This window comes from Macaca thibetana, chromosome 5 (assembly GCF_024542745.1).
Source record: "Macaca thibetana thibetana isolate TM-01 chromosome 5, ASM2454274v1, whole genome shotgun sequence".
NCBI classification, from domain to species: domain Eukaryota; kingdom Metazoa; phylum Chordata; class Mammalia; order Primates; family Cercopithecidae; genus Macaca; species Macaca thibetana.
Genome location: NC_065582.1, coordinates 109,769,749 through 109,841,837, shown reverse-complemented (window position 1 = coordinate 109,841,837; position 72,089 = coordinate 109,769,749). Strand labels below are relative to the sequence as shown.

The 72,089-nt window shown below is 39.3% G+C and overlaps 1 long non-coding RNA gene across 1 annotated transcript; it reads right to left on the bottom strand.

The window, feature by feature from the left end:
* Positions 1–12,908: 12,908 nt before the first annotated feature.
* LOC126955070 (uncharacterized) lies at positions 12,909–51,373 on the bottom strand. Its single transcript, XR_007725802.1, has 6 exons — positions 51,227–51,373; positions 50,128–50,257; positions 49,811–49,933; positions 42,555–42,697; positions 14,521–14,668; positions 12,909–13,253 (listed from the first exon to the last, which is right to left on the bottom strand). It is a non-coding gene; the product is annotated as an uncharacterized LOC126955070 (long non-coding RNA).
* Between the last annotated feature and the right edge of the window lie 20,716 nt (positions 51,374–72,089).

Genomic DNA, 72,089 nt, shown 5'->3' with positions numbered 1-72,089 from the left:
AAATCTAAAACAATGTTACCTTCACCCCACAAGGAAGATCTTGTCTCCAGGTGATGCTCATGTCCCTGTCATTTTCTCTAGGCTCTGGGCATGGTGTGACACCTCCCCAGGTGCACTGAAAATGTCAATTCATGAGATCCTGGGAAGTTGGTATCCTTACAGCCCAAGTCCAAGTTTTTTTCCCAATGTCTAATATCGACCAACAAAAGAATGTAATTACTCAACAATTACATACTTATTAGTAGATGGTGCTCTCTCTCTCTCTCTCTCCTCTCTCTCTCTCTCTCTCTCTCTCTCCTCTCCCTCTCTCTCTGTCTCTCTCTCTCGACAACTTACAGCATTGATGAGGGAGAAAAAAAGGAGAAGATACAGGTCATGGAAGCCTGAAGCCATATCTTTGCTCTATTCAAATATCTGCCTTTTTAGACCTACCCTCAATAGTGACTGGGGTGAAAGGTGACTATTTTCATTGTATTTAAAATGCCAGTTGCTTTGGTTTGTCAAAGTCCGAAATGAAATGATCTTTTGAAAAGAGTTTCTGAGGTATGTAACACTCAGGTTGCATCTCCTGTTTTGAAGATCAAGGCAATTTTCTCATGCCCTTTTCTCAGCTGTAATAAAAGCCCTATTTTTCAGTGGGAAGATGGATGGAAATTCCTCCTCACAGACGCAGTGCACCATCAGGCAGGCACTCTCTCATTGGAGTGGCATCTTTAGTCCCCAGCGGGTTGTTCAGTGTCAGAGGCTCCAGGCTTGATCAACATCCTACACATTTTCTTGACAGATGGGTATCTTTGGCACCTCAGCTAGTAAACAACAGCACCAGTGCCCATGATTACCTCCTCATCTCTTCTGCCAAGCTATAAGAAAAAGGTTTCTCTTGCCTTTAAAAAACTGTAAACATTGTTCCCTATTTTAAATTTTTTTTGTTATTCTAAAATAGATCCTAAAGATACTATACTCAAGTTTTGGTTCTTTAATGCATTTGCTTTGGTAAACACTATGCAGAAAATATCCACAAAGGACTCAAAATCCATTAAGAAAGAAATAATGTTGCTTCAGATTTGCAGGTTGTTTTGATGATCATTGAGTAGAGTTAGTATTTCTCCCTCCCCAGGCTAGAAAGGAGAGCCAACAGAGACTCTCAGGGATCCCAAGTCAAGTTTCCCACCCAAAGAAGGGCCCATCAGAATTACTGGGGGAAATTTTTCAAACCAGTCATATGCTTCCACAGATGATTGAGATGTACTTCTCTCACCAGCTAAGAACCATGGAGACAGACAGCATGATTTAGCAGTAATAGCCAACATTGTCTAAATAACAGTTGATGCATTCATTACCCATGTGATATCAGACAAGTTAATAACCTTTCTTCACTTCAGTTCCTCATCTGCAAAATGAAGACACTGATACCTTACAGAGTTATTAATTATGGCTAGGCTTGGTGTCCCCATGCAAATCACATCTTGAATTGTAGCTCTCATAATCCCTGTGTGTTGTGGAAGGGATCCAGTGGGTGGTAAATTAATCATGGTGACAGTTACCCTCCGGTGATAGTGAGTGAGTTCTCATGAGATCTGATGGTTTTATGCGGGGCTATTCCCCCTTCTGCCTGGCACTTCTCCTTGCTGCCACCATGTGAAGAAGGACATGTTTGCTTCTCTTTCCACCATGATTGTAAGTTTCCTGAGGCCTCCCCACCCATGCTGAACTGAGTTAATTAAACCTCTTTTCGTTATATTAATAAATTACCCAGTGATATGGTTTGGCTCTGTCCCCACCCAAATCTTACATTGAATTCCCATATGTTGTGAGAGACACCCAGTGGGAGGTAATTAAATCATGGGGTCAGATCTTTCCCTTGCTGTTCTTGTGATAGTGAATAAGTCTCATGAGATCAGATGGTTTTAAAAAGGGGAGTTTCCTTTCACAGGCTCTCTGTTTCCTGCTGTCATCCATGAAAGATGTGACTTGTTCCTCCTTGCCTTCTGCCAGGATCCTGAGGCCTCCCCAGCCACGTGGAACTGTAAGTTCATTAAACCTCTTTCATTTGTAAGTTGCCCAGTCTCGGGTATGTCTTTGTCAGCAGCATGAAAGCAGACTAATACACCCAGTCTTGGAGATTTCTTCTCAATAGCATGAAAACGGACTAATATCATTATTATGAGATTTAAATTAGATGAGCACAGTGCTTGGTACATAGTAAGCACTCCACAAATGCCATTTTTCTCTCCACCTATGACAGAAAATAAGAAAGCTCGGGTGTCAGACAAAACTGGCTGCCCATTCTTGTCAGTCTACCGAGTTAACATTGTCATTCTTTTGAAACCATATGTTATTTGACACATCAAATACATCAATTTCTACACATATAAGTCAGATTTATCTCTTTATTTTTAGAAAGCAATGGGTAGTGAAAGGAAAAAGAGAGGGTCAGAGGATGAAGAGATGCGGAAAGACAAAGAGAACCAAATTATCTTGGGCTACTCTGGGCTGGGTGCTTTCCAGATATTTGTATCCACTTAATTGTTCACATTCCTGTTAGAGATAGATAGATATTGTTGTCCCTGGTGTAGAGATGAGGAAGCTGAGACTCACCCAGTTCAGAGTTAGAGCATATTGGAACTCAATGCTCATTTTTCCATATCCTTTATACATTTTCTGCATTACGGTGCATTGCCTTGCTCCTCTTCTCCATTTAATTCTTCCCTTCACTGTTGCTTCTTCTTCTTCTTGTTTGTTTGCTTTCTACCAGCATTCAACTAGTATCAATGATCTGTTTCTCAAAATAACCTGAGAAACCTGTGAATTACTTTTGGTAATAATTCATGTAGGCCTCAAGAACGGCTTCATTAGCGCTCAGTAGATAATGAATATTACAATTCCATTATTACTAATATTGTCACTAAAGACTTAGAGGATTGAAGATATGGAGAGTTAAAGGAAATAAGTTAGTGATGAATTTCACAAGTGTTCTTCCTGCCAACTACTAATAAGGTATATGGAAATCCATCCTTATAAAGTTGTTTCCCTTGAGCAGATTGTTGATGTGATTCAAATATTGAAAATCAATGTTATACATGTCCATACTTTCAAAATATTTGATTCACTAGTTCGTTAGCACATTTAGTACAAGATGCTTGGCAGAATGATTGATCACTTGGAATACACATGAATAAATAAAATTACAGTAAAAAAGCCTTTAGACTTGTTGATAATTTTCCTTTTTTGAATTCTTAAAATATTCTTGTCATAGTCTCTAACAAAAAGTCTACAGCTAACAGTGATCTGGGTTCTGACATGTAACTATCCTTTTGCTCTATGAAGAACTTCAAGAAGCTTCTAGAATAAGGCTGTGATATCAGAGAACAGGTAAAGAAAATTTCAAGGACAGAGAATTTTATGGACACGATTCCCACGTTACAAAGGCACCCAGAAAATTGTAGAAAGCTCAATCCTAGTTCTCTCAACCCAATTCCTTGTTGGGCATGTTATGTAGAGAAGGCACCAACCCAGAGGGATAAATTTCCCCCACTAGGGCTTCTTGAGCACATCCTATTAACCAGAGAATAGGGAAATGCTTGAAAGAATAAAGCCCAATCCCTAAAAGCTATTGGCTCTTCATATTAGCCAGCTCTAAAAATTATCCCATATCAGCACTATAAAGCAATTCAAAATTGCTTCTAGCTAATAAAATATTTCCCCTTGCTCAGTATTCATCTCCCAATTAACGGAATGGATAAAGGAAAAATTTACCATTACAACAAAGCACAACCCCACCTCTTCAGTTCCATCTCCCTGGAGGATGACAAGTGTATTACTAAATGTGTTAATCAACTGGGATGGGAATACTCTGAAAAGTATGGACACATAACATTGAGGTGCAATATATGAACCACCTCAAAACCATATTCAAACAAAATTATAGTAAAAAAGTGGAATTCCATATTCCAAATCAGTCTATTTAGTCTCTTTATAACCTCATTGGTAATGTTCCCCATCTAAAATGTTCTCCATAGGATTCTTCATGTATGGAATCCTATTCACTCACATCAAAATCCAACTAAAATGTTACTTTCTCTACAAAGTTTTTCTTTACCATCTGCACCATTTCCTTCCCAATAAATGAATCATTTGTAATGATCAATTACTCCTATAAAATTCAATTTGTTATTGAATCACTCAACAAACATTTAGTGTACACTATCATGTATAGTCACTGTGCTAAGGGTGGGAAGTCAAAATATAAATTGTGACAGTCATGATCTCAAAGTTTTGAATTTTAAAAGATTCAAGCAGTTTCTTAATTCTTAATTGTACTATAATGAGCTGAACGGACTTACAGAGAGATGTACATGTTTGCAGAGCATATTATGTAACTCATAGGTGAGGTATAACTTGGCCTCAAAGGGTGGGGTCTAGGGACTTCATTTAACTTGTAGCCTCCCTCACTTTGCATTTACACTGTAACTTGTTAGTTATGTTTTCATAAGTGATTTCATGTTATCCAACTAGACCGAAAGATTTTTGCACACCAAAACATGCCTTTAATTTCTAAAAATTCTCTTAAATATCCTAAACAATATTTGACACACACAGAATACCTGTGTGTGTGTCACAGGTATTAGAATACCAAACTATTGATAATAGATGGATTAGTTGCATATCTAATAACTAGAAGAAATTTTCTAGAATTTTTGAAACAAGAAATTGCAAGCTAAAAGAACTTCAGGCCAGTCTTCAATAGTATTTTGTTTGTTTATTTGCTTGCATAGAGATTTAAAATCTTTAACCTATGCTCATTATTTCAGATTTGATACACGTCACATAAAAACCTAGATTTATGCACTGACTTGGAAAATCAGACAACTGGGTAGAATTTGTACAAATTCCCTCATAGCAACAAATGACTGGATTTGAGAAGGAGCTATCATCATATTAGGGCTTTCACTGTCCAGGTTCCTAGTGTCGACTGAGATGATTTTACTCATTTGCATTACCTATGAGACCTCTGTATATATTGAGTTTGCAACCTATTCTAAGCATGGAGATCTTAGTAAAGGATTTGTCATCTCCAAATTCCCATGTGCCCCAGTTGAGCAAATAATTTGCATTCTGCATGGCCTGCATTCTTTACTCCACATTTGAAGGCACTATCAAGGACTTAACCATTATTTATGGGAGAATAGAAAATAAGAGGGTGGCCTATAAAGACAAGTGGTGTAAACTGAGGGCACTCATGGCTTAGGAAGAAAAAATTGTTTCTTATTTTATTCTCCAGCTGAGAGCTGTCTACCTATGCTACGTTCTCAAAAAAATTTAAAAAGTAGGGGAAGAAGAAGAAAGAAAAACGTGCTTAATCCAGCCAGCACTGCTATTACAGTGAATGCATGAGTTCATTTTGGGGCTCAAACATTTTGTAGAATTTGCTGGGGTTTCTTGTGGGAGGAAAACAAAGTACATTAACTTAGCCTTTTGTTATTAATAAAAAGAGTATGAATAAATGAGACTCATCCTTGAATCTGCAAAGAGTAATGTCACCCATTAGACTACATTAACAGGAAGATTTTTCTCTAATAAAGTCATAGAAATCTAATTCATCATCATCAACCACAAAACTAATCATCTTGCTGGATACCTGAACAGATAACAAACTGGCAGCTGAGAGATTCAGGAACACACTCATTTTTTCTGGGCTTCAACTTCTTGATCCATCAAATGAAAGGGATTAGATTATGATTTCTGAGATTCCTTTAGCCCTAAAACTTGATGATTTATTCAAGGCACTTCCTGGATGCTAAAGATTTGAAGAAATATAGACAGTTCTCTATTCTTTAGGAGTTTTGTAGAGGAAGAGGGGTTCCTAGAGAAACACAACAAATAGCTTTTCCAGCTGGTTGTACCCAATGCCCAATAAGAGAACAGACAAAAAATACAGAATTTCTGGCAAGATGGCTGAATAGGAACAGCTCTGGTCTGCAACTCCCAGCGAGATCGATGCAGAAAGCAGGTGATTTCTGCATTTCCAACTGAGGTACCCAGTTCATCTCACTGGGACTAGTTGAACAATGGGTGCAGCCCCCAGAGGGCAAGCAGAAGCAGGGTGGGATATCACCTCACCTAGGAAGAACGAGGAGTCAGGGAATTTTCTCCCCTACCCAAGGGAAGCTGTGAGGGACTGAACCTGAGGAACCGTGCACACTCCAGCCCAGATATTCCGCTTGTCCCATGATCTTCGTAACCCACAGACTAGGAGATTCCCTCTGGTGCCTACCCTACCAGGGCCCTGGGTTTCCACACAAAACTGGGCAGCCATTCGGGCAGACACCAAGCTAGCTGCAAGAGTTTTTTCTTTTCTTTTTTTCTTTTTTTTCTTTTTTTCCATACCCCAGTGGTGCCTGAATCACTAGTGAGACAGAACCGTCCACTCCCTTGGAAAGGGGTGCTGAAGTCAGGGAGCCAAGTGATCTAGCTCAGCAAGACTCATCCCCACAGAGCCCAGCAAACTAAGATCCACTGGCTTGAAATTCTCGCTGCCAGCACAGCAGCAGTCTGAGATCAACCTGGGACACTGGAGCTTGGTGGGGGGAGGGGCGTCCACCATTGCTGAGACTTTAGTAGGCGGTTTTACACTCACAGTGTAAACAAAGCAGCCAGGAAGCTCAAACTTGGCAAAACCCACTGAAGTTCAGCAAGGCTGTTGTGGCCAGACTGCCAGAATTCTCTCTGGGCTGGGCATCTCTGAAAAAAAGGCAGCAGCTCCAGTCAGGGACTTATAGATAAAACTCCCATTTCCCTGGAACGGAGCGCCTGGGGAAGGGGCAGCTGCAGACCCAGCTTCAGCAGACTTAAACGCCCCTGCCTGACCGCTCTGAAGAGAGCAGAGGACCTCCCAGCACACTGTTCGAGCTCTGCTAAGGGTCAGACTGCCTCCTCAAGTGGGTCCCTGCCCCCCGTGTATCCTGACTGAGAGACACCTCCCAGTAAGGGCCAACAGACATCTCATACAGGAGGGCTCTGGCTGGCATCTGGCAGGTGTCCCTCTGGGACGAAACTTCCAGAGGAAAGAATAGGCAGCAATCTTTGCTGTCCTGCAGCCTCCACTGGTGATCTCCAGGCAAACAGGTTCTGGAGTGGACCTTCAGCAAACTCCAGCAGCCCTGCAGCAGAGGGGCCTAACTGTTAGAAGGAAAACTAACAAACAGAAAGGAATAGCACGTCCACTCAAAGACCCCATTGGAAGGTCACCAACATCAAAGACCAAAGGTAGGTAAATCCACAAAGATGGGGAGAAACCAGCACAAAAAGGCTGAAAATTCCAAAAACCAGAATGCTTCTCCTCCTCCAAAGGATCACAACTCCTCTCCAGCATGGGAACAAAACTGGATGGAGAATGAGTCTGATGAGTACACTGAGGTGGGCTTCAGAAGGTGGATAATAACATACTCCTCCAAGCTAAAGGAGCATGTTCTAACCCAAGGCAAGGAAGCTAAGAACCTTGAAAAAAGGTTATTCGAATTGCTAACTAGAATAACCAATGTAGAGAAGAATATAATGACCTGATGGAACTGAAAATCACAGCACGAGAACTTCGTAAAGCATACACAAGTATCAATAGCTGAATCGATCAAGTGGAAGAAAGGATATCAGTGATTGAAGATCACCTAATGAAATAAAGCAAGACGACAAGATTAGAGAAAAAATAAATAAAAAGGAATGAACAAAGCCTCCAAGAAATATGGGACTATGTGAAAAGACCAAACCTACATTTGACTGGTGTACCTGAAAGTGATGGGGAGAATGGAACCAAGTTGGAAAACACTCTTCAGGATGTTATCCAGGAGAACTTCCCCAACCTAGCAAGATAGGCCAACATTCAAATTCAGGTAATACAGAGAACCCCATAAAGATACTCCTTGAGAAGAACAACCCCAAGACACATAATCATCAGATACACCAAGGTTGAAATGAAGGAAAAAACGTTAAGGGCAGCCAGAGAGAAAGGTCAGGTTACTCCATCAGACTAATAGAAGATCTGTCTGCAGAAGCCCTACAAGCTAGAAGAGAGTGCGGGCCAATATTCAACATTCTTAAAGAAAAGAATTTTCAAACCAGAATTTCATATTCAGCCAAACTAAGCTTCATAAGCGAAGGAGAAATAAAATCCTTTACAGACAAGCAAATGCTGAGAGATTTTGGAACCACTAGGCCTGCCTTACAAGAGCTCCTGAAGGAGGCACTAAACATTGGAAAAGAACAACTGGTACCAGGCACTGCAAATACATACCAAATTGTAAAGAACATCGACACTATCAAGAAACTGAATCAACTAACGGGCAAAACAACCAGCTAGCATCATAATGAAAGGATCAAATTCACACATAACTATATTAACCTTAAATGTAAATGGGCTAAATGCCGCAAACAAATTCAAAGCCTGGCAAAGGACAAGAAATAACTAAGATCAGAGCAGAACTGAAGGCAATAGAGACAAGAAACACCTTCAAAAAATCAATGAATCCAGGAGATAGTTTGTTGAAAAGATCAACAAAATAGGTAGACCGCTAGCCAGACTAACACAGAAGAAAAGAGAGAAGAATCAAATAAAAGCAATAAAAAATGATATAGGGGATATCACCACTGATCCCACAGAAATACAAACTACCATCAGAGAATACTATAAACACCTCTATGCAAATAAACTAGAAAATCTAGAAGAAATGGATAAATACCTGGGCACATACACCCTCCCAAGTCTAAACCAGGAAGAAGTCAAATCCCTGAATAAACCAAAAACAAGTTCTGAAATTGAGGCAGTAATTAATAGCCTACCAACCAAAAAAAAAGTCCAGGACCAGATGGATTAACAGCTGAATTCTACCAGAGGTACAAAGAGGAGCTGATACCATTTCTTCTGAAACTATTCCAAGCAATAGAAAAAGAGGGAATCCTCCCTAACTCATTTTATGAGACCAGCTTTATCCTGATACCAAAACCTGGCAGAGATACAACAAAAAAGGAAAATTTCAGGCTAGTATCCCTGATGAACATCAATGCGAAAATCCTCAATAAAATACTGGCGAACTGAATCAAGCAGCACATCAATAAGCTTATCCACCACAATCAAGTTGGCTTCATACCTGAGACGCAAAGCTGGTTCAACATATGCAAATCAATAAATTTAATCCATCACATAAACAGAACCAACAACAAAAACCACATGACTATCTCAATAGATGCAGAAAAGGCCTTCGACAAAATTCAACACCCCTTCATGCTAAAAACTCTCAATAAACTAGGAATCTATGGAACGTACCTCAAAATAGTAAGAGCTATTTATGACAAATGCACAGCCAACGTCATACTGAATGGGCAAAAACGGGAAGCATTCCCTTTGAAAATTGGCACAAGACAAAGTTGCCCTCTCTCACCATTCCTATTCAACATAGTGTTGGAAGTTCTGGCCAGGGCAATCAGGCAAGAGAAAGAAATAAAGGCTATTCAAATAGGAGGAGAGGAAGTCAAATTGTCCCTGTTTGCAGATAACATGATTGTATATTTAGAAAACCCCATCGTCTCAGCCCAAAATCTCCTTAAGCTAATAAGCAAATTCAGCAAAGTCTCAGGATACAAAATCAATATGCAAAAATCACAAGCATTCCTATACACCAATAACAGACAAACAGAGAGCAAAATCATGAGTGAACTCCCATTCGCAATTGCTACTAAGAGAATAACATACCTAGAAATACAATTTACAAGGGATATGAAGGATCTCTTCAAGGAGAACTACAAACCACTGTTCAAGGAAATAAGAGAGGACCCAAACAAATGGAAAAATATTCCATGCTCATGGATAGGAACAATCAATATTGTGAAAATGGCCATACTGACCAAAGTAATTTATACATTCAATGCTATCCCCATCAAGCTATCACTGACTTTGGTCACAGAATTTAAAAAACTACTTTAAACTTCATATGGAACCAAAAACGAGCCTGCATAGCCAAGTCAATCCTAAGCAAAAAAAACAAAGCTGGAGGCATCATGCTACCTGACTTCAAACTATACTATAAGGCCCAGTAACAAAAACGCATGATACTGGTACCAAAACAGATATATAGACCAATGGAACAAACAGAGGCCTCAGAAATAACACCACACATCTACAACAATCTGATCTTTGACAAACCGGACACAAACAAGCAATGGGGAAAAGATTCTCTATTTAATAAATGGTGTTTGGAAAACTGGCTAGCCATACGTAGAAAGCTGAAACTGCACCTCTTCTTTACACCTTTAACAAATGTCAACTCAAGATGGATTAAAGACTTAAACGTAAGACCTAAAGCCATAAAAATTCTAGAAGAAAACCTGGGAAATACCATTCAGTACATGGGTATGTGCAAAGACTTCGTGTCTAAAACACCAAAAGCAACGTAAACAAAAGCGAAAATTGACAAATAAGATCTAATTAAACTAAAGAGCTTCTGCACAGCAAAAGCAACTATCATCAGAATGAACAGGCAACCTACAGAATGGGAGAAAATTTTACAATCTATCCATCTGACAAAGGGCTAATATCCAGAATTTACAAAGAGCTTAAGCAAATTTACAAGAAAAAAATAAACGACCCCATCAAAAAGTGGGTGAAGGATATACACAGACACTTCTCCAGAGAAGACATTTATGTGGCCAACAAACATATGAAAAAAATGCTCATCATCAATGGTCATTAGAGAAATGCAAATCAAAACTGCAATGAGATACCATCTCACACCAGTTAGAATGGCGATCATTAAAACGTCGGGAAACAACAGATGCTGGAGAGGATGTGGAGAAATAGCAACGCTTTCACAGTGTTGGTGGGAGTGTAAATTAGTTCAACCATTGTGGAAGATAGTGTAGCAATTCCTCAAAGATCTAGAACTGGAAATACCATTTGACCCAGCAATCCCATTATTGGGTATATACCTAAAGGATTATAAATCATTCTACTATAAAGACACATGTACATGTATGTTTATTGTGGCACTATTCCCAATAGCAAAGACTTGGAACTAATCCAAAAGTCCATCAGTGATAGACTGGATAAAGAAAATGTAGCACATATACACAATGGAATACTATGCAGCCATTAAAAAGGATGAGTTCATGTTCTCTACAGGGACATGGATGAAGCTGGAAACCATCATTCTCAGCAAACTATCACAAGAACAGAAAACTAAACACCTCGTGTTCTCACTCATAAGTGGAAGTTGAACAAGGAGAACACATGGACAGGGAGGGGAACATCACACACCAGGGCCTGATGGGGGGTGGGGGACTACGGGAGGGATAGCATTAAGAGAAATACCTAACGTGGGTGACAGGTTGATGGGTGCTGCAAACCACCATGGTACATGTATACCTCTGTAACAAAACCACACGTTCTGCACATGTACCCCAGAACTTAAAGTATAATTTTAAAAACTGTGGTACATATACACCATGAAATACTACTCAGCCATAAAAGGGAATCAAATATTGCAATTTGCAGCAACCTGGATGGAATTGGAGATCATCATTCTTTTTTTTTTTTTTTTTTTTTGGAGACGAAGTCTTGCTCTGTCGCCCTGGAGACCATCATTCTAAGTGAATTAACTCAGGAACGGAAGACCAAATATCATATGTTCTCACATGTAAGTGAGAGCTAAGCGATGAGGAAGCGAAGGTGTAAGAATCACATAATGGGCCAGGCGTGGTGGCTCACGCCTGTAAACCCAGCACTTTGGTGGGGGCCAAGGCGGGTGGATCACCTGAGGTCAGGAGTTCAAGACTGGCCTGGCCAACATGGTGAAACTCCGTCTCTACTAAAAATACAAAAAGAAATTAGCTGGGCATAGTGGCACATGCCTGTAATCCCAGCTACTTGGGAGGCTGAGGCAAGAGAATTGCTTGAGCCTGGGTGGCAAAAGTTGCTGTGAGCGGAGATCATGCCACTGCACTCCTGCCTGGCTGACAGAGCAAGACTCTGTCTCAAAAAAAAAAAAAAAAAAAAAAAGACAGAATGATGATATAATGTAGTCTGGGGACTCCGGGAAAAGGGGCAGGAGGTGGGTGAGGGATTAAAAAAAAAAAATTTTTTTCAAATGAAGAGGCAAATTCTGAGAGTGAAGGTCCACCAAGGGAGTGGTACTTAGGATGGGCATTGAAATATGGGTGGATACCTCCCAGCACAAATTAGAAGAGGCTCACAGGCAGCCTTTCCATCAGAGAGAAGCGTGTGTAGATCTGTGACTGCTTCCACAGAAGAGAGAAAGCTTCTTATGAAATCCTGCTCTCTTGTCCGTTCCCTCAAATCCAATTTCCCTACCACTGAGTCTTATAAAACGTAAAAAGATCATCTGACTTTCTTGTTTAACCCTCAATGACGCTTATCTACCAGAAATAGTCTAAACTCCCCAAAACGGCACATCAGAGCATCTGGGATCAGACTGCTGCCGGTCCCCCCAGGCTCATGTCCTGAACCTACTGACTTGTTCTCAAACTCCTACAAGACACAGACACCAAAGCCCCTCAAGGGATCACACATATGTTTACTGAATACATTCAGCATAAATTTACTTGCTGGAGCTGCCCTCACCTCTTCAAATGCCCTCTCTACCCTCTTTGCCTGGTTCATTTCCACCCAGCCCTTAAGGCTCAGCCACTCTCTCTTGCTTTGCAAACTCTTCATTTATTATCCTTGTAACTAATTGCTCAGTGTCTATTTTCTGTACTAGATGGTAAAGAGAGGGAATAGGTCTATCCTATTTGCCCGTGTATCTCCAATACTTATTAAAATATCTAGCATATGGCTGCCTCTTAAGAAATATTTGTTCAAAAATGAATGAATGAGTTAGGAAAAAACGAAAGGAACAAGGAGACAGTAGTGCAGGGAGCACACATGGTACCCTGCCGCAGCATTCAAGATAAATGTGACCATCTTACATTAGTATTACCTAGCTTTAACAAGTACATTGGCATAAGGCAACTATAAATATCTTTGGTGATAGCCTGAGACACAGAAGTCAGGCAGGATCAAATGCTGCACAATATCACACAGCGTGCCTGTGCTTCCACAGTATCAGAAATGCAGTGCCTGGACATTTGAACATGAATGCTGTCAGGTTCAAACTTCACTATGAAGTTCAACCATGTTGCTATAGAAAAACAAGATCCACTTTTGATCCTACCATGTAGAATTTGAATTTCCTGTCTGATGTTTTTAGCTATAATGGAAAACAGACTTAGACGAATAACTCATAATTATGGCAAGAGCACTGAAGACGAACTAAGAATTTAGTATTTTGAATGCCAATGCATCTTTTATCCTATCGTAAATTATTGTCAATTCTGCTTTTAAAGGAAAATGAGAGTACATTGCAGGTGATGACCACTTATTGAGAGACTGCAGATGGCATTAAATATTTCAGACTCACTGGCTTAAAATGTTATTCACTTTTGTTTACTCCCTCCCTTGGTGGAATTGGAATACAGGCTTAAAATTCCCTCTAATGCCAAACAGCTGCTACTTTGCTTTGTTTTATTTAAAATTGAATGTAGCTGCCCCAGATGCCCTGCCCATGTGGATCTGCAGAAGATGTCACTGAGCATCACCACCAAGCCCTGAAAAATTATATTATGCCTATATATTAATGAGCCATGGAGTATTTGTGGAGGAAGAGGGAGAAGACAGGGGATTCGCCTGTTTATTATACTACAGCACTAATATATGACTATCAGCACATTAAATTTTTACTCATATGGCTTGGGGTCAAATATTTAGAGGTAAGGCATCTTAGAAATTATCTGGTCAGATCCCCTTTATGATTAGAAAACCCAGCCCAGAGAATTTTAGTGATTTGCCAAAGTCACATATCTTATCTGTGCCAAGGCTTCGCCCTTCTCCCTTGACAATGCACCCAGCATTCAGTATCATGAAAGCACTTTTTTAACATTTGGGCTTTTCCTCAGCTGTCACCATCTTAGCACACAATCAATACCTAGTGAACTCCCACTTGCTCTCTCTCCCTTTCTCGAAATCACTTTTTTCCCTCAGCCAGAAATTCTACTTTGATCTTGGTAACTGTTCTTTATATCATCCCAAACAACAGGCAGAAGCAAACTCAATGGTAATTTTCACTCACGTGAGTAATATGGACAGTTCCGTACCAGGCACAAAGGGAAACAATCTCAAAGAACTTGAGAAGTTTTAACATTATGAAGTAGTATCAGCTGAGAAAATGTGGCTATGAAATATATTAACTATTCTTTGAAGCCTCTTTCTGCCTTTCCTCAATCTCAATTTCTTCATGAAACCCAGTAGACATCCTGTTACTGACAAAGGCAGAATGTTTGAATAGATAAAATTTAAAGGCACTCCCTAGTCTACGGTAATAGAATACACATAATAGTTAGGTCAAGCTAACTGTTGGAACAAGAAAATCCCCAAAATACATATTTTGTCTAATATAAAGAGGTTTATTTCTTACTCACCTAATAGTACTGGGCAATGAAGGAGGTAGTAAGCTGTCCTTTGTCTAAGTAGTTATTTGGAGATTACATTGATGGAGATGACAGAGGCTTTTCCATCTTCTATATGTAGCTTTCAAGATGCACCTGAAGTCATGGACACTCAGGCCATCTAGAAGGAAAAAGGGAGCATGGAGAAGCACATAGAAGTTTCAATGAGCCAGGCAAGCAGGACGGTGGAGCATAACATTTTCATTCACAATCCATTGGCTAGAATTCAGTCACATGGCCTCAACTAACTGCAAAGGGATGCTGGGAGGCAAAATCTGGCTGAATTTCCAGGAAAAACAGGACATACCACTGGAGTGGAATAGAATCTATCTTAGCCCCTATGATATACCTAAATTATGTTTTTAAAACTCCCAGGATTCAATAAATAAATAATAGCTTTGATGAAATCTTATTTATGTACTCAAATTCTTCCATGATTAGATGATTAGAAAATCAGAGAGACACATTGCTCCTCTCAATCCAACTAAGGATTTCTAAGATTAAAGATGTAGCTAAATGTCGTAATTTAATAAATAATAAATCCAAGCAATAAATCAAGTATTTGCAGAGAGCATTACAACCCATCAAGGCAAATATTGGTTTTGGCTGATTTTTTTTTTCATTAAAACTACACACCCACATATATCCAATCAGATTTTCAATCAAATTTTCTAGGAAGTTCAGCCTTAAAACTAAACATATTCAATTAGTCATTGGAACAATCTTATAGAAACTCCTTAGAAATTTCTACTTACTGAGCATTTTGCTCTTCATCAGACACAGACATATGGGGCATGATACTATTATGTCACCCATATTGCAGTGGGGAAAACAGAAAATTGAATAATTTGTTCTAGGTAAGTTTCAAACCCAGGCCCATCTAACTCCAAAGTACTGTGGTTTCCCCTGTGGTACACTTTTCCCTGTTGGTCCTTTCAAATGTTTAGATAAGTTGCATGTTTTAGTTAAGACTCCATCACAGTATTAGGATATTCTCAATATGAGCTCAAAAAGGTTTGCAGAGACTTAGAGTTAATAGCACTATCAAGACTTGACAGGACAAATCACCTGCCTCCATGTCCATCCACTGCTTACCAACAAGGGGAATTACTACAGCACAGAGAGAATCTTGATACTATGCCTTTCCAGCCTCTGCTTTGAGAAATGCAGACTAGGAAGCAAGGATCAAGCCTGCTCAGAAACACAAGCCGAGGTATTATCCTAGCAACTCCCTAAAGCAATTGTACAACATTGTTTGCCTAAGCCTTAAGTGCTGATGCCTGGCAGTGAACAATGCAAAGTTCAAAGGTTTGCTCATTACCATAATGGGACATAAGCCTTTACTGTTGGCTGTAGAATAATGAAGATAATTCTTTTGGATTGTTCCTTCAATCTGTGTTTATTTAGGTTAAGTACGTGTGTTGAGTAGCATTTTTTCTTTTTCTCACTCTCTTTTTTAAACATTTTTTTTTGAATTTTTTTCTGTGATTAATTTTAAGATAATATTCAACAGTAATTAAGATAATATTTAAAATATCTTAAAATTAATTTTAAGATAATTTTAAGATAATTTTCATAAGGGGCAGAAGGTTATGAATTGAGGTCCCCCCACAAGCCAGTACAAAACATCTAATCCTTTACCTTTCCGTGGTCAATAAATAGCACATTACATTAGTATTTCTGTATTTGCCAATAATGAGAAACTTGTTAGCCTGACAAAGCCAGATTTAATTAAAACACATACACACAACAAATATGTTCATAATAGTGAAAAACATTGGCAGGAAACAAATGAGAACATATTGGAAAAAAAACAGAACATTTCTTTACCCTACATGAGAACTTGAGCTACAGCAGTGGTAATAAACTCACAAGGCAAAATAAAATAAGGGTTTTCATCAATGCAGTTTTAAGGTTAATTTTTAAAGATGAATTTTCTTACCTCTTCTTGACATGCCCTGATACACTTAGACCTTAAGTCAAAACCCTATAAAGAAATTGATTTTTTAAGTCATTCTTGCCACATACTCATTCTAGAGGTGCACATTCCAAAAGTGCTAATGCCTCTGGTTTGGGACAACTGACCTAAAGAGAGAAATTGGGGGATTTAATCACAGTGTTCCTTGTGCCTTGGAATGTTTGGAGCCACTGTCAGCTCATAGATCCTTCCTGTGCTGACAGCAAGGAGTCTGTTCAGAAACTGTTACCCACAAGTCTACAATGAAATAAGGAATTTGAGCACTAATCTAAAAGACTTCTTCTAATAATTCCCAGAGTTGGGGATTGAAGAATAAAAGGAGCAAAGATACAGTCTGTCTTCCACCTTACTCCTGAAGACTCCTGCAAGATGCTTGGGAAGCATTATAGTGGTCACACCTTCATGAGTACCTTTATCCTAACCTGCCCAGGTTTATCTGATTCAATGGAGATATGAAGAATCTTTGTGTAATGGCCAAGTAACTCTCAAAAGAGGGATGGTCCAGAAGAAACAGTGGTTGTAACTTTCCTTCAGATTCACCTTTGCTTTGTGCCCTGAGGAAGAGGGCTTGCAGTCCCTGACTTACAGGGATATTTACCATCTCTTAGCTACTTTTTCATCTCGAGCATTCCCTCCCTTCATCAAGCTATGTTGGTGATCTTACTCCCTCCCATGGTGCCATGGTTTGAATGTTTGTTCCCTCCAAAACTCATGTTGAAACTTAACCCCCAATGGAACAGAGTTGGGTGCCGTCTAATAAGTGGTGTTTAGGTTATGAGGACTCCATCCTAATGCATGGATTTAATGTCACTATAAGGAGGGCTTCTAAGAGTGGGTTTGCTCTCTTCTGTTCCTCTGCCAGGTGAGGAAAATCATTCCTTTTCTCCAGAGGATGCAGCATTCAAGGCACCATCTTGAAAGTGGAAACCAAGCCCTCACCAGACACCAAATATGCTGGCACCTGGATCATGTACCTCTCATCCTCCAGAACTGTAAGAAATAAATTTCTATTTTAATGTTTATAAATTATCCAGTCTGTGGTATTCTGTTATAGCAGCACAAAATGAACTAACACACTTGGGAAACTGCACTACCCCTCTGGAGAAAGGAGAATTCTTGGTAGCTTCTCGTGAGGCTTCAACACTAAAGTCCCCAGGCTTTATTGAGGTGTTAATTGAGATGCTCAGGTGTAAACACAGAAAAGGAGGGAGAAGGGAAAAGGTGAAATCTGGTGCCAAGAGCAAAAGCAAAGATATTTCCACAATTCTGTTTCCTCCACCCTCTCAGGGAGAACTTTAACTGGCTTTCTCATTACTTTATCTAATAAACAAATACATGCCAAGGTAACCAAGAATTTTTCCCTGAGGATAATCAAATCTAATCGTTTGTGAAGAAAAGGCATTTCTTCTATCAACATGTCTTGAGGTGCTGTCCTTTATGCAACAAGAATCTTGGTATTTCAGGACTAGATGTTTTTGGCCTTTCCCTGAGCCACCATAGTAATTGAGACTAGCTCTTTCTTTGCTATCTAGGAGAGATGTTATCAATTCTAATAAGATCTTTTTTTATTACAAATTTTTCTCACCAGTATCATAAACATGAGGGAGGGTATTTCTTCCTGCCACTAATGCAAAATGCCCTGCTTGATTATGCAGATAAAAACAAAGAAGAAAGAGACTCCAACTTATAAGACATTTGCTCTCTAGTAGTACTATATTGGCTACCTGTTGATTCAAAATAAGTTGCCCCAAAATGTAGTCATATAATACAACAAATATTTATTATAATTGTACAATTTCTGTAGGTCAGGATCTGGCTACATGTTAGCTGACTGCCTCTGTATCAAGGTCTCTCATGAGGTAGCATTCAAGCTGTCAAAAGGCTGAAGTCTCATCTGAAAGCTCAATTAGGGTGAATCTACTTCCTCACTCACTCACCATGATCCTTGCCACGTGAACCTCTCTATGTGACAACTTCCTTTCTCCAGAGCAAAAAATCCAAAAGAAAATAAAAGTCAGTGCTCAATACAGGAGCCACAACATTTTTGTTAGCTAATGTCAGAAATGACATCCCAAAACCTCTGTCATATACTGTTCTTTAGACTAGATCAATAAATCCAGCCCACATTTAAGGAGAGAGGATTGCAGTAAGTATACTAGGTGTAACAATAGAAGATGGGGATCACTGGGGGATGTCCTTGAGATTACCTACTACAAAGACACAATAAGACATGCAAAAACAACTAAGCAAATTATCTTGCATGATAAATACAAGTTTTAAGGAGGGAGAAATCATTCCTGCTGGAAAAATGAGAGAAGGTTTCAGCCTCATGAGATAGGTTTTAAACTGAGTCTTAATAAATGGGGAGCACTGTGATAAATAGTGGTGATTGGAGGGCGTTTTAAGCTTGGGAAAAGACATGAGCAAAGATAATGAGACAAGAGAATGTAGAATGCTTAGGGAATGACACTTAATTTGATTAACATGTGGGTCTAAGGAAATAAATGGTGGTCTTGATTTGTTCATTCTGTTTTTATAGGTATAAGATGAGCTCCTTGCAATAAAAAGCAACAACATGATGGAAGAAAGTTGAACTCAGAACCCAGTGACATCTGAGCTCAAATTCCAGCTTCTCCACTTAACTACTTTTGTCTCCATAGACAGATTATACAAATTCCCTGACCCTCCTTATCTGAGAAATTGTGAGAGTTCTGCCTTGCAGGGTGGGTGTGAGAATTAAAAGCATGGGACATACCTAGCATAGCCCTTGGCATATAGTGAACATTCATTTGTCACCTCCCTCTTAAAGAAAATAATTATCTTTTATTCTCTGTATCCCTTTTATTATCTCCCACACAATAGTACCTCAATAAACTTTTGTTAAATAAATAAATAGCTCCACTTCTCAGTCAAGTGGTGAGTTTCATCACTATATTGTTCTTCTTTGGGCTTCCATTTCCTGCTAAAATAACAATGCATATTTTATCTACCTGACCAAGAAGGAGTGGGTGTTAATTAGATTAATGAGTGATATTCAAATAAGTGACCTGTATAAATTTGTGCTATCATTTGCTCATGCTGAAAAATGCTAGATAGTAATTTTTTAAATTTAATTTTATTTTAAGTTCCAGGGTACACATGCAGGATGTGCAGGTTTGTTACATAGGCAAATGTGTGTCCTAGTGGTTTGCTGCACCTATCGACCTGTCACCTAAGTATTAAGCCCAGCATGCATTAGCTATTTTTCCTGATGCTCTCCCTCCTCCCACCACCCTCCCAACAGGCCCCAGTGAATGCTGTTCCCCTCCCTGTGTATATGTATTCTCATTGTTCAGCTCCCACTTATGAGTAAGAACATGTGGTGTTTGGTTTTCTGTTCCTGCTTTAGTTTTCTGAGGGTAACAGCTTCCAGCTCCATCCATGTCCCTGCAAAGGACATGATCTCATCCTTTTGTATGGTTGCATAGTATTCCATGATGTATATGTACCACATTTTCTTTAGTAAGAAGTGCCCTTTGCCCTCTGACAGGATTCTGAAACCTCCCAGCCATGTGGAACAGTAAGTCCAATTAAACCTCTTTTTCTTCCCAGTCTCAGGTATGTCTTTATCAGCAGCATGAATACAGACTAATACACATGCTGAGCTTCTTTTCATATGTTTCTTGGATGCATAAATGTCTTCTTTTGAGAAGTGTCTGTTCATTTCCTTTGCCCACTTTTTAATGGAGTTGTTTGCTATTTTCTTGTAAATTTGTTTAAATTCCTCATAGATTCCAGATAGTAGAACTTTGCCAGATAAATGGGTTGCAAAAATGTTCTCCCGTTCTGTAGGTTATCTCTTCTACCTGATGATAGTTTCTTTTGCTGTGCAGAAGCTCTTTAGTTTAATTAGATCCCATTTGTCAATTTTTGCTTTCATTGCAATTGCTTTTGATGTCTTTGTCATGAAATTTTTGCCCATGCCTATGTCCTGAATGGTACATGTATCTCCATTTTATTTTTGTCAGGTTTGTCAAAAATTGGGTGGTAGTAGATGTGTAGTCTTATTTCTGTGTTTTCTATTCTGTTCCATTGGTCTATGTGTCTGTTTTTGTACCAGTACCATGCTGTTTTGGTTATTGTAGACTTGTAGTATAGTTTGCAGTCAGATAGTGTGATGCCTCCAGCTTTGTTCTTTTTGCTTAGGATTATCTTGGCTATATGTGCTATTTTTTGGTTCCACGTAAATTTTAAAATAGTTTTTTCTAATTCTGTAAAGAGTGTCAATGGTTTTTTTATGGGAAAAGCATTAAAGCATTACTTTGGGCAGTGTGGCCATTCTCACGATATTGAGTCTTCCTGTCATAAGCATGGTATGTTTTCCATTTGTTTGTGTCCTCTCTGATTTCCTCGAACAGTGGTTTGCAGTTCTCCTTGAGAAGGTCCTTCACTCCTCTTGTTAGTTTTATTCCTAGGTATTTTGTTCCCTTTGTAGGAATTGTGAATGGGAGTTCATTAATGATTTGGCTATCTGCTTGTCTGTTTTTGGTGCATAGGAATGCTTATGGTTTTTGCACATTGATTTTGTATCCTGAGACTTTGCTGAAATTGTTTATCAGCTTAAGAAGCTTTGGGGCTGAGGCAATAGATGTAGAATCAGATCATCTGCAAACAAAGTCAATTTGACTTCCACTGTTCCTATTCGAATACTCGTTGTTTCTTTCTCTTGCCTGATTGCCCTGGTCAGAACTTCCAATACTATGTTGAATAGGAGTGGTGAGAGACGACATCCTTGTCTTGTGCCAGTTTTCAAAGGGAATGCTTTCAGCTTTTGCCTGTTCACTATGATATTGGCTATGGGTTTGTCATAAAAGGCTCTTATTATTTTGAGGCCTGTTCCTTCAATAGGCAGGTAGTAATTAAGTAGATTCCTAGGACAGCTCATTTACTATTTATGTATATATTAATACTCTCATTCAGTCATCAGGTAGATTACAAAAATAAAAGTAATCCTTCAAGATTTCCCAAATGATATATAAGTCAGCAGTAAGCAAAAAGGAATATCAATAAAGGTAAGGAGAGGTGGCGCACAAATATACAGCCCATAGGATCCCACATTATTAGGAACATTCCAGTTATTGAAATGTCTTGTATTGTACCTAATTTTTATCACTTCTCTGTTCTCTTCCTCTTACATCATTCATTGTTTTTTCTTCCATTTTCAGCCTTTTCTTCCTCTTCTATTTCACTTTGCTTACACATTGTTTTCTTCTTTCTCAAAGCTCCTCCTGATGTGGTTTGGCTCTGTGCCCCACCAAAATCTCATCATGAAGTATACTCCCATAATTCCCACATGTTGTGGGAGGGACCCATTGGGAGATAATTTGAATCATGGGAGCAATTCCTCCCATACTGTTCTCATGGTAGTGGATAAGTCTCACAAGATCTGATGGTTTTATCAGGGGTTTCCACTTTTGCATCTTCCTCATTTTCTCTTGCCACCACCATAAAAGAAGTACCTTTCACCTCCTGCCATGATTCTGAGGCCTCCCCAGCCATGTGGAACTGTAAGTTCAATTAAACCTCCTTTTCTTCCCAGTCTCAGGTATGTCTTTATCGTACCATGAAAATGGACTAGTACACCTCCCTTTCTCATAAAAACCTATTGCTTCTATTCTGCTTACACTCAGCCTAATATTATCCTTGCTATCAGCAGAAGGGACAAAAAGTGATTATTTTTTCAAATCAATTAAAGACAATAAGGATATTGGCTAACCTATATCTAACATTTACTGCATGGCCAATCCAAGTCAGGTAAATTCTTACCTGATATACTTACTGCCTACTAATAAAAGAATGAAAACTCGCAAAACCTGGGTACTGTCCCAAAATATCCACCAATCTCTTGACTTCTGGGACCACTTTGAATGAGGAATTGTCTGAAACTTTGTCTTGTACCCAGGAAAAGTCCACTTTGTCAAAGTAAACAGGAACTCTGTAAAAATCATCTGAGATGCTGAGAGTTATTTGAAGCAGGAGGCACCATTATTTATAATTATCAAGTTTTTAAAAATTGTCTTGGGTCCTAAGAAAGCAAGACAGTCAGACTATCAATCATGAGAATTTTGCTCTGGCACTACCACCTGAAGAGTGTTTCTGCAAAAGTACTTGGTTACAGATGGAGAAGATGTGATAGGGATTTTATCTATTCACCAAAATACTTTGTCTTTTTCTGGAACACAGCTAACTAAATTTCTCACCTTCTATTGAAAACATTACTTTTTGGGGGGAAAAAAACAGCTTCATTGAGGTATACTTGACATACAAAAATATTTAATTGTACAATTTGATGAGCTTGGACACATGAATATATTCATGAAACCACCACCCCAATCAAGTTAATAGATACATCCATCTCTCCCAAATTTTCTTTATGTTCCTTTGTGGTTTGAGTGTTTTTGTTATTTTTTTGTTTGTATTTTGTGTTTTTATATAGCAAGAACACTTAATGTGAGACATATTCTCTCAATAAATGTCAGTCAATAGATAATGGATATGATAATGTGATATACACATATAGTGTCATATTATTCAATCTTTAAAAAGTAAAACCATCCTGCCATTTGTGACAACATAAATAATATTGCATTAAGTGAAATAAACCAGTCAAATATGAGCAAATATAGTTTGATTCCACTTATATGAGGTACCTAAATAATCAAACGCATAAAAGCAAAGAATAGATCTACGGTTACCAGGGGTTGAGATGAGGAAGAAAAGGGGACTTATTGTTCAATTCCTATAAAGTTACAGTTATGCAAGACGACTTAGTTCTTTTTCTGGAACACAGCTAACTAAATTTCCAGTCAAACTTTTCCAGTCAAAACCAGTCTGTGAAAACTGAAATAAGTACCTACTTCTTCACATGCACAGATATCAATGCATAACCACAAGGATCAAGAACAATCAGAGTAGGATGACATCACCAAATGAATGCAATATTTGCTACTGACTGACAATAAAGAAATAAAGATGTATAGACTGCTTAACAAAGAATCAAAATAACTTTATAAGGAAGCTTGATGAACTTCAAGAAAATACAGAGAAACAATTTGATGATGTGAGGAAAACAATAAGTGACTTACATTTTGATGGAGATATTTAAATATTTTTCAAAAAATCAAACTGAAAATATAGAGCTGAAAATACAATGAATGAAATAAACAGTGCAACAGAGAGCATCAACAATAGAACTGATCAGACAGAAGAAAAATCTGTGACCTAAAAGACATTTATTTTAAAATATACAATCTTAGGAGAAAAAAAGAATAAAAAGAAATGAAGAAAGCTTATGAGATTTATGAGTCAGTATCAAAAGAGCAAATTTTTAAGTCATAGGAATTTAAGAAAAGGAAGAAACAAATAAAGGGTTAGACAGCTTATTTATAGAAATAGTAGCAGAAAACTTTTCAAACTTGGAGAAAGAAGTAAATATCCAGGTACAGGTAGGTCAAAAGTCTTTAATTAGATTCAATCAATACACGAAGACATATTGTAATCAAACTGTCAAAAATTAAAGACAAAGAGAGGATACTGAAAGCAGCAAAACAAAAGAAGCAAATAGCTCGTAAGAAGTTCTAATACAGCTTGCAGCAAGCTTCTTAGCAGAAACTTTACAGGCCAGGATAAAGTGTGATGATGTATTCAATATTATGAAGGATTTGAAAAAAAACTGGCAACCAAGAACAGTGTACTTATAAGGCTGTTCTTCAGAAATGAAAGACAGATGAAGACTTTCCCAGACAAACAAAAGCTGAGGGAGTTCATTACCAATTGACCTGTCTTGCAAGAAATGCTCAAGAGAGTTCTTCAAGCTGAAAGAAAAGGATACTAATAAGTAATACAAAAAGATCTGAAAGTATAAACTCACTGGTAAAAGTAAACAGTCAATCAAATGACAAAAAACACCTAAAACTGTAATGGTGGTATGTAAATTCCTTGTATCTTTAGTTTGAAAGTTAAAAAACAAAGCCATAAAAAATAATAATAATACTTACAAGAATTTCTTAAGGGTTATTCAATATAAAAGGATGTAAATTTTGAAAATGTGAGTGGGAAATGGTGTCAAAGTATAGAGCTTTTTTGTGTGTGATCAAAGTTATGTTTGTGTCAGCTTAAAATATCCTATTACATCTATAAGATAGTTCTTGTAACTCTCATGATAACCAAAAGCAAAAGCATAATAGATAGGCAAAAACATTAAAATCAAAGAAACAAAACATACCACTAGAGAATATCACTTAGCCAAAAAATAATACAGTCAAAGAGGAAGAAAGAAGCAAAGATCTACTAAACAATTAGAACACAATTGACAAAATTGTGGTAAGTTCTTACTTATCAAGAATTACTTTGAACATAATGGATTAAAATCTCCAACTAAAACACAGAATAGCTGATGAGTTGAAAAAAAGGACACAATTATATGCTGCTTACAAGAGACAAGAGACTTACCTTCCCCTATAAGAACACATACAAACTGAAAGTGAAGAGATGGAAAAAGATGTTCCATGCATATGAGAACCAAAAGAGAGCAAATGTAGCTATACTTACATGAGATAAAATAAACTTTAAGTCAAAACTGTAAAAAGAAGGTCATTATATAACGATAAGAAGAGTCAATTTGGCAAGAGGATATAACAATTATAAATATACATGCACCTGACATGACATCTGAGTTTCTAAACTCACAATGCAAATATTTATAGATCTAAAGAAAAAATATAGACTGCAATACAATAATAGCAAAAAATTTCAACTCCCCACTTTCAGCAATGTGCAGATCGTCCAGATGGAAAATCCATAAGAAAACGTTGGAATAAATTACATTCTAGATCAAATGGACCTAACATACATACACAGAATATTCCATCCAACAGCAGCAGAATACATATTGTTCTCAAGTGCATACAGAACATTCTCCAGGATAGATTATATGTTAAGCCAAAAAAAACCTTAACAAATTTAAGAAGATTGAAATTATATCAAGTATTTTTTCAGAACACAATAATATAAAACTAGAATTAAATAACAGGAGGAACTTCAGAAAATTATCCAATATGTGGAAATTAAACGGCACACCCTCTGAACAACCAATGGGTCAATAAAAAAAATTAAAAGAGAAAAGAAAAAACTTCTTGAGACAAAAAAAATGGAAACACAACGTACCAAAACCTATGAGATACAACAACAATAGTACTAAGCGAAAATTTTATAGCCATAAATGCCTACATAATAAAGAAGAAAAATCTCAAATAAACAATTTAATATTGTACTTCAAGGAGCTAGGAAAACAAAAACAAATGAAACCCAAACTTAAGGAGGAAGAAAAATAATAAAGATTAGAATGGAAATAAATAAAATTGAAACTAGAAAAACAATTTTTTTTTTTTTTTTGTTTTTTTTTTTTTTTTTGAGACGGAGTCTCGCTCTGTCGCCCAGGCTGGAGTGCAGTGGCCGGATCTCAGCTCACTGCAAGCTCCGCCTCCTGGGTTCACGCCATTCTCCTGCCTCAGCCTCCCGAATAGCTGGGACTACAGGCGCCCGCCACCTCGCCCGGCTAGTTTTTTGTATTTCTTTTAGTAGAGACGGGGTTTCACCATGTTAGCCAGGATGGTCTCGATCTCCTGACCTCGTGATCCGCCCGTCTCGGCCTCCCAAAGTGCTGGGATTACAGGCTTGAGCCACTGCGCCTGGCCTAGAAAAACAATTTTTAAAATCAACAAAACTAAGAATTGTTTTTTAGGAAAGAAACACAATCAACAAACCTTTTAGCTAGGCTGAGAAATAAAGAGAGAAAACTCAAATAAATAAAATCATAAATAAAAAGTAGATATTACAATTGGCATAATAGAAATACAAAGGATCATAAGAGACTATTATGAAAAAGTATATGTCAACAAATGAGATAACTTATAAGAAATAGATACATTCTGAAGCACACAACAAATCAAGACTGAGTTATGAAAAAGTGAAAAACCTTAACACACCAAAACCAAGTAAAGCAATTAAATCAGTAATCAAAACTCTCCCATCAAAGAAAAGCCCAGGACCTGGTGGCTTCACTGATGAATTCTATCAAATTTAATGAAGAACTGATACTAATTATTCTCAAACTCTTCCAAAAAACTGAAGAGGAAAAACTATGTCCATGTTTATTTTACAAGAACAGCATAACCCTGATACCAAAGCCAAAGACACTACAAAAAAACTACAGACCAATATCCCTGATGAATATAGCTGCAATAATCCTCAATAAAGTGTTAGCAAACCAAATTTAACATAATATTAAAAATATCATTTACCATCATCAATTGAGATTCATCCCAGGGATGCAAGGATGGTTCAACACATGTAAATCAATAAATGTGATACATTATATTAACAGAATGATGGATAAAACCAAATTAATATCTCAATACCTGCAGAAAAAGCATTTGACAAAATTCTGGTCAGGCACAGTGGCTCACACCTGTAATCCCAGCACTTTGGGGGGCCGAGGCAGGCAGATTACCTGAAGTCAGGAATTCAAGACCAACCTGGCCAATATGGTGAAACCCCATCTCTGCTAAAAATACAAAATATTAGCTGGGCATGGTAGTGGGCTCCTATAATCCCAGCTACTCAAGAGACTGAGGCAGAAGAATCACTTGAACCTGAGAGGTGGAGGTTGCAGTGAGCCAAGATCAAGCCACTGCACTCCAGCCTGGTGACAGAGCGAGACTCCGTCTCAAGAAAAAATTTGACAAAATTCAACTTTCTTTCATGATTAAAAATCTCTCAGCAAATTAGGTATAGAAATAATGTACCTCAACAGAATAAAGGTCATATATGACAAATCCACAGCTAATATCATACTCAATGGAGAAGAGTGGGAAGATTTTTCTCTAAGATCTGGAAAAAGACCAAGATGCCCATTCTTGTTACTAGTACCCAAAGTATAGTACTAGAAGTCCTAGCCAATGCAATTAGGCAAGAGGAAAAAATAAAAGCCATCCAAATTGAAAAAGTAAATTGGATGAAATTAAACTATATCTGTTTATAGATGGCATATTCTTATGTAAAGAAAACCTTAAAGACTTTAGAACTAATAAATAAATTCAGTAAAGTTGCAGGATACAAAATTAACATACAAAAAGCAGTGGCATTTCTATGCATTAATAGCAAGCTATCTGAAAAAGAAATCAAGAAAACAATCCCATTTATAACAGTTAAAAGAATAGTTAGGAATAAAGTTATCCAAGAAGGTGAAAGATCTGTACACTGAAAATTACAAAACATTAATGAAAAAATCGAGGAAGACACAAATAAATGGAAAGATGTCCTGTGTTTGTGGATTGAAAAAAGTAATATTAATATTGTTAATGTTCATTCTACCCAAGCAGGGGGGCAGAGAGTGAGGATGATTAATGCACACAAAAATGTAGTTAGACTAAATAAGATCCAGTATTTGATAGCACAAGAGGGCAACTACAGTCAACAATAATTTATTGCACACTTTAAAATAATTAAGAGTATAATCAGATTGTATGAAACACAAAGAAAGGATAAATGCTTGAGGTTTTGGGTAACCCATTTACCCTGATGTGCTTATTACACATTGTATGCCTGTATCAAACTATCTCATGTATCCTATAAATAATACACCTACTATGTATATACAAAAATTAATAATTAAAGAAGTTTTTAAATTAAAAAAAGTTCGTACTACCCAAAGTGATCTGCAGATTCAATGCAATCCCTATAGAAATACCAATGATGTTAATCACATAAATAGAAAAAACAATCCTAAAATTCCTATGGAAAAACCAAAGATCCAAAATAGCCAAAGCAATCTTGAGAAAAAGAACAAAGCTAGAGACATCACACAATCTGACTTCAAAATACACCATAAACTGTATTAACCAGAAAGCATGGTACTGGCATAAAAACAGATGCGTTGATCAATGGAACCAACAGCCCAGAAATAAATTCATGCATTTATAGCTAATTGATTGTGATTATTCATAAAAGCCAAGATATGGAATCAACCTAAATGTTCATCAATAAATGAACTGATAAAGAAAATGTGATATATATATACATAATGGAATACTATTCAGCCTTTAAAAAGAAGAAAATCTTGTCATTTGCAGCAACATGGATGAATCTGGAGGACATTATGTAAAGTGAAATAGGCTGGACACAGGAAAACAAATATCACATTTGCTTGTGGGAGCTAAAAAAGTTGATCTCATATAAAGAGAGAGTAGACTGGTGGTTACAAGCTGTGGTGGTTATGAGTTGAAGGAGGAATTGAAAATATGTTTTGTCAAAGGATCCAACTTTCAGTTAAGCCGGAAGAGTGTGTTCAAGAGATCTACTGCATAACATGGTGACTGTAGTTAATAATATATTGTATTCTTGAAAAATGCAAGAGTGGTTATAAAGCATTCTCTCCACAAAAATTACTGTGTGAGATAATGCATGTGTTAATTACCTAGAGTTAGTCATTCTACAATGTATGTATACTTCAAAACATCATGTTGTACATGGTAAATACATACAATTTTATCTGTCAATATAAAAAAATACTACTACATTTTTTAAAAACTTAAAAAAATAAAAATTGCCATCAGAATCAGCCCTCATTGGACTCACAGTCTACTGGATCTAAACAATGAAATATTTTTGCCTACACTCTGTCCAACTCACCTTTAAGAACTACAATAATTTAACTGCAAATTCCCATCAATCTCTATTGCCTTCCAAAATCATCAGTAGTATCCCCTTCTCTCAGATCTCTTACCCATTCCAGCACTGGTACAGCCCTCTCCGTTGCTGCCCCAGGAAGCTGGTGAGGAAGGCACCTGTGAGACTGAGACTTCTTGGCCTCTACTGGTCATACGCAGCAACTGCCTGAAAAGTATAGCATCCTGGAAGCCCTACAGCCTCCTTACCTCATCCCATTAACCCTTCAGGGTCCTCCACTGCCCCAAAAGAAGACTGATATTTTGCAGAGTATGATAAACTTTGCAGAGTATGGACAGACTCTAGAAACACTGTGACATAATCTTGCTCTTCACAGTTCTGCATCCTTTTCCCATTTTCTCTCTTACATATTTCCCTCCTGTTACTCTTTCTTTTATGTTTAATTACTTCAATTTTTGCATATTTCTGTCTATGTCTTGGGCTTGCTGTTGAAGTTCCTCTCAGCACTGCTTAAAGACACAAATTCAGTTTTATCTATGAGTAGACTGAGCCTAAGGCACATTATTTCAAGCATTCCAGGAAACAAGACACCCAAATTCTACATTCCTCTATTACCAAAATTATTTTCCAAAATGTCCATAATGACTTACAATGCTTTACTTTATTCAGTAAAGATGTATTGAACCTCTACCATGCAACAGGCACAGTTCTAGGCATTGGGGATAGAACAGCAAACAAAACATTAAAATATGGGGCAAATATTTTTATTCCACAATTAGGGCTTCCTTTGAATGCAAATATTGCTGAGAGGTAACACAGATTTACATAAACATTGAATTATTCATGCATATCATCAATTTTTTTGTGAAAGTCATGCATCAGTAGGCAGACAGGGGGAACTATTTAAGGAGCAGCTCTAGCCCTTTTGACTCTCCTGTGGTCAAATCACAAAAGTTATTGTGACAACATAATTTTTTAGAAAGAACACGCACATTGCAGCTACAAATACAGGGGTTTAAAGATAACTCCATTTACTTGCAAACTCTGTGACCTAGAGTAAGATAACTAACTTCTCCGAATCTCTGTGTTTTCCTCTGGAGAAATAGAGGAATCAATATCAATTTATCAGGATTATAGAGCAAGATTGCATGTGTAAGCCCCTAGAGCATGATTGTGCCCAGTCAGGCCTCAGTAAACATGAGCTTCCTTGTCATTCCCAAAGCATCCTGGTTTATGGCCAGAGACCAGTGAGCTAGGGTGACTCTAATAACACCTGCACATAATGGCTGAAATTGCTTTAATAAGGGATAGAGACTTTGACTTCACAATTAGAGGTGTTTCCATAATTAACAAAATTGCCACCCCTAGTTTGCGATCTGATTATACCTACTCCTTTTGCATGCCCAGCCTGCCCTGGCAACTCATGAGACCAAACACAGGAGGTGAGGCTCCCTCTGAGCCCTAGAAACTGTTCGGGGTATTGGTCCTTTCTTCAACGAATGAAGGCCAGGCCAAGGAGTGCATGAAGTCGAGCGTTGTCAGACCTCACACAATATAGGGAGGGAGAAAGCAGGCATTAAGGGCAAGAAGACAGACACTTACTTAGTGTTATTTCTCCCCCTTTGATGTCAGTTTGTGTCATTTTATTTACTGCCTCTAGGGAATCAATTAAAACAGTGCTAATTTATGGGTCTTAATGAACAAGGTATTATGCAAACTGTAAGCATGGCAGCCTTCTTGAATTGGAGAACATTCAAAAGCACAATCACCTGATGTGACATTCTCCCTCCCAGATTCCAAAACAGCATAGGAATAAACATTATGAATACAATTGTGTGTGTCTGTGTGTGTGCGCGCACGTGCACGTGTAGGATGCATGCTGCATGTATAACAGTCTACACTTCTTCTCACACCTACTTCTCTCCTCTCTAAGAACCCAGGCAGAATGTTTGCTAAAAAATACAAAGTTCATCTGCATAATACACAGTGGTGTTTTGCTGTACATGTCACTTCTTGGACTAACAGAGAAATGTATCCCTTAATTGTCCACTCATGTAATTGGTACTTTCGAATCCCTGCGATTAGATAGACACCATCCCAGGCTCCAGAAATGTTAAGGTGAAGAAAGTACAGTCTGCTACTTTAGAATCACAGGCAGTTGGAGGAGGAAGACATCTAAATGACTGTAGCGCCTTATTATACCATAGAGGAAAGATACTCTGGGGAGTGTGGAATGGAGTAGAAGTCAGGACAAGCTTCACTGAATCACTTACAAAGAAAATATCCCCTCCCTCTCCTGTGTTGATCAGCCTGTGGTTCCCCTAGAGCCCTCCCTCCTCAGTCAGCACCGTGAAACTCTGGACTGAATTCCATTTCCTGCCTGGACAGAGAGCCCTGGCAGGATTTGTGCATGAGGACTTTTTGTCAGTGGACTCCTCTGGCCTGAAAAGAGGGAGTAATCCTCGGCTGACATGCTCATGGCCAGTGGACCTGGTCACAGCCAAGTCCCATTCACCAGGATCCAAGCCTCCTGCCTGCCACCCAAACAGTTGGCCATCTGTGGCACTCAGTTGAATTTGAAGCTGAACCTTCCAAGGGCAGGCTAAATCACAGCCACTGCCCAGATAGAAAAACGAAGCCAGCCCTACAGAGCATAACCATTTCATGATTTCAGTTGATTTTCAGCCAAGCATCCTCGTGTTTACCTGTGCTTATCTCACTGCTGTCACTGTCATAATATGCAGCTTGTAAAGCTCATCTTTACTTGCAGAGGCAATGTGGTGCTGGGTGGCTATTAGCCCAGGATCTGAAAACAGATTTCCAGGTTTGAATCCTAGTTCCACCACTTGCTTATTATGTTCTGTAAGAAAAGTCATCCACTGTGTGCTTCAGTTTGCTCATCTATGAAGTGGACATAATAATAGCTCATTCCTGATAGGCTTCAGTGTAAACGGTAGAACAATATGTATTTAGGCAGCAGCAAGGGCAGACACGGCACCCTGGCGTGTTTCCCGTCACAGTCTCAGCCAGCCCTGCCTGCTCTGCTCCTCTTTTCTGGAATTTTAGCTCTCATGGTTTCTGCTTCTCTTCCATCATTATAACTTTCACCTCCATGTTTACATCCAATGTCATCTTCTTTCTTCTCTTCTTTCTTGGTGGCATATGTGAGCTATGATGGGAAAATAAGAGGCATATTCCTCAAAATGTCAGGATTCCAAACCAAGGGACAGATTTGTATTTACAAGGTTAACCTGATGAAACTTAAGCATAGCAGACATGTTCCATGGAAATGTTTGCCAGTGGTATGGATAAAGGAGCAGTGGAAAATGCTTTTGAAATTAAAGCTTTGTCCAGCCAGTTCATATATGGGTCATAACTTCCTCTCCTTGCTGTTGGGAGTTTATAATGAAGTATAGTTTAGTACATCTCAGGACAGTTTCCTTGGCATATATGGTAATTTCTCTAGTCCACAACTTACAGTTCTGTTTACTAAGATTCTGGGTCACATCCAACTTGCGAGAACTTTGCATCCATCTCCTTGAACCCGGCCTTGGGGTGCAAAGAGACAAACTTCTGGTCATCTTACTCCTCACTCCTTACTTATCTGTCTCCTGCTCCAAACTATGTGGTGCCAGATGGCAAAACCATGCCTTATGAATATCCATATCCCCAGAACCAAGTCTAGTGCTGGCATGTAGTAGACACACCATCAGTATTTGTTTAATAAATTGATTTGAAGGTAAGGTCTTTGTTCTTGGAAGCGTTTCAGTAGTCCCCACAGGCAGATGAGGATGGGCAGTTTTGTTTCTGATGAGGAACCAATAACACAATGTGCATGGTGACTGACGGCACACAAGTCAATGGCACACAGCTAGCAAATCGGGGTGGTCCTGCTGGAAGGGGAGGCTAATAATGCCAATGCTTACTGCCATCTGTTGCATTTAATCCATTTTCCCTCTCAAGACAGAACATCTTGAAGAAACTAAGGCAGCACAACATTCTTATACTTTCTTAAAGGTAAACTTTCCTCTCTGCTCATAGAAAGGGAGTTTGCGGCTGACTATGGGGATAACAGAACATGGTGCTTAGAGACAGGGAGGAGAGCCAAACTTCCTGGGTTCCAAGCTCAGTCCAGCTCTGCCAATCACTAGTTACATGACCAGGAGCAAAGTGTTTAACCTCTCTGTGTCTCAGTTTCTTGATCTTAAAAAACAAGGCTTATAATATTACCTCCCTCAAAGGAGTGTTGAGAGGTGAGAATTGAATAAAGTAACATGAGTACAGCACGTAGGGCATGCTTGGCTTGCGATGTGCTCTGTCGGTGTTTATTTAGTAACAGTATTATCCAAGTATGATGTTGGATGGAAGTCTTGTAGGATGAGAATAAGGGGAAATGCCAAGAGGGAAAACCAACTAATGAAGAATGTTCCTGTATTTCTGGCCACCGTGGGCCAGGCCTGGCTGGGAGCAGTAATTATTGTAATTAAAAGCAAGTTTCAGTGTCTCAGAGACCCAAGTAGGATGGAGCCGCTTGTCATAGGTTTTGCCTTGTGAGAAGGCAACGTTGTAATAGGCCATAAAATTGCTCTAACCTTCCGTTCCTAAGTTGTCACATGCTGCCGGATCGATGCCTCCCTGGCACCTGCTGTTGCTAGTAATTTCGGCGCGCTTTCAGCAGCACCTCTCTGCTGCTGCACCCATGCCAAGAACAGCTCAAGGGACTGATAAAGAGACCTAAGTGCTAGGGCCACACAACCCAGGTTGACAAGAGGGCAGGGGGAGGAGAGACTGGGGGCAGCAGGGAAAGGGAAGTGAGAGCGATGAAAGCAAGGAAGCCAGTGGCTGTGGGAGTGCCCCATCTTGTTTTCATATCCTTCTGACCCCAGAAAGAGAAATGACAGTGGAAAGCTTGCTAATAGCAACAGGACACAGAGCCAATCTTTTCTTTTCTCTACTTTCCAGGAGACCTAGGTGACACCACAGCCTATTTGTGTTCTCTGTGCTCCCTGGTATTTGACCTACAGGTCTCTGCATTTTCTCTCCAACCTTTTAAAGCATAATAACTGACCAGGCCTTTCTGAAGCATGTGTTGGAGACAAAGAACACAGGAATATGTCATTTTCTATAAAGGCCAGAAAGGGTGTTGTGACCAGCGAAGTGCTAAAATGACATTTGCACTTAGGTGACAAACAAGCCCATTCCATTCCAGGTAAAGACCAGAGCTTTTTCCAGCAACAATAAAACACAAGAAAGTAAAGGCTGCCCTCGTCAGGGTGCTCTGGGAATGACAACTGCTGCTTCGGAAGGCAGCAAGTTGCATTCTGGAGGCAGACCTTGGATGAAAGATCAGGAATGAAAAGCCACATCTGCTTTCAGGTGGACGCTGCCTAAGGTCTTGTCCTTGAGCAATATTCTTCCAGGCACCAGTACATTAGGAAAGAAGCAACGAATCAGGAGAGAGTCTTGTTTAAGCTGCCCCCTCACATAAACAAAGCCTTTGAAATATGACTTTAAATAAACTGAACTTGAGAAACAAGATTTCTAACACTACAAGAATCTGTGAATAGGTGCATTAGACTGTTACAAACTGTTAGCTGAATCCAGTGCATTTTCAGACGAGGGAGACAAGCAGCCATTCTCCACACAGCTAAAGAAGAAAAAATAAAAAAGTGGCAGTTGAGAGGCGTAAGAACACTCCTGGCTCCATCACAAGATTTGCTGCCTGAAATTGGGCAAGGTACTTGCCCGCTGTTGGACTCAATTTCTTCATCCGTAAAATGAGGTGCCTTGGCTAAAGGATGCCTGAGATTCCTTCCAGCCACGACATGCTATGATCCATGACCTTCATTTTGTACTCTCAGCCAGCAGTATAAGTGCTCCAAAAGAAATAAATGGAGCAAAGAAAAGAATAAAATAAAATAAGAATGTCACGCCAGCCCATCCGTTTTCTACAACCTGCGGGCTCACCCCATTTGAGGGTCCTTGGAGTTAGGGTGAAAGGGTCTACAGTCCTGCCTCACACTTCTAATTGCTGGTGTGATTCTCTTTAATTTGACATACTGAAGTCATGGAATCTTCTTGCATTTTCTTACTCAACAGATAACAGAAATGTGATTGTTAGCAGAAGACAAGCTTTTATTTTTTAAGAAAGATCCTCTACTAAAAGGGTTTAAAATCTTACAGCTCAGGGCTTAATCATAAAGTTCCCTAGAAATAAAGCTCTCAGATGAAAGCTTTTTACACACACACACACAGACACACACACAGACTCCATCTGAAATTCAGTGCTAAAAGCAATCACAATTAAACGTAGAACAAAGAGCCCTTACAATGAGCTGCAGTCAGTGACAAGCCAGCAGAATCTTTGGGGCATTTCTAATTGGGGAGGAGGAAAATCCATAACTGCAATAAGCCACTATCAATGGATAAGCTCATGAGCTACAGAAGGATGATTTAGAAGTTGTCCTTTTGAAGTCTGTTTCCTTACCTGGGCCCCACACAACGCCCTTCTCTCCCTCACACTCATCTCTAATGTGTGTGAAATACTTATTTTTAAAAAGCCAAGTTTTCTTATTTTAATCTGCCAGCCCATAATACGGTTCAGTCGACCCTAAGGCTGTTTTCTTGGCTTTTGCTCTGAGGAGTTGCCAGGAAGGAGAATTACAGCTCCAGACTACTTCTGCTTTACAAAAAAATTGAGGCAGCGGCTGGGCACAGTGGCTCACGCCTGTAATCCCAGCACTCTGGGAGCTGAGGCGGGTTGATCACCTGAGGTCAGGAGTTTAAGACCAACCTGGCCAACATGGCTAAACCCTGTCTCTACTAAAAGTACAAGTATTAGCCAGGTGTGGTGGTGGGCACCTGTAATCCCAGCTACTCAAGAGGCTAAAGCAGGAGAATCACTTGAACCTGGGAGGCAGAGGTTGCAGTGGGACGACATTGCCCATTGCATTCCAGCCTGGGCAACAAGAGCAAAATCCCATCTTAGGAAAAAAAAAAATTGAGGCAGCAACCTGGATTCTGGGCAATTAAGATACCAGGTCAAGTGATTTTTATGAGTCAGATCTGCCAGCTGTGTAAAACCAACATTCTCCTGCCCTTAGAAAGGCAGATGGCAGCAGGAAATATTCTACAGCAGCTTGCTCCTGGGGCCCAGCAGACCTCTCTTGCTTCCCTGCACCGGCCGGCTGCAGGAGGACCACAAGAACGGTCCCACCCAGTTCTGGAGGTGCCTTCACCAAGATGGAGCCCACTGTGAACCACAAGCTGAGCATTGTGCCACTCAGAGTGTCAGCGTGAAGCCTCTCACAACTCTTTCTCAGTTCTTCTCTTTACTCTTCTCTTGGAGACACAACAGAAAAATAAACCCCGAAAGTATAGTAATCAGAAACATTGGGTGTTAGAGTTGCTGTTCTAGCCCCGTCGGTTCTGGATCTAACCAAATAAGGGAACACTTTAGAAGAGGTTTACTCTCTTACAGAGTACATGACACTCAACTCACCCCACACTGAAGCTGGACCCCACATTTCCCTGACTATACTAAAAATTTCACAGTATAAAAAAGATTTTCTTATGTAGTAGGACAAAGCTGTCAGAACCGAAACTGATACTCTTTCTGTTAGGGAAAAAAAAGGTAGAAGGAGGAAGGAGAGAGAAAGAGGGTGGTTTGTGTGAAGATGAGGTGTTACGTAGTCCAGGAAAGTTGGTGTTTGGAGGCACAGAGGTGCTTTGCTGGGGACACGCAGGAGGCGGGGCCAGCACGCAGAGGTGGACAGCGACAATGCACAGGGTCTGCAAGAGCAGAGAGTAGGTAAGAATGAACACATCCAGCTCAAGATCATCAGCACCAATGCTCAGGAAGCTTGAAAAAAAAGTCACACATTCAACCTCAAAAGCTAGTTGGTGAAGGATCTGTTCAAATCTATTGACCATTTTTTACCCGGTTGTTTTTTCCTTTTTTTTTTTTTTTTTTTTTTTTTTTTTTTTTTTTTTTAAGATGGAGTCTCGCTCTATCCCCAGACTGGAGTGCAGTGGTGCAATCTCAGCTCACTGCAACCTCCGCCTCCTGGGTTCAAGTGATTCTCCTGCCTCAGCCTCCCAAGTAGCTGGGACTACGGGCGCCCGCCACCACGCCTGGCTAATTTTTTGTATTTTTAGTATAGACAGGGTTTTACTGTGTTACCCAGATTGGTCTCGATCTCTTAACCTCATGATCCGCCCACCTCGGCCTCCCAAAGTGCTGGGATTACAGGTGTGAGTCACCACTCCCATCCTCTTATTGACTTTTGAGAGTGCTATATGTATTCTACATGTAAGTCCTGGTAAGATATGTATTTCACAAATATATTTTCCCAGTCTGGTTTGTCTTTTCATTTTCTTGACAGTGTCTTTCAAAGGGTCAGAGATCCTAAGTTTGTGGAAGTCTAATTCACCAATTTTTCTTGTTTAGGGTCCATGCTGCTTACGTCCTATCTACGAATGCTTTGTTTAACCCACCATTACAAACATGTTCTCTTGGGTTTTCTTCTCAAATTTTTACAGTTTTAGGTTTTACCTTTGGGTCTATAAAACATTTTGGGTTAATTTGTTGTATATGGTGTTAGGTGTAGGTCTGGGTTCATTCTTTTAGACCAATGTCCAATGCTCTCCACAACACTTGTTGAGAAAACTATCCTTTCTTTATTGAATTACTATGGTACCTTGTAGGAAATCAATTGTCCATATATGAGTAGACTATTTCTGGACTCTCTTCTGTTCCATTAATCTACATGCCTATTTTTTCACCAGTGCCACAGATGTCTCACCATAGAAAAAATGTGAATGCCAAATAAGCACATGAAAATATGCCCAACATCATTTCTCATTAGGGAAATACAAATTAAATCCACAATGAGATTCCACTATACACCTGTTAGCATGGATAACATAAAAAATGTTGAGGCCAGGCACGGTGGCTCACGCCTATAATCCTAGCACTTTGGGAGTCTGATCACGAGGTCAGAAGATCGAGACCATCCTGGCTAACACAGTGAAACCCCATCTCTACTAAAAATACAAAAAATTAGCCAGGCGTGGTGGTGGGTGCTTGTAGTCCCAGCTACTCAGGAGGCTGAGGCAGAAGAATGGTGTGAACCTGGGAGGCGGAGCTTGCAGTGAGCTGAAATGGCCCACAGCAGTCCAGCATGGGTGACAGAGCAAGACTCTGTCTCAAACAAAAAATGTTGAAAATAAAAAGCAATGGTGAAAATGAGGAACAAGTGGAACTCTTATACATTGCTAGTACAAGTACAAAGTGGTGCAGCCGCTTTCAGAAAGAACTGGAAAGTTCTTATTAAATTAAGCATACCCTTTTTCATATGACTGACTTCTAGGTCATCAAGAGAATTTGACACATATGTACACATAAAAGCCTGTAGGTGAATTTTTAGAGCAACTTTAATCCTAATCACCAGATACTGGAAACAAGCCAAAAGTTTGTCAAATGGCAAGTGAATAAACAAACCCAAGCACATTATGCTGTACAATGGGAAACTACTTAACAATAAAAAGAAACAAAATGATCCATTCCACAACATGAATGAATCCAAAAAGCAGATTATGCCTAGTGGAAGAAACCACAATCAAAAGACTGCATATGGCATGCTTTCATTCATATGACATTAAGGAAAAGGCAAAACTATGCTGACAGGAATCAGTGGCTTCCAGGAGCTGACGGGAGTGGAGGGGATTGACTGTAAAAGAGCATGAGGGGCTTTTTGGATAATGAAAATAGTCTTTGTCCTTACTGTGGTGATCACACAACTCTATATATTTGTCAACATTCTTGGAACTGTACTCCTAAACAAGGAAATTTTATTAGATGTAAATTATACCTCAATAACTCTGACTTTAAAAAAACTGCTAGCTGGCAGACCCTCACAAGATCAGCAATTTGGTGGTGTGGAAGAAGGGGGAGCTCTCCAGCCTCAGGTACCAGCCGCTGAATTAATGTTGTTTTATGTTAATTAAATTTATTAATATAACTCTGCGATAAGAATACCTGTCTTCTAGTTCCAATATTCCCAAAAGTGATGGGAGCAGGGGAGATGTGCCAACCTGGCAATATTCTGTGAAACTAATTACCTCAGGATTTTGTGTAAGAATGAACCAACACAGGTGCTACACTCAAATAACAAATTAAACACACCCGCCCTCAGAGAGATTTTGCAATATACCCGCAAGAGTTTGTTGCTTTTTGTGAACCTCATGCATAAAACAGGGTTTATGGTTATTTTGAGGTTTTGCCACCTCTATCCAATATGGGCATTGGAGGGCGTGTTGGTGACTGCATTTCTCTTTACTGAGTCTTCCTCTGTTTCCTTTGATCCGCCAGCCAGTGGCTGCTGTCCATGGTCCCTGAGAGGCAACTCACAGGTGTCTCCTGGGCAAATTTGATAACGCATAGGAGATCCAGTCAGTCCAAGGCAATGGATCCCATCAAAACAGTCACACAAGCAACACAAACCTGGGGCTACTTATTCTACACTGCAGGCCCCAGAACAAGAATCACAGGCTCTGAATCTTTGCATTTGGCCCCAGTCACAGAGATACCAGCATCTCCCAAGTCCAGGCAGTGTCAGATGAAGTGGGTTGTGCTGGCCTTCTTTCTAAATCCCCCTGGTCAAAGAGTTTTTTATTTTGTTTGTTTTGTTTTCTGAGATGGAGTCTTGCTCTGTTACCGAGGCTGGAGTGCAATGGCATGATCTCAGCTCACTGCAACATCCGCCGCCCAGATTCAAGTGATTGTCTTGCCTCAGCCTCCTGAGTAGCTGGGATTACAGGTGCATGCCATCACGTCCGGCTAATTTTTGTATTTTTAGTAGAGATGAGGTTTCATCATGTTGGTCAGCCTGGTCTCAAATCCCTGACCTCCTGATCCACCCTCCTCAACCTCCCAAAGTGCTGGTATTACAGGCATGAGACACCACGCCCAGCCAAAGAGTTGTTTTTAAATGACAAGCCATTTGAGTCCCTCTATTCCTCAGCCCCAACCATTCTTTCTAATTTTATTTCCTGACCACCCCTCCCCTACCCCACCTTATACCCATCCTACACTCCAGGTACATCAGACTGTTGGGCTGACTATAAGCCCAAAGGGCACTGATTCATTTATATTCCTTTGTCCATATTTCTTCAGCTCAAATGCCCTTCCTGTGAAAAATCTCCCCCTATGAAAATCATAGTCTTTCTTCAAGGCCCAGCTCAAAGGTCTCCTCCTCTGTGAAGGCCTCCTGACTTCCTCAATCAGAATTATTCTCCATGACTTCTGTTTCCTCAGGGTGCTCCCCTCCATCCCTCATGGCCTCTGGCTCTCAGTGCCTATCAAGGGCCCACACTTAATGGGGCACTGTCAACATTTGTCAAGTTAGACTGTACTCGTCTCTATCACAAGACATCCCTTGCTTAAACACTCCCTTGAATATTTCCAAATAAAATAATGTCTTGTATCTGGCTCTTTTTCAGATTACTATTGTTTCTGTGTGAAAATTTCCACTCTTGTATTGAGGCTATGAACATAGACTCCAAAATAAAAAGCAAAGGAAACTCAATCAATCCAAATATTAAGTCTTATTGAGCAATAAAATAATTGCCTTGTTAAATTCAACTGCTTTTTGAAGAAAGCTATATTCAGTCACATTGATCTGGGTGTAGACATAGACTAATGTTCCCATTAGGTATTCCAAGGCATGTTTTTTCATCTTTAATCCATCACATCAATTTTGAGATTATTTCTTACAGAGTATTTCTATGTTTCCTGGAAAACCAACAGGATATGAAAATGTTAAGAGACTTTTTATCAGAGAAAATGTACTGCCTTTATTTTGTCTATAATCTTGTCTTTCTGTGAACTTCCACCTGCTGGTTAGAGAAAAATAAATTAACTAAATGTCTAACCTGGTTTAACTTTAGCTTGATCCAATAATTTAAACAGCCGCTTTAGGGAATACCCAGTCTCTCTTGAATAAAATGCTCTTTCGAACAGCCTTCCTCTTACCCTGCTTCTCTCACGATGATGGCAGTGAGTGTGGGGGGGGGAGGGGGAAGGGGGCTTAGGTGTCCCGCAGCTGCAACATCAGACCTGTTGGTTTTTGACTAGGCATCCCCATTAAGAGGAAACCAGAGACCCTCAGTGTGCCAGCTAGATTCTCTTCTTCTCCAACCAACTGCTCTCCCTTCTTAACTATGTGGGCCTATCCCATGATGGTTAGTGTTGGCCCCTCCTAGAATCTCAAAACAAAAACCCATTATCTTCACAGGATATCTTATATGTCTTCCTACTCCCTACCCTCAGGCAAAAAACAGAACAGGAAAAATACACACTGACCACCTCACTTCTTTCTCTCTTCTGTCCTACGTCTTCCCACTCTTTTTTGGAACAGAAAGCTCAACTGAAGTGCTAAACCAGCACCCATCTTTAGCCCCCTCCCCAGCTGACTGTGCCTTTACTAAATGATTCTTTATCCTGTCAATATATAAGCCATGTTGTGATCTTGTGAAAATTCTCTGATGAAAAATATTATTCTTTCAATTCTCTAATTAAAAGCAGCTCTTCCTTTTAAATAAAACTATGCCTGCCTTGTTTTATTTGCCATTGGTTCAGGCTGATGGTAGGCAAACACCTCTGTTGTGTCTCCTGAATATGAATGCATCATGCCACAATGGAATTTCAATGCCTAGTGACAAGCTGTCAATTTTCCTAAGAGAAGCATCAGAGTTATACGGATGCTTTGTCAAAAGGCATTTAGTCAAATGCACATCTGACCTTTCCTCTTCTGTCTATCACAAATTCAACCATAACCATTCCCAGTCTGTGGTTTCCCACATCACCTGGCTTCACCTGAGCTCAATTCTTCTCTGCCTTCACCTTTACCCTCAGCACTATAGTACTTGTAGCGCTAGCTTTTTAAAAATTCCTCTACTATAATTCTTTTTTCTCAAAAAAATGGAAATTTGCTTACACAACTTTGAGACCATCTTCAACATCAATGCAGTTTCCAAACTCAGAAGCTCATCTCATCCTTCCCCTCTTTATTCCTCTGTGTCACTTCTTACACCAGCCAGGAAGACCTTCTCCAGGACCATCTGCTCTCCTGGAACCTGGGAGCCCCTTTTATACACAATTTTGCAACTCAAAAAGGAGACTCCCACCTGGCCTCAACTTTCTTAGGTCTTAGTATCAGAACCTCTGGCTACTGCAGTCTCTATTCAAATGCAATTCTTGAAATGAATTCATACTTTTTTCTCTCAGCTTTAAAATTTTTACCTGGCTTGTTCATCTCTGACACGTGCACAGGGACTGCTCCTTGGACTAAAAGTCAAGAAATCTGGAAACCTCTGACTCCAACACAAATAAGCCACGTGACCTTGAAGGTGTCATCTCACTCTTCTGAACCTCAGAAGACTCATCTATAAATTAAGAAGGTTTGAAGTAAGTGATGGCAGAACTCATTTCTACTCTAATATCATTTGTTTCAATAAATTTCTATCCTTTTTAAACACGACTCTTTGTTTTCAATTGAGGCAAACAGTAGTGAGAACTTTCCTCTCCTCTTTGTACACCTGCTGTACCATCAAATTAGGATGAATTAAAAGCAAAGCTTCTAACAATATAACTTGCTTTCTTTCCTTTCCAAATTTTAATTGACTCTTTAACAGGTGGGCTTTAACCTGCTCTCCACTCCAACATTTTAAATAATAATATTTTTCATCACATTAGCCAGAGTGTGCCAGCATTATTAAAAATAAAGCAATCACATTTAACAGAGGTAAATGAACACAAGAAGCTACTTTTGTCCAGAGTGTTCAATTATATTAGGGCAGTATGTACATCTATACATACTGCCAAGAACACACATTTTTTCTTAAATCTTTTATTTACTTCCCACACCTATTTCCTAATTTTAACACTGGCCATTCTAGCTCTCAGAATGTGTTTCAAAATTCCTAATTTGCTCATTCATTGCATTGTTTTCTGAAACCTCTTTCAGTCTTTTCAGGTGTTTGGTTTTATTTTTGTCTCATTATTGTTGCTGGTTTTCCTTTGTCTCTATAATACGCCTACTCTGTGGTCACTTTATTTGGGTTTATTTCAGAGCCTGTCTCTGAAGATTTTGAAATCAAATGAGAAAAGATCCTTCGCATTACTTGTCATTATTTTAAAAGAACTATGTCCATCTGAATAAAATTAAATATTTTATACAAGATAGTGAAAGTATGGAATAATTCTAATTTTCTTACACAGGTACTGCATATATATGTTGATTACTTGCTAATGTGTATCTTCAGGGATGGGAGAAAGGTTAGTATGAAAATGTTTTGCTACCTTCACAGAAGGTCTGCACTCTGGTTGGATCAAACAATTGGTTAATTCAACAAAGTTGCCAAAAAATAGCAATCAATTCAGTGAAAAGAAAATCAATCACAGAGGTAGTTTGGTTGCTTTGTAGACAAAACAGTCAGAAGAGTGATTGAATTTTTCACTTTTCAATGAGTTGTTTTGGCCTTGTGTGGATGCAGCCATTAACTCATTAATCACCCAGAACTCCTCAGTGGCTGAGAGAGGGAAATCATTACTTTCCAAGTATAGATCGCATATTAACAATATGCAAAAGGCCTGCCAGGGTGAATGTGCTCAATGACCCCATTTGAGAAAAATGAGTTTCACAAATATTTTATAGCATATGGAGGTAAACTGTACCTGATTTATCATTTCACTTTCCAATTGTGAAACTCTATGTCTGCTAGTGTAAGTTTGCAGAGAATTTAATATACATAAAATATATTCATTTAATCCTTAAATTAGAGTGAATTTTAATTCATAGAGTGCTACAAAAATAATTCTTGCAACATATTGGGCTTCCCCACATTGATTTTATGCAATATCAAAATGGAGGAGTTTTGCACACATCACAATTAGCTCCCACCCGTGCAGTATACATATATGCCATTCCGATAAATATGTATATTTTCCCATATGGTGTTGAATGTTAGCGTCTAATTTACCTCTTAATTTTTAATTAATTTTAAATTACATTCTAAATGAAGCCGACAGGAGTCTAATTTGCATGCTTATTTGCATATCTGTAAACACACTGTTTGCATTGTTTATCTAGTCCCTGTCCCCATGACATACAGAGGTTTTTCTCACCCCGTGTGTCGAATTGAGACTGCCAAAGCATCAAGGTGCCCTCTAAGACTTGCAGACACTATTCTAATCTAGAACGGATGATGCTGGCTCTCTTTTCTCCACAATGGCCACAGAGGATTCTGAAAGGCCAAGGTCAATGATAGCAGTTAAGCCCTCTGCTTTCTCAGAGGAATAGCAGTATCTGTGATTCATCTTTAGAAAATAAAACTATATACTTTTTGAACACTGTGGATTTTTTTAAATGTACAATGCCCTAAATGACTGAAATAATAACACCAAATCAGAAAAACAAAGTCACGTTATATTATCTTCTGGACTGATAGCTTCCTAACCCAGTCAGAAGAAGGCAGCACAGAACAAAGGCATTTTCCTCTGCAACAAGCAATGGATTATTTTCCTTGTCTGAGTAGGCTATCCTCTGGCAGCACTAATGGCAGCTGTGGCCTGTTGGTACCTTGCCTTTTGACAACAACGTACCATATGTGCAACTTCAGTCAATCAATATACAAGCCACCTCAAAGACCCTTTGGAGACTGACAAGCAGTTCAGGATTCAAGGAGATTTGATGTCTTTTTGTACACGAATTTCACCAGCAGACAGGACTACAGGACTACTTTTCTCCCGAAAAGTACTGTGATTCCCCTCTTTGTTCATAGCTTCAATAAGCAAAGATATTGTGGAAAATGATTTTGTTTTGCTATAAGGCAAGTACTATACTGCGTGTTAATAGGAGTTTGCTGATCCTGTTTGAGGTCATACCTATCCGATTTCTAATTCCAACTTTTCTGTGACCTTGGGCACCTTCCTTAATCTCACCGAAGCTTTACCATCTCTATTATTGACTAAAATCTTAGAAATGATTATCTTTTGAGGTTGTAATAAAGACTAAGCAAAATGGAAATCTCCTGGAACATTTTTCTGTATTTTTCTTTCCTCTCCAGTGGAAATAGATACCAAGTCCCAAGCCTGGCAGATGTTAAATGTGGTATCTCATGGCACATAAAGAGAACAGACTAGACCTGGGGGAATTGTATGCTGCTGTCTTGATCTTTACTCCAATAGTACCACCTGCTTTCTTGTTGTAAAAAACTTCCATGGCTGCCCTATCAAAAGTAGACTTTCCCTTTCAGCTCTTTGTTTTCAAAACCAAGCCAGCCCTCAGTGGACCAAAAGTAATATTAAATGTGTCAAAGTGATGGTCTTTACAGCTGGATTGTCGTCATACAACCAATCAATCAACAACAAGAACAATAACACTTTCCCTACAAAGAGCAGAAAAAATATTCTTCCTTCCAAAATAGCCAGGAAACATGTACATCAAACACTGACTGGTGCACAATTTGTTGTACCTGGTCATTCCGTACACAAGAGCCTACCTGATACCTCTCGGAGGGGATGTAACTCCAAACTCACTCACTCCACTCCACTTTCAAGGATTTGAATCAACCAGCAACAATGAATGCAGTTATGTATAAAAATGTAAATAGGTCAAAGAAATCACAGCAAAGATAAAAGAAAGGTACGTGAGACCAAATGGAAAATCAGCTCACTGAAACATATGCGAAGAGATTGCACATAGTTATAAAAATAGGAATCTTAATGTGGTTCTGAGTTTCTATGCATCCAAAAAGTATTATTTAATCTATTACAGGAGACACATTCTCCATAAAATAAAATAATACCTGTTTCCCAAGAAAGCAATGCTTCCAGGCACTAAACTCTTAGAGACATGTCTCCTGCTGACACCCATAAAGGGAAATCTATGAGTCTGAAACTATTTACCTACAAACTTATCCCATAACTCTGTGCTTTTTAAATAGATAAAAGACTCAAAATTAATCTTTCGGTCCTCTCTGCTCCTACATGTTTTGCTCTCTATAATGGAAGCTTTACAGAGTGACCTACTTCAGGCAAAGGGTCACATCTTGGCGTACTCTAGAGTTGCTGTGTACAGCTGTGCAGCCTGTGCACTGCATTTAACTAGACTATGGTGAGTGATGCCCCTCTGGGGCTTAGCAATGCAGTTTGCAGCATGCCACAGAGTATCTTCCTTGTAGAAAGCATTCAGTCAATATTTGCTTTATTACGTAAACATACCTCTGCAGTAAACACAGGGGTTATTCATGTCTGTCCCTGCCTGGATGTGAATTCTAGCTCTGCCACTTGCCAACTGTGTGACCTTGGAAAAGTTACCTAACCTTTTGGCACATGTATTCCTCATCTATAAAACGAAGATAGTAAAAGTGCACACCTAATAGGATTAAGTACTTTATGTATGTAAAGAGCTCAGAACAGTGCCTGGCACAAAGATTCTGCATTAGTATTATTCCGGTTTATTCTGGTGTAGAAAATATACAGGTGGATTTCTATTTTAGTGTTCTTAATGGGCTATTCAAATAATTGTGCTCCTTCTTAAAAGTACCTTTTACATAGGAATGTTGCAATGGTACAATGCATTAAGGAAGTCTACAATTCCAAGAGAATACAATAAGGAAGGGGAAGGAGATTAGCCCTTTTGATCACCTATGGTATGCCAGGCACTGAGCAAACACTTCATGTATGTGGTCTTATTCAGTCCTCACAACTATCTGATAAGGTAGAAGTATTATGTGTGCCCTAAAACAAGCTTAACCAGTCTGTGAGTGCAAATTGTGTTACATCCTCAGTAAGCATCCCGCCATCATCAGTTAATACAGAACCCAGCCCTGACAAAATCTCTCCATCTTTGCCTCTGGGTCTCCAAGGCTATCTCCATGCCTCTCAGAGGGGTTGTAACTCCAAACTCACTCACTCCACTCCACTTCCAAAGATTTGAATCAACCAGCAAGAATGAATGCAGTTGTATATAAAAATGTAAATAAATCGAAGAAATCACAGCAAAGATAAAAGAAAGGTACATGAGACCAAATGGAAAATCAGCTCACTGAAACATATACCAAGAGATTGCACATGTGCAAAGCCCATTGGTCAGATGCCTCTTGCATCTGCCAGATATCACTGTCCCTTCTGCTAGGCATGGATCCTGAAGAGACAGCTGCCAGATCTGCTGGCAGCTTCTGTATCTGCCTAGTATTGCCACCTTTGCTGGGCACTAGACTTTCATTGCGTGCTGCCACATAGGCTGGGCATCATCACTGTTGGCAGTCTCCCTTGCATTTCCTCCTGGCCTCTAGTTGCTCTTCAGCTACTGTGCTGCTCCCCCTGCATTTTGCATTATTGAAGTCCTAGTAGAGATTGTAGGAGGAAAGTCACTCTCTCCACTTGGGGCACTTGTACCTTTCCAACAGGTCATCAAAACAGGAATGCTTGTGCCTTGGTGTCTCTCATTTCTTAAGAAAACATCAGGACAGGAGCTGTGGCTCACTCTTGTAATCCCAGCACTTCGGGAGGCTGAAGTGGGCAAATCACAAGGTCAGGAGTTTGAGACCAGCCAGGCCAACATGGTGAAACCCTTCTGTACTAAAAAAATACAAAAATTAGCCAGACATGGTGGCACGTGCCTGTAGTCCCAGCTACTCGGGAGGCTGAGGCAAGAGAACAGCTTGAACCGGGGAGGCAGAGGTTGCAGTGAGCTGAGGTCACGCCACTGCACTCCAGCCTGAGCAACACAGTGAGACTCCATCTCGAAAAAAAGAAAGAAAGAAAAAGAAAAAAAAAAAAAACCATCAATTTGGCCGGGTGCAGTGGCTCATGCCTGTAATCCCAGCACTTTGGGAGGCCAAGGCAAGTGGATCACCTGAGGTCAGGAGTTTGAGATCAGCCTGGCCAACCTTGAGATCAGGTTTCAACAACAGGTGAAACCCTGTCTCTACTAAAAAATACAAAAAAAAAAAATTAGCCAGGCGTGGTGGTGGGCACCTGTAATCCCAGCTACTTGGGAGGCTGAAGCAGAAGAATCGCTTGAACTTGGGAGGCGAAGATTGTAGTGAGCCAAGGTTTCACCATTGCACTCCAGTCTGGGCAATAAGAGAGAAACTCAGTCTCAAAAAATAAACAAATAAATAAATAAATAAATTTGGATTTGTTTTACATTCAATCTTCTCTATATCCAGAACCCAGATGAAACGAGGGCGATGTCAGGGATATATCTGAAGCTTTACACTGCCCAAAACTTCCTTCTGGACCCCAGGGGCTTGCCACTAGACCAGCCTACAAGCTATTGTAGAGTTTGAAAGATTTTTTGAGAGTGACATAGTTGCTTTACTAATTTTTTAAAAAGAGCTTTTTTCTGATATATCTGTGTCTAGAGTCAAGATAGAAAATATGCAGATATATGCTACATTTATCTAATGTCACTATATCCCATGTTGTAAACATTAATAACAACTTCAGAGTCAGGGGGAAATGTAAGGAGAGTGTGATAGAGACAGAGCCTAGAATAATAGAAAAAGTAACAATTCTGAGACCAAATAGATGTGGGTTTTATCCCAGCTCCATGTACCTTCCAGTCAATTACTTCACCTTAACTTTCTTATTTATAAAATTGAAATGATAATAGCACACTTGGAAATTCAAGAAATAGAGTTATTGTGCATGAAATGCCTGGTGTATAGTATGTGCTCAATAAATGATCATTCTTTTTTTTTCATTATCATCACTTTGTAATTTTCTTTGGATATGGACTTTGGGGGCTCTAAATCATGAAAAGTGACAGGCAGCTGAAAGAACAGTGCTGTTCCATAATTATTTATTGAATGTCTCCTGTATTTAACTTTGCATTAGCTCAGAGGGATACAATGGAGAACAAGAGCAACAAAGCTCCCACTCTTAGAGCCTACACTGTAGGTGAGAAGATATAAAATACATAAACGAGTAATAGTATTATAAATGCCATTAGTACTCTGAAATGAGTGTACAAAACATGCTAGGAATAAATAATGTGCAATCTATGAAGAGTTTTATGGGGAGAAGAGTGAAATGATATAATTTATATTTCTAACAGATCACAGAGACAGTTTGTGGAAAATGGAAAGTTGCAAGTGTGAAAGTGAGCAAGTGAAAGTCATTCTCTGCTGCAGGAGAGCGACATAAGCTGGCCTTGCTTGACTTCAAAATAGTTTTCAGTGCAATCAATTCACCATTTCCGTGTGGAGAAGGTCTGTTGTTCAGACTCATTGGAGGCTAAAAAAGGTTCTTTATGGTGAGAGCTGGTAAGTCAGTGAAACGGCTCCCAACTCGAAGTTGGATCATGGGGTATTGCAGCAGAAGACTCCAAAAGTCACAGATGAAAGAAGGTTGCGCCAAATTTAGAATAAAGAGATTTAGAAGGCTGCTGGTCGGCTTGAGGCACAGATTTCAGATGGCACAGGAGGAGATAGCAAGCAGTGTTGGACAGGTCTTCATGTAAGGAAGGAGCCAGGACCTGCTCTTACCAGAAAGCTGAGCTCTGCCATTTGATTTCTTTTAGTGCCATGTAAGTCTCTCCATCCCCGAGGTAATTTGATACAGTCTGAGAAGGCTCCTGCTCTCTATGAGCTGGGCTTTTGCAAGAGATGCTGCAGAGAGAAAACCTATGTTAGACCTGTGTACATGTTTATGTCTGTGTGTGTATATATACATACATACATATATATGACCATTTTAATTTATTTAATTTATAAATCATTTTGCTATAACACAAATATCTTGCAAAAAATGTTATAGTCTACGAGTTCCTACAAAATCACAAGCAAGAACTAGAGACATGTACTTGACATAATGTGAAATCTTGTGCTCTGTGCTTCTGCAGGAAGAGTTGAGGTGATTCTTCAGACGCTGATCAAAATTCCCTGCCTCTCTCAGGGTCGCTGAGCCTCGGAATGGCAGGAGCACTGCGCCATCTGGTGGGCAGATGCACTGCATCAACGTTCATTAGCAGAGGCTTTTTACACACACACACACACACACACACACACACACACACACATGCTTTTCAAGGAAGACTCGAGAACAAATCCAGAAGCTGAGCTGACAACTACAAAATACCATCAATTAAAGCTATTCTTTGGTAAGTTTCACAACAGATTAATTTATAAATGAAAAGGATTGAAATGTGGTACCACTGTAAATCTTTAATTTTTCAGTAGGATATATATTATCTGATAGTTAATGGGTGTGTACCCTGTGCCAGGTAGGTGTTAGTCTATGTACTTTACACGTGTTAACATATGTCATCCTCACAGCAATCCTATAGGATAGGTACTATTTCCATCCCATTTTACAGGTGAGGAAACTGAAACAGAGAGGTTCAGTACCTTGCCCAAAATTGCACAAGCTGGTATGTGGCAGAGCAAGAATATAACAATGTTCTTGAGCTCTTAGGCACTAGGCTAGGCTGCTTCTCCGATATACACAATGTAGCACAGTGAGATTGGGTGTCATTAAGACAGAGGTCAGAAAACAGGATTTTGAAAAGCGTGTTCCGAAAGCATAAGATTCTGTTTTCAAATTGCTTCCCCAAGCAAAAGAATACAAAACTCTGAGCTTCCTATAAGGCAGAACCTTTATAAAAAGCAAGTTTTTGAAAACTGCTTTACAAAAAAAAGGACACTTTTTAGAATCACCAAATTTGGAACTAAAGAGCAAGATCCCTTGATGATCATAATTGTGGTAGTTAATTGTATGTGTTGACTTACTGGGCCATGAAATTCTCAGATACTTGGTCAAACATTATTCTAAGTGTGTCCATAAGAGTGTTTCTGGATGAAATTAATGTTTGAATTGAGAGGCTGAGTGAAGCAGATTGCATTCCTAAATGTGGCAGGCCTCGTCCAATAGGTCAAAAAACTGAGTAGGACCCAGAGACTCACCCTTGCTTGAGTAAGAACAAGAGGAAACTCCCTCCCCCTGACTGCTTTGAGATGGGACATCAGTCTTTTCCTGCCTTCAGACTCAAACTGAAATATTGACTCTTCTTCGGTCTCCAGCTTGCCAACTGCATATCTTCGGACATTCTATTGGCTCTGTTTCTCTAGAAAATCCTTATTAATGTGATGCTCGTTGTGTCATCATCACATTGCCATCATCATTGTGGTCACCCTCAACATCATCATCATCATCTTCTCTACCTCACACTGAGTGTCCCCCCTTGCAGGTACAGTGTTCAGTGCTCTGAGACTGTGTGTGTAAAAGAGCTTATTTCACAGATGAGTAAACCGAGGCTCAGTGAATTTGGAACATGTACCCAACACCTCACCAACAGTCAGTGGTACAAGTGAGACCATGGTTATGAACAACCCAGGGCATTTTTCTCTATGCCAAGTGGCACCTCCCACTAGATGGAACAGTCATCAACAACAAACATTTGGAAGGATGATGGCATGTTTTCCATCTTCAGATATCTTATTAACTCTAATTTTCTCCAAAAGTGCTTTCTCATTCCTTTGAAAGCCATTATTTTCCTTCTTTTCCGGGGTGACATGTCATTTTAGCTTGGTTACTTTTGAGGCAATTTAATCTGATTTTGGTAGGAACCAGTTATTCTTCTTACATCTGATCATTCAGCAACTAACAGGCATTTTCCACAACTGCAGATACAAAAGAGACAAGAAAAAGTACAGCTCACCTTACATACCCTGATTCATCTGAGCTGGGCATGATTCAGCTACTCATGATATTGAATTTGGGAAATATGTGTGTCTTCAGACTTTTTCCCCTCTCTGTATGGGACAGCACTGGAAATTCAAGCAACAGAGGGATGAACTTATACACAAGACTGCTGCAGCCTGCATAAAAATGTACAAGTAGACCTGGCTGCCAAGGACAAGAGAGGGTGGGGCATCAGTCCAGCACATGCTCCCATGACAACTTCCAAAGGAAAAATAGATTATAATTATTAGAAACCCAATTGCCCTATTAAAATACATGAAATAACTACATAAATTGTGAAATTGAAGTAATGGGGTTTTTTTTTAAAGAAGTGAAAGATATTTGTATCCAGAAAGAAAATTTAAACCAAGATATATATCTAAGTAAACTGTGCCCTTCCCACCCCTAAGCCCCAAAATGTTAATCAGATGTGTAGTCCCAGAGTCAGGACCTCTTGGCCCATGGTGAGTTCAACTTGGACAGACTCCTTTGAAGAGATAAACTATCTAGGATAAGAAGAGAACTTGCTGGAAATAGCCAGATAAGTAACAGTAGATTGTAGCCTATCTGCCGGGAAGCACACTTTTTCTCCAGCCATTTGCAGGAAGAGCTAGAGAAGTAGGTTGCTATGCCATTACAAGTCATTTTCTCTCCTGAGCTACGCCAGCCCATGCTCCTTTTTCATTCCAATTGCTGCATTTCTAGAGGATCATACTGCCATTTTTCTCTTCTCTGTCTAACACCAATTGCACTTCTGGGCTGTTGCCCCCACTGCTGATGGTGTTAATCTCCATGGGAACCAATGTGACTCAGAGGGTCAATGTGTGCTTGGCAAGTCCTATTACGATCATTGCCAGCATGTTACCAGCAACGGCAGCATAATCCTCAGTGATCATATTTTTGTTTTGTGAATTTTGCCTGTGAGTCATGCAGCTTAAAGGCAACAGCCTCAAAGGAAATCTTAGCTTAGCACTTTGGAGTAAATCCTATCACAGCCACCTTCTATGCAAGCTGCATTCCAGCATCCCCCCTTTCAGAAGTCATGGAGTCCACTATTTGCTCAGGAATTACATTTTCTTGGACTTTTTCTGTATCTCTTACCCTGGTTTGGGATCATGCATTCTGCCCATAGACAGTAGGAACTATTTAATGGGAATAGCAATGCCCATGGAAATAATGGCTTTCCTTTTCAATAAGATATTCTAATTTTTCTATTGTTGTTGTGATGGTAGTGGCAATGGTTTTCATTTAATAACATGAAATCTACCCTGTGGCTTCCTATAGGATGAATCCAATGAAAGAAAGCTGTTTGATCAATCAAAAATTGTCTTACAAAGTTTGAGTTGCTAAAGATAAGCTAGAGATCACTGAATCCAACCTCCCACCTGGTACAGGTTCTAATAAATGCATCCAGCATCTTTTTGATTTAGTGGAAAGCAAAGATAGTCTCCCAGTTATTTTCAAGAAGTGTGCCCTCTAATGCTGGATCACAAATTATTAGAGAATCCTTTCTTACAATGAGTAAAAATCTGCCCCCTGTAACTTTGATCCATCTATTAGCATTCTGCTCTCTAAGGAATAAAAAAAAAAAATACTTTCTCTCCTGTACTCCCATTTTATCTCTACTGGGGTCATCTAGTACCCAATCCTTCCTGCCTCATCACATGAGACTCATCACCTGTTTTTCATGTGTCTGTCTCCTTCACCAAATGTAGCTTCTGGAAGACAAAACACATGTCACATTCTTCGAATCATGAGTGCTTATGTTTAATGACACACCTTCAAATACTCCATGCTACTTTGTCTTTCTCCCCTGGTCATTGTATTAGTCTGTTCTCACACTGCTATGAAGAAATGGCCAAGACTGGATAATTTGTAAAGGAAAGCGAAGAAGTGGGCACCTTCTTCACAGGGCAGCAGGACAGAGTGAGTGCAAGCAATGTAAATGCCAGATGTTTATAAAACCATCAGATCTTATGAGACTCACTCATTATCATGAGAACAGTATGGGGGAAACTGCCCTCATGATTTGATTACCTTCATCTGTTCCAGCCCTTGACACAAGGGGATTATGGGGATTACAACCCAAGATGAGATTTTGGGTGGGCACACAGAGCCAAATCATATCATTCCACCACAACCCCTATCAAGTCTCATGTCCTCACATTTCAAAACACAATCATACTTTTCCAATAGTCCCCAAAGTTTTAACTCATTCCAGCATTGACCTAAAAGTCCAAGCCCAAAATCTCTGAGACAAAGCATGTCCCTTCTGCCTATGAGCCTGTAAAATCAAAAGCAAGTAGTTACTTCCTAGATACAAGGAGGATACAGGCATTGGGTAAATACACCCATTCCAAATGGGAGAGATTGGCCAAAACTAAGGGGCTACAGGCCCCTTGCAAGTCCAAAATCTAATAAGGCAGTCATTAAACCTTAAAGTTCCAGAATGATCTTTTTTGACTCCATGTCTCACATCCAGGTCACGCTGATGCAAGAGGTGAGCTCCCATGACCTTGGGCAGCTCTGCCCCTGTGGCTTTGCAGGGTACAGCCCCTCTCCTGGCTGCTTTTACAGGCTGGCGTTGAATGTCTGTGGCTTCTGCAGGCTCATGCTGCAAGTTGTCAGTGGATCTACCATGCTGAAGTCTAGAGGACAGTGGCCCTCTTCTCACACCTCCACTAAGCATTACCCCAGTGGAGACACTGTGTGGGGGCTGCTACACTACATTTCCCTTCTACACTGCTCTAGCAGAGGTTCTCCATGAGAGCTCGGCCCTTGCAGCAAACTTCTGCCTGGACATCCAGGCATTTCCATACGTCCTCTGAAATCTAGGCAGAGGTTCCCAAACCTCAATTGTTGAGTTCTGTGCACCCACAGGCTCAACACGATGTGGAAGCTGCCAAGGCTTGGGAGTTGCACCCTCTGAAGCAATGGTGTGAGCTGTATCTTGGCCCCTTTTAGCCACAGCTAGAGCTGAAGCAGCTGGGATGCAGGGCATCATGTCCTGAGGCTGCACAGAGCAGAGGGGCCCTTGTTGCAGAAAGTCAGAGACCCCAAATGGAGGGACTGGCTGAAGTCATGGCAGAAGAACATAAATTGTAAAGATTTCATGGACATTTATTAGTTCCCCAAATTATTACTTTTATAATTTCTTACACCTGTCTTTACTGCAGTCTCTGAACATAAACTGTGAAGATTTCAGGGGCATTTATCACTTCCCCAATCAATACCCTTGTGATTTCCTCTGCTTGTCTTTACTTTAATCTCTTAATCCCATCATCTTCATAAGCTGAGGAGGATGTATGTTGCCTCAGGACCCTGTGAAGATTGCGTTAACTGCACAAACTGTTTGTAGAGCATGTGTGCTTGAACAATATGAAATCTGGGCACCTTGAAAAAAGAACAGGATAACAGCAATGTTCAGGGAACAAGGGAGATAACCTTAAACTCTGACTGCTGGTGAGCCGGGTGGAACAGAGCCATATTTCTCTTCTTTCAAAAGCAAATAGAAATATTGCTGAATTCTTTTTCTCAGCAAGGAACATCCCTGAGAAAGAGAAAGCACCCCTGAGGGTAGGCCTCTAAAATGGCCGCTTTAGGGGCAGCTGTCTTTTACTATCAAAGACAAAGGGATGTAATAAGCCCCAGTCTCCTGTAGCGCTCCCAGGCTTATTAGGATGAGGAAATTCCCGCCTAATAAATTTTGATCAGACCAGTAGTCTGCTCTTAAACCCTGTCTCCCGATAAGATGTTATCAATGACAATGCGTGCCTGAAACTTCATTAGCAATTTTAATTTCACCCCGTCCTGTAGTCCTGTGATCTCGCCCTGCCTCCATTTGCTTTGTGATATTTTATTACCTTGTGAAGCATGTGATCTCTGTGACCCACACCCTATTCATACACTCCCTCCCTTTTTGAAAATTGCCAATAAAAATTTGCTGATTTTACAGCTCAGGGGACATCACGGAACCTGCCAACATGTGATGTCTCCCCCGGACACTCAGTTTTAAAATTTCTCTCTCTTGTACTCTTTCCCTTTATTTCTCAGACCAGCCAATGCGTAGGGAAATAGAAAAAAAACCCACGTTGGCTATCGGGGGTGGGTTCCCCCAATAGGCCCTGGGCCCAGAAAACCATTTTTTCCTCCTAGGCCTCTGGGCCTGAGACAGGAGGGGCTGCCCCCAAGGTCTCTGACATGCCCTGGAGACATTTTCCCTATTGTCTTGGTGATTAACACTCAGTTCCTCATTACTTTTGCAAATTTCTGGAGCGGGCTTGAATTTCTCCCCAGAAAATAGGATTTTCTTTTCTACTGCATCATCGGGCTGCACATTTTCCAAACTTTTATGCTCTGCTTCCTTTTGAATGTTTTGCTGGTTAAAAATTTCTTCCACCAGATACTCTAAGTCATCTCTCTCAAGTTCAAAGTTCCACAAATCTCCAGGGCAAGAATGAAATGCTACCAGTCTCTTTGCTAAAGCAAAGCAAGAGTGACCAACAAATTCCTCTTCTCCATCTGAAACCACCTCAGCCTGGACTTTATTGTCTATATCACTATTAGCATTTTGGTCAAAGCCATTCAAGAAGTCTCTCGGAAATTCCGAACTTTCTCACATTTTTTGAGCCTCCCAAACTGTTGCAGTCTCTGTGTGTTACCCAGTTCCAAAGTTGTTTCCAACTTTCAGGTATCTTTGTGCTGCACCTGACTACCTTGGTACCAATTTACTGTATTAGTTTGTTCTCACACTGCTATGAAGAAATACCTAAGACTGGGTAATTTATAAAGGAAGAAGATTTCACTGACTCACAGTTCTGCATTGCTGGAGAGGCCTCAGGAAACTTACAATCGTGGTAGAAAGAAAAAGAGAAGCAAGCACCTTCTTCACAGGGTGGCAGGATGGAGAGAGTGCAAGGAGGAGAAATGCCAGACACTTATAAAACCATCAGATCTCATGAGACTCACACACTGTCACAAGAACAGCATGAGGGAGACCCACCATCATGATTCAATTACCTCTACCTGGTCCCACTCTTGACACATGGGGATTATGGGGATTACAACTCAAAACGAGATTTTGGGTGGAGACACAGCCAAACCATATCAGTCATGCTAGTTCAGGCTAAGAATTTCTAATTCCTTCAACTATTTGTCAAATCACCAGGCAGATACTGGCCTCTTTTCACCTCCTTCTCCAACAAGAGCACAAATAAAGTGAAAGAGGCAGATTAAATCATATAATGTCTCTGTGACAAAAACTATACTTTCAAATATCACACTATGTGGTGAGGGTAATGAAGTAGTTCAGAAAGTCTATAAAGGGTGCTCTAGGTCCTTCAAACAGCCTTGAAATTCTACAATAAATGAGATTTTTGCAACCAGAAGAGACTGTAGATCCCACCTCACCCAATCAGTACTAAGGGGAATATGGGGACCTGAGAATCAGAGTGAATTGCCCAAGGTCACAGAGCCAGTTACTGGATGAGCTAAAACTAGCTAAAATTAGCACTTCTTTTTCTCTCTCTCATGTTCTTTACAACACACCACACGAACTCAAAGTGAATATTATGCCCAGGCGCTTTATATGCTCCTGAATAGTTAACTGGTGATTTCAAACGTGGAAAGCATGTTCTTATATCTTCAGACCTAAATTTTAGCACTCTCTCTCCCATTGAGAGCATTTTATATGGTACTAAATATTCCAACAAGGTTTTAAGGCTTACAACTACTGTCCCTGGCAATCTTGGTTTTGATCTCAGAAGAAAGAGATGCTAATATAAAATCTTCAGAGTTTTAAAAGACTGATGGAGTCTTTCTTATTCACGTTTATCTTACACAGCACTTAGCACAGTGCCTGGCATATGATAGTCATTTAAAAAATGTTTGCTGACAGATTAATAGTTTTATAATTATTCATTAATAAATTATCCATGACAAAATTTCAAATCAGGCTAAATTTCCCTATCTCTTGGCCTATTTCCTATGTCAAGGCCACATCCTCAATAATCAATTGGTTATTGTTCAAAGAACGTAAACAAATACTAATGTTTATCCAAGCAACACATACTTTGAAACTCAAATATACTAAAAATATACATACAAGACAATTCCAACTTGCAAATAGATGACATTCTGACAGAGCAGATGCACACTAAGAACTAGAACTTGAAAGATACATTCTGGAGGAGAAAAAGTAACAAGAGGAGGAAGAGGAGGAGTAAAAAGAAAGAGAAAAGTGGCTGGTGTAAAATTCCCTTTGTGTTGGTGAAGCACATTGTACAGAATAAGACAGAGTAAAAGAAGAACCTGTTTCCGTCTCTGCTTCTCTCTATAGCAACCTCTATGACCTTGAGATAAATAGATTCCCAGGTCTGTGAAACAAGATCTATTTAAGATATTGTTTATTTAGGAAACATGAGTTCCCCTTCACCAGGAACACAAATCCCAGCTTCTAAAGTTATAAAGCCACTGTCACGTTAGAAGGAAATTTATTCCACACTCATTGTGATTGAAAGAAAACTTATTATCCCTGAAGAGAGAACTTGTTAGCCTTTCTACCCAATCTTTCTTAGCATTGTGCAATAAAAAAACTTCCTTTTTCAATTCAATCGAAAAAATTAAGTATAAAAGTTGGTTCAAGTGAAAAACTATTAAAATACATACCTTAAATATTTTATTTCAATGTCAAACATGTAAGTGTACATTCATGTGTCCATCTCGCGAGATATAATGGAGCAGGCACTATCTAAATTTCCTTAAAGTTTATTTTTGCATAAACCACTCCCAAAATGCCTCCTTTACAATTGGTGGCTTCAATTTTTTTAATATGCAAAACATTAGGACACTTTAAAAGCAATCTGACTGCATAAACTTTCTTAATTTTTATGTTTTTAAGTCAAACTCCAATCTTCGCAAAATATTTTGTTATTTTGCAAATAAATAACTCTTCTTCCACACTCATACTTTACTCATTAAATATATATTATTATAATATTGCAAAATTACAAGTGCAATTGACAAAAACAGATTTGGGAACAAACACAACTGATTGTTGGTAAGCATACAGCTCAACTCCTGAAAGTAGGATTTGGGCAAACCACAGAGTCATCTGCCAGCACAAAGTATTCAGTCAAGCATGGGTATCCATCAGTATCCTGTACAGAGGACATTAAGAATATCAGTTCATCTGGTAAACCAGTTTAAAGCGTTCCTACTTTATTTACAACAACAGCGCCACCACGAGTCTTGTGGGACAGTGTTACTGCCCACTCCCCAAACCTCCATTGACTATACTTTGATAAAAACCTCCTGTATTAGTTTCCGAGGACTTTCATAACAATTTATCACAAACTAGGTGTTTAAAACAGCAAATTCTTTTTTTCTCCCACAATTCTGGAGGTCAGAAGTCCAAAATCAAAGTGTCAGGACTATGTTCCCACCGAAGGCTCCAGGAAAGAATCTTCCCCTGCCTCCTTTAACTTCTGGGTTCCCAACCATCATATCTGCAAATACCCTGTTTCCAAATAAGCTCACATTCTTAGGTTCTTGGTAGACATGAATTTTTGAAAGGCACTATTTAACTGGTCTACCACACTTTGACAAACCCTCACCTCTACATGCTTAAATAGCCTCAAACATGCTATTTCCTCTTCTAGAAAACCCCCTCCCCCATTCTTTGACATGGTAAATTCTCATATGCTTCCTTGCTCATATGCTTTTGGCTGTTCTCCCAGAAGAAGATCCTTGCCTCCTTATTATAATTCACTTTCTTATACTGACCTTGTCTGTTTTTCTTATCTATTTTTACCATCACACCCACTTTTTCAACTATTTATTGAGCACCTGCTAAATGTCCACACTGTTCTAGGGGCTGAAGGTATATTTCATAGTAATGACTAAGACCACATTTCCTGCCTTTTGAAGGATAGAAAGCTTCAAGTCTTTAAAAGGAAGGAGCATAAATTTATTTTTGATTCCTCAAAGCCAGGCGTGCTACTAGTCATACAGTAAGCACTCAATACACATTTGTTGAGTAAACAATTTCAGAGGGCAAAGCAAATAATGGGCAGAGTGGGACAGTTGGAGGTCTGAGGATACAGATTTTTGCCTAGAATGAAAACTTTCAAGTAACTCAAGCTATGACCAGGAAATGCACTCCCTCTGTTTTACTAAAAAATGCTCAAACAGAAATCTGTCAATGGAAGATCAGCCTGCATGGTTTCTAAGGCTCCTTTCAACTCTATTTCTTTTCATTTCCTGATAGATTAAATGATGGAGAGAGGACATTTCTCAGTTTTGCCTTTTTTCCTATGCAAATTCAAAAACTTTTATTCAGTACTAACAATGTACTAGGTATAATGCTAAACATTTAATTCCTATTAAGTGTTAACTAAATTCTCACCACACATCACACAAACAGGTAAAATAGTAAAAGAAACCACTGACTGTTCACCAAAGAATACGTCTTCTCTTTTTCCTGAAACACAACTAGATCACATTTCTCAATGTTCCTTGCGTTTAGGGGTGACCATGTGACTGAGTTCTAGCCAATTGAGCACAAACAAAAGTGAAAGGTGCTACTTCCAGGCCTGGCCCATAAAAATCTCCCAGGTGTACTCCTTCACTCTCTTTTTCCTTTCTAGATGCTAAAATGGAGATAATTTACAACACATGAATTCTCCGTGTGGGTAATATGGCTCCCAATAACTGAGCATTGTTGCTTGGGGGAGCAAAAACGTCTTTGATATTGCAATGGTATGTGGCCTTTCAAAGCTCATATCTACCTAGTAAAATCTTATTTCTTAGCATTTAATTTCTCTTATTAGGGAGAAGTTAAATTTAATTAATTTAAATTAATTGGGTTTAATTAATTTAAATTAATTGGGTTTAATTAATTTAATTTTTCTCCTTAAGGGAGAAATAATGAGAAAATATTTGAGAACTACTACTCTAAAGCAACCCTGAAAACTACATATTAAAGATAGTAAAACCTCTTTCAGCCTGAGTCTCTGAATGACTAACTGGAGAAGAAACGTTTTGGTCACTACCAAGTACTATTAATGAAAAATCTCATTTCTATTGTGTTTGAACCATTATATACTTAGGAGTCTGATATAGCAGTTAACTCACCCTAAGTGTTATAACTATTCTCTTATCCATTTTACACATGGAGAAAACTGAGCTCAGAGAGCGTAATCCTAAGGTCAAGCCTGCTGGTAAATAGTAGAGCAGAGATTTAGAACTTGTCTGATTCAAAAACCTGAGCTATTGATCCTTATGCTCCATTGCTTCTCCAACTGTCAGAAGCTACATGTCTCCACTGTATGAGACCATTTCCAGTCTGAATTACTGGAGGATACTGAATGTGATCTCTAGTTTGGGGATTAAAGTTGTACTATTTTTAGTTATACTATTTTTATGCATTCAAACTTGATAAATCCTTCCAAAAATCTTAACTTTAATTCACACTTGCAAAGTTGTGCTGCAGCAAATCTCTTGTAATCAAATGTGCACAGTAATAAACAGTGAAATCAAACGTGTGGAAATAAATTATTATTTTTTTTTTTTTTGATAAAGACACAAAAACGAGATGCATCAGGTCTGGGTGAAACCTATAAAAAATTCAAGTAAGTCAAAGGCCCATGGAATTTGGTTTAATAAGCATTCAAAAACATCCAAGTTTCCCCAGCTGAGAATGCAAAGTCAGGATGAAGATTTCATGAGATCTAAGGAATTACGTCATTGCTCTTCAAAGCATCTTACTATGTACGATCATATCATAGACAATGATGGGCTTTGTCCTAAAGTTGCGAATCCACAGTTTTCCCATAGAAATTGCATAGGATGTACCTATGTGGAAACTATTTAACTTGCATTGTCCCCAGAAAAGTATTATCAAAACACATAGATGTCTGAAAGAGCTTTTCATTGTTCTCCATGTAGGTGTATGCACGCTTAATGTAGTGTAAGTCTTAGAGCTGCTGAATAAAAAAAAGAATAACTTTTTAAAATGTTGACTAACAATGTTTACTGTGTTGATAGATGGGAAGAGCATTGCTCAAATCTTTAATTCTCTATACAAGTTTTACTGTGTGCCCTTTTCTGATGATCTTTGGATACACAATTGAACGATGCTCCTTAGAGAATTTCCCCCTTTTTTGCTTCCTTTTATTCCATTGCTACTTAAATAAGTTAATTTACTGCTCTGAGACTTAAATGCATCACATTCCAACCTGAAATACAGGAGATGTGAACAAAAAGTGGAACTATTGAAAGCTAGATAGAGATTATAGGATGTTTTAGGTAAAGATTGAAGGAGGAATTACTTGTTTTTGATTCTTATGTATTTAAAAGGGTGCTACAGCTTTGGAACATATTTCCAGATGCAAAATTAATATTATAGAGAATCATCAGGTTCACGGCTTTTGAATCTAATGCCACCTCTTCTGTATGCTGTGAGTAGCCCTACCTTTTAGCATTTAAGAGATAAAGCTCTATGTTAAATTTTCCAATTATTACCTGTCTGGTACAGTTGCAACAGGACCATATCAAGTATTTGAGTTTTACTAGGGAAATGTAATTACAGTTTGAAAAATAGTAGAAAATGCATTCCTATCACATCCTTAGTGGCAGTTTATATGCTAAAAAGAAAAACGCTTAGGGTCTAATTCATAAGAGCTTTATGCTTCATTTACATTTTTCTGTGCAGTTTACTTGGAAAAGAGCATAATGCATGTTTTTCAAGTAAAATATGCCATTTAGGGATTCATTCAACTTGCTTTCCATTGTCCTCATCGAGGGCCAAGCGTTCTTTTCTGCAGTCCTAAAGGGCACTAGTAAATGGGGTGGGTGGAAAGCCCTCACTATTAACTAAAAGGAATGCCTAAAACCATTGTACAGATTATTTGGAAAATTTACAGCAGTCTCTAGCAGTCAAATCTTGAAAAGCCTGTTGTACATTTACTATGCAGACTGTTTCCCACGCCCTTTGTATAGAATATTGAGCAAATTACCTGACAATATGGATATTTTTGAGGTCTGCTCAGAATTCACAAGATTCTGACCATTTCCCAAGCCATCCATGTCCTTTCTTTAGTTCAGTGTTTCTCAAAACATGGTCTGTGGGCCAGCAAACATCAGAGTCAACTGAAATTCCTGTTAAAAACATGATTTCCTAAGTTCCACAACACTGATCCAAAATTGTTGAGGGTAGAGACCTGGAATTTGAATTTTACAAGCTATGATGATGAGCACCAAATTTAAAACCCCATCCCTGTATTTTGGACTAAGGCAATCAAGAGGGAGTTCACACTTAGGTAGAGAAAACACACTCTCTTTTAGTAACCAGTGATTTTTTTTTAAACCAAGTTTTCTAGCCCATGTAAGATCAACCTGGAGGAGGACAAAATCACATTTGCAAGAGATGGCTAGTTGGTCTCAAGCACAAAGTTATAACCCTCAATGGTATGATCTACAACATTCGGCCTTTCTGTCTTCTTCCTAATCCCTGTAACTGTTTTCTACAGTTGCTGAAAGAAAACGATGTAACCAAAACGCACTTCTCACAGTGTTCACTGATGCACTGGAAAATGAATATTGCAGACAATCAGCTCATTATTTATTCTACACACTATCAAAACTGGCAGGCCAATTTTCCTCTCCCCCTGAATTCATTGAACATATTCAATGGCTTTGGCATCCTATTAAGATCACTATAGCCCTATATTAGGGAAAATTTGAGGTCAAACATATTTTTTCCAAAAAGGTATCCCCTCTGCCATTACAAAGTAATACTTGTAATACTTTTAGTGGATGAAGGCCGCTGACCTTGACTAGTTTGGCTAAGTTTACTCTGGGTTATCACCAAAACTTAGTATGTCTTTGTCGATTGATAAAAGAAAAATCTCATGTAGTAGAAATCCCTGTGTCACCCACATCTGGTTTTCCTCTCCTTCCTGGCACATATGAAGATTATACTTTCATGCCCAAGTGAGCAGAATTGAGTGATATGTGTCACTCCCAGGGCAAAGCATTTAATTGCTGGAATAAACACCCTAACACAGTCCATTCCTGCGTGATGACCAAGGAGCTGCAGGTTCCCAATGGAGCAATCACAGAGCATTTATTATCCCCAGAAAGTCACTTGGACTTATTCAACTTTGTCATCAAGAAACAAACCTTTCTTCTGTGAAGCTACTGAGATATGGGGGTTGTTTGTCACTACAGCATAACTTATCCAATCATGATTAACATAACAATGCAGTATCACACTTCAATGTATTGACATATATTCAACATATTTTAGCAAACGGAATACCCTAGACCAATACCTGACAGGAAGGTCATGATGAGCAAACCGCTTCTTCCCAAAGAATGTTTCATCTCAATGTGCTGGGTGGTATCAGCCTCCAGATGGTAATAAAGTGTTTTGAAGCCTTTTCTGAGTCTGAGAAGGCTTTTGGGATCCAATTCAGAAGAGACTATTCTGAAGATCAAATGGGATAATGTATGCCAAAGTGTTCTGTTTAGCACACAGAGCTACACAAATAGGAATTAGGCTCGACAAAAAGCCCAGTTAGATTGTACTTAATTTCACATAAATTTTAAAGTTATTACTCTGCCTTCTTGCTTTCAGTTGGAGGGGCTTTATTTGATATTTTAAAAAGAATAAAATGTGTTGGATTAAAGGACATCCACATCTTATAAAATGAAAGTACATTTCCTATTTTGTCATTACTGTCTACATTTATACTCATGCCCTTGCTGGAAGTACTATAGGAAGTGCTGTGAGAGATAGAAAAGTAGACAACATATTTTTTAAACAGGCCTTCATTTTCATCATCTGTGCAATGCAATTAACAGCTGCTAATCTCTCTCATGTTTCCACCCATAAATACTATGAATAAAAGTGCTATCATTTCTGCTATTATCTTTGAAAAAAATATTTTGGTAACAATAGAATTTGGTTGGTACCTTTAAAATTCAATTTTTATCCTTGTAAAGTTCTTTGAATAAGGTTGTTTTTCTTTTAAGAGCTGGTAGGATTGATTAAGCAATGCTATCTGGATAAGTAAAGGTTAACAAAAATATTAAAATCATTAACTCACTACTACATGTTTTTAAAAAAGAGAGAGAGACTTTTTTTTTTTTTTTGTCTTTTCTAGGAGAGAGAAACCATGGCGCTGTTTTCTTCTATGTCAGTTTGCCCAGAGGGATGCTGTTTCCTGAGCTTAATAAGGGCCCTATTTCTTTTCAGCCCTTACAGTCTATTAATTACTGCGGTGGGTGCTTAGAGATGTCGAAGCAATCATTTGTAAGATGATAAGAGCCCTCATCATTCTGAGATGTGGGTTTTAGCCATCTAAAATTACCCAAATGAAACAGATGTTGCAAATGTGAGTCCTTATTAGAATGTTTTCTTTTCATTCGCCAGCAGAAAGCTGTGTTCCTCACACTCCAGTCTCACATAGCAGGACTGCCTAAGAAACCTCGGGCTGGGTGTGCCATATTCTACAGGACCTGTGGGTGACCAAGGAGTTCTGGTTTGAGTCACTGACACAACACAAAAAGCCAGACCAGAAGCAGCCCACCAAGATCCAAGAACTGGACTGCCAGGTAAGCTCAGTACCCAGCCCCTCCTGCACATTATTCAAAGTAAATTTCATGGTGTCCTTTTGCACCTAGGAGGGTAGAGCTGCACAAAGCTGCTTAATGAGGAACTGGGGGAAACTGGCCCTGTAAGCATGTGGCTAGAACTATACAGTTCATTTTTGTATAGTGGAACATTCTTCTGTTTATGGTGAGTAGATCTTTGTAATCCAAAAGAGAGAAAAAGAAGAAAGTTAAGTGGTGACATATTTTGATAAATGGTAAATGCCATTTCCTTTCCCCCTTTCTCTAATCCTCTGGCACCTAAACTTCATATTCCACAATTAATCCCCTCAATAAATACCAAATACTAACTATATGCTGGGCATTTTTCTGGTCACTGAGGAAACAGCAATGAAATAGACAAAGTTCCAGCTCCCACGGAGCTAACACTCTAGTGAGACAGACTTCAAAGAAAGATATATAACACAATATTGGGTATATACATGTTTAGAAGAAAACACAGAGCAGAAAGAACGGACACAGAAATGGCTCTGACTTTCAATAGGTTAGCTAGGAAAAGCCTCACTAAAGAGGTGATCTGAAAGAGACAAAGAAGTGAAGTGAGGGAATGACCCATGGGAAAATCTAGGATGAGAGTTCCAGGCAGAGAGAACAGCATGTGCACTGCCCTTAAGGTGGAGGCAAGCTTGGTGTATTGGAGGGATGGCGCAGGTGGGAAGGTGACTGGAACTGCAGGATGTGGGGGGAGCTACATGAAATGAAGCCAGAGAGTCTAGTAGACCACTTGAAGGACTTTGGATTTTGTTCTATCTACAGCTATTGATGGGAAACTATTGGAGGATTAGAGCGAGTGAATATACAATCTGATTTTTTAAAGTTCATTCTGGCTGCTATTTGGAGAATAGTATCAGAAGACAAAGTGGGAGCAAGGAGACTAATTGGGGATGGGAAAAGAAATCCAAGTTCTCTTTTGGATGATGTATGGGATCACACCCCCTGTATACCAACTCAGATCCCCATCACTGCCTATTTCTTTTTGTCTACTTTGGAACCCACCTATGCCAGGTAGTTCCTCCACTTTAGAACTTAGGTAAAATTCAGCACTAAGGGTAATAAAATCTATTTTCCCAAATGGCATGACTGAGGCTGTAGGACAACCCAGAAGTGCCGGGGAAGTTAGCTCTCCATGGGTGAAACTTGATCAATAAGAAATGCATAATGGGGGGGAAATGGACAAATAAAGTTCCCTCCTTTTATCTTTCTTTAAGACTACTCTAAAGGGCAGCTCTTCCTTACAATCCTATAGGAAACCTATGTGCGAAGTAAACAAGCCTGAGGGCCACCTGCTGTGTTTCTTCATAGCTTGGTTCACCACTAGGACCAAGCAGAAATGCATCTCATGGCCAGCCCTGCATCTTCCTTGTTTCACTTCCCTTGCATCTTTGCCTCTACAACCTGGACTTGCACATTTAAAATAAAGCAGTAGCATCTTATGCTGGCTTCAAGCTCTACTTTCCAGAGGGCCACCTTAAGATATGCATGTTAAATTGAAAGCACATATTAGACAACTGAAAGAAGATGGGTACACAAGCCAGAATTTCAGGGAAAATATTAAGGCTAGAGATATTCATTTTGGAATTATGTATAAATGATATTTACATATCATTTATCCTGTTCAGTGAGGATCACCAAGGGAGAGTAGAGAGAGGGGAGATCTGAGGCTTTATTGAAGGACACTGTGGCACTTAGGGGTAGAAATTAGAAGAAGCCATTAAAGGAGTTTTAGAATGAGATTGAAGGAAAAGGAGGAAAGGGTGGCATCCTGAAAACAAACTGGAAAAGGTGCTTCAAAAGGGGAATGTCAGCAGTTGCTGGTACATGAGAAAAATGAAGAGTGAGGACCAATAGTTGGGTTTGGAAACATGGAAGTTGTTGATGACTCAACAAGAGCAGTTCTGCTGAGTGGTGAGGGTAAAAGCTTGATGACAGAGGGTTAAGAGAGATTTGGCAGTAGAGAAAGGGCAGACAACTCCTAAGAGGAATTGTGCTATGAAAGAAAGCAAAGAAATTGGAGAGGTATGTTTGTCTAGGTCTTTCACAAAGCAGATTCCAAGCCTGGATTAAACATGTAAAGATTTTATTACGGGGAAATGCCTATGTAAAAAGAGGTGGGGGAGCTGTCGGACGCTAATGCAAGTCTGAGGCTGAGTGGGCTTAGTGGAGGAGAAAGGAAGACAGGAATGAGTGGAAGCAGGCTAGACTGCCATGCAGTTCATGGAAAGTTTGACAAAGTCATCAGTTCTCGAGCCAGAGTCGGCCAACAAAGGAGTCCTGTGTCTCCCAAGAGGGCTCTGTCTTAGTATTACCACCTAACTCAGCCACTGGCAGGGAGTAGTCTGCGGAAAGCATTGCCTCAGTACAAAGGGAGAATAGATTCCAAAGCACAGCAGCTGGAGCCCTGGGTGAAGAATGCTCCCTTTAGTAGGATGTTTTCCTTAGCAGGAAGGCCACCACAACATGTTAATGGAAAAAATGAAGGGTCAAGGGAGAATATTTTTACGTAGGATGAAAGATGACACAGCCTGTCTGTGGAATGTTGGGGTGACCTAGAGAGAGGATCATAAATATGAAGCTGTAGAGAGGGCCCATGGCAGATGCAGAGTCTTTAAAAAGGTGAAAGAGGGACAGAATGAGCCACACGAGTGAAGGATTTTACCTTCAATGGGACAGGGGTTCAGGACAGAAAACAAAGTCCACAGTACAGATTCAGTGGATTGGTAAATTACGTGGTGAAAGATTGAAGTTGTCCTTTTCTGTTGCCTTAAACTTTCTCAAGAAAGTAGAAAGCAAAACCATCAACCATGAGTGAGAAGAGTGGAGGAAGTAATGAAAATTTGAAGAGAAAGGAAATGTTGTAAAACAATCACCAGCAACAGTGGGAGAGTAAATCAACTAAAGCAATGTGGTAGAATTGTGAGCTTCACTGTATATGAACAAGAAAACATGAGCGAGCTTATTATAATGTAAATAAAATAATCGCAGACACTAACTTACAGGTGGTGAATGACAAAAATCACTGTAGCAAGAGCTTTCAGACTAATTTCCATAGGCTGTAGTGCAGGGCTGCTCAGGCTTGATTTCCCACACCTGTCATGTATAACTACCTATTAATTCCCATGTTTCCCACTTATCCTACTGCCTGGTGGCCTGAATATTTCATGCACCTCACAGATGACAACACAAGGATAGTCCACCTGGCTGGTACCACAGTGGCAGGGAGGGCAGCTGCACTGAAGACTTCTCCCACCACCACTGGATCCAAGGGTGTGTTCTGCCCCCATTCAATTACATCCAAACTCCCTTTGATATATCAGCAAGTTCCTTCGTCGACGTGCTTGAAAGGAGATATTAGCCATATGTGTCTGGAAAGAGTTTGGAAAGTTATTGCTGGTCATTGTTCAGATTAAAGTGAAAATTCTGTGCACAGAATGGAGGTGTGGAGGAAAGACCCAAGCATCAGTATTTTTTTCAACTTCCTATTGATACTCACGTGCATCCAAGATAGAGAACCACTGTGCTAAAAGAGTGAAGAAAACAATTCAATTCAAGTACGAAAATTGATCTTTTTTTTTTTTTGTATATACTTGAGGTGGGTCATATAGTAAAATTTCAGTGGATAGAATGAGAAAACGGGGAATTCTAGGGCTAGAGGAAAGGATTAAGATGAAAAAAACACTCCAAGAGCAAAACAAAAATGGTAAACTTAGCAAATGTTACATGGTCCTTGAGGCTAAGATATCAAGTGCAAGAAGGAGGATGATAAAAAGTCAGTGCCCAAGGGTCAGATGAAAAAGGGGAAGTTCAGCCTATCCCAGGCAATGGGAGCCATTGCAACAATTTAAGCATAGAATGACAAAGTTATCAGACCAAGTGAGTTTTCACACACTCACAAAATTAAACACCAATTACAATTGTGATCCTATGAAATCCAGGGAAGTCTTCTTGTCTTGGTCATTTTTTACATAATAAAAACACATCTTATCTTGTTTTGTTGTCTCACCAATTCAGCAAGTGAAGAGATTTCTAAATAGCCTTTCAGTTTGGATAATTTTCCTAAGTTAATTAATTAAATTGAAGTAACACATTGGGAGTAAATGGGGTCAATAATTCTGTATGCAAAGTGTCAGTGCAACAGACTTTATTAACTCTTGTTAAAATGTGCACTTCGAGCTAGGATACCAACTCACTTAGGTCATTGAGGAAAGAAATTGGAAACATTTCAATTTTAAATATATATTGATTGAATTGTGTCCTGTTTTTCAGCGCTATGGAAGAGCAATCATGGTTTAGTTAATCCAAACTCCTGAAAATATGCAATTTGTATATATACCCTTAGGAATTCATTTTAGTATTTGCATAGAATTTACTTTCCTGCTTATAATTTTTATTCAATTAATATTAAGATCAGTTTACATTTTCCTTGAAGATAAATCACAATGGCAGAGAGAATACAGAGTGTGGCAGCACCCCTATGGCAAATGGAGGTCAATCTTACATTTCCTGTTTGTCCCAGTGAATATTCCCACAAAGTAACTATTTTCCAGGTGGTTAAAATGGGAGCTGGTCACATGTGATGGAATTTGAGAACTGTGTTCTATCTCCACAACCCAGAATAAGAAAGAAAAGAATGAGCTCAAAATTCCTTGCAAAAGATGTAGATCAAAAGAACCAGTAGAATTTTTTAAAATGCAGTTTAATGTGAGTAGATTCCCCCGGAGGACATGTTACATCTCCTCAGAGCTCTGAGTATAATGAAAAAGTAGTTTCATTCTGAGTTCAGTTATTCATGGATGTTATGAAAATAAAAATTCAACTAATGAAGCCTTCCTCTTGTTAATGTCCTGCTGTGTGATGTGTCTAAAAGCATTATTATTTTTTTCTTATTAATGTTTTTAATATTATTAATTAGCCAAGAAACATAGAGTCATGCAAAGACCTGTCTTTAAAATGGACTTGCAATGAGAATGAGCCAGCACCCCACACAGTAGGGAATGGAAATGCACTCAGCAGACACAGTGACAGCTCAGAATTGGGTGAACAGCAATTATGCCCGAAGGAAGAACATCAGCTCCAGTTTTCATGCTTTATTTTAGTCCAGTGGGTTTTTAGGTTGATGCCGTCTGACATTGACAGAGCTCTCCTTCCTGCAGCCTCCCATGTTTACCCTCAAGTGTGCTCTGTGTAACTTCCCTTGGGTCTGAATCCAGCCTGATTAGTTGAGACCGGGGCCACTGGACAAGGAGTGTGACTAATTCTGCCTCAACACACACCCAGGATGGCACTTGCACTTCCATATGTGACAAAACATTTGAATCCCCAGAGAAAGAGTGCCAAGGAAAGCAGACCTGTGAAAGCAACTGAGTAAACCATTTTTTTCTCTTTCCCTAGCCCATCCACAGTAGAAACCAGTGATTCTGCGAGGCTTGGAGCCACATCTAATATTTTCTATTGCTTACATTTCTTGAAAGGCAAATTTAGCCCTCTATTTCTACTTCTCTTTCATTCTCCTCTCCCCAGGTAAGGTAGAGATCAAACAGGTTTCCTTCTTTCTCTCTCCTTTTTTAAACATGGGAAGATGAACCCAACAGAATTTACAGGTCCATTGAAATCTCCAGCAGCCAACAAAGTCAATAGCATACAAGTCAACTTTGATTTATACAAAGCCAGAGATGTTGCATTGGGGGAAAACAATGCATCTTTTCAGAATAAACGCATTTACAAAAATATATACTGACTGATACGTCTTAACCATCTTTAGTCATGTCTGTGAAAAACGCACCTGCCAAAAGTGATAGACAAATTTTTTTAAAAATCACATAAGAAGAGGTGCTTTCAGGTCCCGGGAGGATGATATGATTTGGCTCTGCGTCCCCACCCAAAGCTTACCTTAATTGTAATAATCTCCACATGTCAAGGGCAGGACAAGGTGGGAGGTAATCGAATCATGGGGGCGGTTTCCCCCATGCTGTTCTCATGATAGTGAGTGAGTTCTCATGAGATCTGATGGTTTTATAAGCATCTAGCATTTTCCCTGTTGGCACTCATTCTCTCTCCAGCCGCCTTGTGAAGAGGTACCTTCTCCACGATTGTAAGTTTCCTGAAGCTTCCCCAGCCATGGGGAACTGTGAGTCGATTAAACCTCTTTTCTTTTTAAACTACCCGGTCTTGGGTATTTCTTCACAGTGGCATGAGGACAGACTAATACAGAGGGATATGGGACATAGCAACCAAATATCATAATCTGGGCTTTATTACTATTCACTTGATTAGAAGTTTTCATACTCAAATAAATAAGTGCTTTGTCTTACCTGAATTTTTGTATTTTTGTTAGTTTGAGACCATGTTTCCAAAGCTTTGAATCCTGGAATGTAAATGTATCTTAGAAATTACCAGCCCTTTCATTAGCCCTGA